We start from the raw sequence: 71,405 nt of genomic DNA, 5'->3' as shown, positions 1-71,405 counted from the left end.
TATGGTGTGCTGTACATAATCATGGGAACTGTCAGTGTGTCATTCTGTCAGTCAGTCATTCTGTCTGTCCCACGTTTTTCTACTCACTGACGTGGTCAATCTATGTGAAACTGCACATAGGCATTGAGGACTGGCATAGGTAGAAGGTGACAAAGCTACCAATGGCTATGGACTAGTAAATAACTATTTAAAGTTTCAGTGTGCCTTCTGCATAATAATGTACAAATGTAGTGCATTGTGGTTTGCAGAAATGTACAATGCGAACATTTTACTGGCGAATGTGTACTGGTTCAAATCGAAGTGGGGACTGACTCTCAGCAAATTTTCACCAAAGAGATCATACAGATACTTTAGACTGTATATTATTTAGTGTCTGTTTTGAATGCTTCTTTCCATTTTTGGGCATAATTAAGCTCTGCTCTCACTGCAGGCTTTTCAGTCTCTCTGTTACCTTTTCTTCTTTCCTTAATGTGTTCACTCCACAGCTCAATTTACAGAGCATTTACATTACTTACTTAACTAAATACATCAATAAGACATGTTGCTGACACTGAATCTGAGTCTTAGCAGGTACCTATGGATAGTCTCTGTAACTTAACATGTATACAGCTCAACATTATGAAAGGACGACCCCCTAAAAGCACCAAACGTCAAACAATTCCCACTCCAAGAATGGAAAAATCTGTCTCCCACTGCCTGTAATGGAATAACTTGAAGAAAAGGGGAGTTGCTAACAGGAGCTGTATAGATCTTCTGTAAAAGAATCATTTGTCACCCTGGGGATCCTTTTAGAGACCTCAGCAGACTGTATGGCCTAAAATGGTGTTCATGAAGAGGCTGTGGTCAAGATCAATTTAGGAATCCAAAGAGAAGTTTGAAGATTAGAAAGCACACAGTTCTCAAATCTCAGTTTGAGGACCTGCATGCTTTTTAGGGATCAAAAGTGAGCAATCAAGAATCAATTACAGAAAAAAAACATACAAAGTGGTGTTTAATTGTTTATATATTGGTGTATATCACTGAAGAAATGTGTGCACAAAAATATCACACCCTCCATTTGTTGGACCATGCATTTTTTATGCAGTGTCAGGGCATTAATATGACGGTATCCAGACAGTGGCATGCAAAAATGAGGGCACCCCTGGTCAAAAATTCATTTACTGTGAAAGGTAAAGTGATTTGCAGATGAACTGATCTCCAAAAGGCATGAAGTTAAAGATAAAACATGCTTTTCAACTTTTTAAGCAAGATTACTGTATTAATTTTTGTTTTGTACAACTTTAGAGTGAAAAAAAATGAAAGGAGCATCATGCAACAGTTTGGGCAGCCCAAGACATCTGAGCTCTCAGACAACTTTTCCCAGGGTCTCAGACCTTAATGAACTTGTCAGGGCTCTGGCTTGTTCACAGTCGTCGTTAGGAAAGGCCAGGTGATGCTAATTTCAAAGCTTTATAAAGACTCTGACTCCTGAAACCTTGTCCCAACAATCAGCAGCCATGGGCTCCTCTAAACAGCTGCCTAGCACTCTGAAAACTAAAAGACCTGATGAAGACAGCAAGATAGCAAAGTGTTTTCAGGGAGCTGTTTCCTCAGTTGGTCATGTCAGTAAGAAATGGCAGTTAACAGGAACTGCGGAGGTCAAGCTGAAAACCTTCTGAGAGAGCTGCTCGTAGGATTGTTAGAAAGGCAAATCAAACCTCTGTTTGACTGCAAAAGACCTGCAGGAAGATTTCTCAGACTCTGGAGTGGTGGTGCACTGTTCTACTGTGCAGACACACCTGGACAAATATGAGCTTCATGGAAGAGTCATCAGAAGAAAACCTTTCCTGTGTCCTCACCACAACATTCAGCCTCACAAGTTTGCAAAGGAACATCTGAACAAGCCTGATGCTTTTTGGAAACAAGTCCTGTGGACTGATGAAGGTAAAACAGAACTTTCTGGACACAATGAGCAAAGGTATGTTTGGAGAACAAACTGTTAAACACGGGGGTGGATGGATGATGCTTTGGGCTTGTGTTGCAGCCAGTGGCACGGGGAACATTTCACAGGTAGAGGGAAGAATGGATTCAGTTAAATTCCAGACATCACAGCATCTGTAAAAAAGCTGCAGATGAAGAGAGGATGGCTTCTACAACAGGACGATGATCCTAAACACACCTCCAAATCCACAATGGACGACCTCAAGAGGAGCCAGCTGAAGGTTTTGTCGAGACCCTCACAGTCCCCCGACCTAAACATCATTAAACATCTGTGGATAGAGCTCAAAGAGCAGAGCATGAAGACGGCCCAAGAATCTCACAGAGCTAGAAGTGAAAGACTCTGAGCTGGATACCGAAAGTGTTTAGAAGCTGTGATACTTGCCAAAGGGGGCGCTACTAAGTGCTGACCATGCAGGGTGCCCAAACTTTTGCTTCAGGTCCCTTTTCTTTTTTGTAATTTTGAAACTTTAAAAGACTGAAACTTAAATGTAATCTTGCTTAAAAATCTTTAACTTATGCCTTTTGGAGATCAGTTCATCTTGTACTTGTTGAACTATTCACAGCAAACAAAATTTTGACCAACTTTTGCTGCCACTGTATACTACACAAAACCAATTTAATGGTGAACAAAATAAGGCAACAAATTGATAAAATGACATTCTATTGTACAGGAAGTCACTGTAGTTGTTGCCATAGTGCACTAACACATATCGAAGGACCACTTTATCCCCTGATCACATCATATATAATTTAACATGTTGGAAAAGAACATTTAGCAAAATATCTCTGCAGCGTTACATCAAAAGCAACAGGGTGCAAACAAACATCCCATTTTCTTGTTGTGCACTGGGAAAATTAGTCTCATGGTATGTGGGTAGGACTATAAGTAGAGTCTGAATCTATCACGTCCTATTGTATATTGCATACTTTGGTGAATGGTAGTTAATTTCAGTTATCTCTTGAATTCAGTATATCCCCCTGACAAAGAGCCTCTGTTAAACAAGCGGTGGTCTTGATGTATTTCCAGACCCCTTAGTAAATGATCCACACAGCCAGTTGTTTACAGCCCTCCACTTGCATTTAATTCTGCAACGCTGGTCATTTTGACTTTGCGGTTCACTCAATGTAAAGAAAGGCCAACTTAAAGCCTCAGCGGTTCCCATGGACTGGGAAACATTAACCCTTCATGCTCATTAGCCACGTGAGCGGGGTCTGAATAGGTGGACAGGCCTCTAGTTGGAGAAGAGGCGGGGGGAAGTAAATCAAAATCCACTCAGCTCTTGGCAGAGGCCGTGTCAACTGCTGTGTTGTTGTGTGAAGCAGATAATGTGATTTCCGGACAAGAGTGCTCTTCACACCTCTCTGCAGCAGCAGCAGCCCACTGTGAGGTAAAACTCTTCAAGATGAACTCCAAGAAGCTGATTTTCTAAATACACTGGACCAAAGCTCACATTCAATAGAGCCTTGATCCATTCAGGATGCAGCGGGCACAGTCCAGGTCCATTAAACCGACTAAAGACTCAAACACTGATGACGCAGGAAGACCCTGCAGGTCTATACCTCTTTACTCTCTTAAAGATGCTCTGGGGTGATGAAATGAGTGGAGGAGCTGTGTAGGTCAGTGGAACAGAATCGTAATGGCTGATTTGAGCGAGATGATCTAATTTCCAGATCAAATCAAACGTTATGATGGAGTGTCACACAAGAAGTCACTCCTCATGCCTAAGGAGTCGAGATCACAGAAGAAATCCTTTAACCTACTTGGTCACTGTGTGAACCATGACTCGATGACTCCCTCCCCCACCCTGCCACACCCATCATTAAAAGCACGTTACTTTGCCAAGCTTTGTCAGAACTCTTGGAACTTTCTTTAAAGTTTAGTTGACATTGCAGAATTTACAGAAATATCAGCATGTCAGGAACAGGCCTGGAATTTCTTAATTTTAGGCACAAGGCCACTTGGCCTGCAGCAGGGGGAATTTTTTTGAGGGCCCTTGCACTTGTACAGCACCTTTTTAGTCCTCTGACCACTCAAAGTGCTTTTCACAACTTGTCACATTCACCCATAGATTTATACACTGGAGGCCAAGGCTACTATACAAAGCAGAGTCCTGAATAGGTCCATTTTTGAAAACCTGCACCTGCCCATGCACTTAAAGGTGCCGACACACCAAACTGACATCAAAGAACTAGCGCAGACGAAAGCCAACTGTTACGTCGTCTACGTCGCCTCACGTCGCCTTGTGTCAGTTGCATTTGAACATACTACACGGACTACATCCGACGACCAAGTGGCACGTACGTTCTGCGCCTGCGTGAGAGAGAGCAGAGTGAGAGAGCGGTACATCCTGACAGCTGAGGTGTTACCTATCTGTGTAGCCGAGCACCGCAGCACCTCCACGGACTATTACATCCAGACGGTCCCGGTGTTTCCTCAGCAGGCTCCACTTCACTCAGCTACCCGATAAACCCACTGCTTCTTCCCAATTTAACCTGAATAACATAAACCCACTGCTTCTTCCCAATTTAACCTGAATAACAAACCAGGGCTCGGTGCTCCGGTTGGATCGGAGAGCAGGGGCTAGCTGGGAAGCTAGCAGAGGCTAACTGGCTGTGCTTCCCTCCGGTCATGCTGCGCTAGCCGCTCCCAACTAGCCCCGGCTCACCGTTTGGATTCAAACAGAGAGCCGGAGCTAGCTCAGACACTAGCAGAGGCTAACTGTGCGTTCACACCAAACGCAATGGACGCGATGAACGCCACAAATTTCCATTCAAAATCAATGTAAATGACGCGATGACACGCGATGACGCTTCATGCGACGCGTTTCAGGCAATAAGAGCAACGCGATGAAGCGATGACGCCTCCAGCAGCTGGGATGGAGCGCCTGTAGTTGGTGTCCAGGCGGGAGATCCTCGCACCAATACGGGCCAACAGGTCCTCAAACTGGGCCAGCATCAGCCTGAAGTACCGCTGGAAACGACCGTCATCCAGACGCAGCTCTTGCAGGAGGTGATGATATTCACCCAGCTGTGTGCGTTTCTGGAGGATATTGAGGAAAACAGACACGGCGGCGTTTGGGTCTCCGATCCAAATCAGATGTCCACAACAGATAAAGAGCAGCTACGGTAGTTAACTCAGCCATGGTTGACGAGAAAATAGTGGGAGGTGAAGAAAATTGCGGGAGGAGGGTTGCGTCATTGCGATTGAAGCGATGAAGCAATGATCAAAAAGGTGACATTTGTGATCAAGCGATGCGATACTCGCGTTACAGGCGATGACATCGCGTCCATCGCGTTTGGTGTGAACGCACAGTAACTGGCTGTGCTTCCCTCTGTCATGCTGAGCTAGCCGCTCTCAGCTAGCCCCGGCTCTCCGTTTGGATTCAAACGGAGAGCCGGGGCTAGCTCAGAGACTAGCGGAGGCTAACTGGCTGTGCTTCCCTCCGGTCATGCTCCCAGCTAGCTCCGGTTTGTTATTCAGGTTAAAGTGGGAAGAAGCAGCGGGTCTCGGGCAGCTGAGTGAAGTGGAGCCTGAGGAGGAAGCACCGGTTAGCCCCAGTTTCACTACAGGAAGATTCATTCGCTACAGGGGCGAGGGAATAAAACCTAAACAGCCAATCAGAGTGATTTCTTTCACTGACTAGCTCCGCCGCCGATTCAACATGCTCAATTGGCTGAAAAGCTGCCGACGTCGAAGGGTCGACGGTGCGGGAGACACCGCAAAAACCAGGCCGACAGACACTCACCGACGGCCCGACTTTGGTCGACGGCCGACCGTCAGCTTGGTGTGTCAGGGCCTTAAAGCTTAGTACCAGAACCAACCCATTACCCATTATTACGTCTAAGTCAAAGCCGCACCCCTTAAAACTCCCATGACCGACCCGCACCTGTGATTAAACACACACAGGCTACAATCACATTAACCTTGAATTACAAAATCCTCTGTGAAAAGTCTCTTTCACTGGCTGTCCTCGATGGTGGGATGGCGAAAACATTCTGTGCATCCACTGCCAGGTTAGGAAACATTTTAGCATGCTCCTTCCACCATAAAACCTCCAAAGGATCCTCCTTGGGTGTCTTGAACTCGATATAGGCTGGCACCTCATCCTCTGCTGCAAAGATTCATCACTGGAGTTCTCCACGTCGGTGATGAATGTGACGACGGGGTCAAACGTTCGATTTGTGTCCCTGAACTTCAAAATAAAAAAATAAAACATTTAGGTGTCAAAATATTACACATATACTGCACATCTGTTTCATTTGATTTATTCTGAAAAATAAAAAACACATTTTTGTTCTCACCTGATGCCCACCTGCGTGTAGGTCAGACGTAGTGTGAACTACACGCAGGTGTGTAGTTTGTAGGTTACCCGGTACAGGACTCTGATACAAGGTGACACCTGCTACTAAGTTAACCATTCACATTCACAATGTGGGGCTCCGTATCTCGCCCAAGAATACTTCTGACTGGAGGATTCAAGGATCAAAGTGCCAATCTCCCAATTATTGATGACCGATTCTTTCTCCTGAGTCACAGTTGCCCCAGCAAAGGCCACATGCCATCAAGGCCATAAATTGAAAAAAAATGCAATTTTGGTCTGCCTTGAATAGACAGATCTTTTTCCAAAAGTGTTAATTCAAAACCACAACCACAGAGTTAACAGATCAGAGTGTGTTTAGGGAAAAGTCATAGGGGTTGTTGGGATGACACTGACAAGCAATGTTCTTTGTCATTTAGATATGAAGAGAGAGACTTCACGCCCATCCGAGTTCTTTCCAGCTTGGGTTCACTGATCTCCATCCATCCATCCCCCTCCCTGCTGGGTCATCCAGTCCGCCCAGCATGCCAAAATGTAACTTCATCTCACCACCATCTTCCAGAGGTGCTCCAACAAATCATTCACCCATCACATGAGGCCTACTCTTTTACTGGGACCCAGGAGTTATAAAATCTAACTTAATTAAATTACTCATATTTACCAACTGAGCCTGTCTGCACTGCTTTATAGCAGAAGACACCAAAGGGACACCAAAAGAAAAAGATCAAACATTGATGAGTCACCGCTGTTTAAGAGTGTTTAAATTAAAAACTTCACTTTCCGTGGGTGGAGAAGCAGACATACCGAAACCACAATTTCATTTGTGCAAATGTACACCATGTCAGTGAGTGGAGAGTGGTTTCCTTTCCCTGTTACTTTGTGATTGTAGCTGACAAATGTGTTTTGGATAATTATCCTATGCAGCTTTATGAGACGGCTGTTAGATGACTGGGACATTGTGTTTGATTTTTAGCAAACTGCCCCCACAGACTGCACTGACAGACAGACTAAACTTTCTCCATCAGATATCGTCTGTAAAAGCAAAACACACTGGCTCAGTGATTTAAGCTTCTCAGGTGAGATCTCATTGAATTTATAGGATGTGGATACTTGGTTTAGTTAAACAATTAAAGGGCTGAACATGTTAAGTCTGGGTCTCACTTTCACAATCCTTCATGTCCACTTTAATCTCCTTCAAACTCACATGCTGATGATGTGGTTTTTGGACCCAAAAGCAACACAACAGAGACCAGCAACAGTTGGTTATGACGTCAATTGTTATTTCTCAGCAGGTACAGAGCAGTGAAGTCTCTCTACAAAGTCCTCAGCAGCTTGGCTGGTTTGGCAGGCCGAGCTGTGCCAAGAGGCGGATGAGGGAGTGGCAGCATTAGCCCAACAACTAATACAGTTCAGGTCAATAACAGACGAAGGCACCATGGAAGAGCAGGCAGGGGACGAAGATGTGGAGGCAGAAGAACCAGGTTAAGCACACAGTCCAAGCAGGCGAACCAGTAGAGAACAGACAGAAGGTAGATCGAGAAACCAGCAGGTAAGTACTCACAGGATGCACACACAGTGGCGAGTGTGGCAACACGGTGAAAATCTCTCAACCGTGGGAAACCACAGGTAAGCTGACTGGAACACTCGCACTGTAGCGTTGTCGTCTGAAGGAAATGCCAAGCAGAACCAAGGACGTGGAAGCAGGTCTCGTGGTCAGGGAAAGAAGGCTAAGACGTTCACCGTGAGTCAGACATGGTGTGGAGCTGACGCCATCCAGCAGCGTATTGTACCGCCGTGAAAGGATGACCTTTTTTTGTTGGTGTCTGTAACCAAGCGGTGGTATTTGACGACTTCAGAATGAGCAAACCTGGTTGTGATGTAGTGGGTCATCTCTGTTTCCAGCGTATTTTTAGCCAACAAACGTGGGTGTTTTCCAGTAACCTGTTGCGTCCGTTTTTCCACTGGGCATTGTTTTCCCAAAACTGGGTATTTTAGTGCCATGAAAGCGATTGTTTTTCTTGACTAAGACATCACTGCATTTCCTGCCAGGAAGAGCCACAAAAAGCAATTGTTTTTTAATAGACACCACTGTGTTTCCAGCTGGGATTGTGCACCAACACAGGGTATTTGAAGCCAAAACATGATCTTGTTCTAACCATAACTAAGTGGTTTGTGTGCTTAAACCCAACCACACATTAACCACAAACGTAAAGAAACATTAAGTCTGCAGAAACATACATTGCAAACATTTTTTTTCTGACAGTTGGGTTGGTTGGTAAAACTCTTTTTTTAATAAGATCAATTTATATTCATTTTGTTCTTTTCATGAGATTGTTGGTGATAATAATAAAACTATAAAATGTCACCAGTCTTATCCTCAAAGCCGCCCCCCAGAATGAAAATAAATGGCAAAAAAACTGGCAAAAAGACCAAAATAGTAGTCATGGAACATTAATTAGTCTCACATAGCCAGACCTATTGAGTGGTGTTACACCCTGAGGTCCCCATGTTTTCCGTGTTTTCAGTTTTTGTCAGTATTTCCTGTTTTATTTTGATACTCAACCTTGTCTCTCGTTTCAGGTACTTAACTTGCTGCCCCTGTGTGTTTCCCTCCTGTGTGATTGCCTGCCCCGCCCTGATTGGTTTCACCTGTCCCTTATTTCCCCTCCTCCCTTGTGTATTTCGGCCTTGTGCTGCCCTTTGTATGTTGCCAGTTCATTCTCAGTTGTTTGAGTGTGTGTTCTTGCCATTTTCCCGAATGTTCTCTGTGGATTTGACCAGATTTTTTTGCATTTTTTGACCCTGCTTAAGCCAACTGCCTTTGGGTACCTTTGTTGTGTTTTTTTGGACTGGTTATCTGTGCGGTGACTCCTTTTTTCACTATAAAAACCTTGTGTATTTGAGTCCAGCGTCTGAGCCCTTTCCTTGTGGGCTTCAGTCTGTTTAGTGCTGGTGGAAGGTATGGCTGGACCCACCATAATACCGCTTTAAAGGCCCTGACACACCAAGCCGACGGTCGGCCGTTGACCAAAGTTGGGTCGTCGGTGAGCGTCTGTCGGCCTAGTTTTTGCGGTGTGTCCTGCACCGTCGGCCCTTCGGCGCCAGCGGCTTTTCGGCTGATTGAGCGTGTTGAATCGGCGGCGGAACTAGTCAGTGAGAGAGATCACTCTGATTGGCTGTTTAGGTTTTATTTCCTCGCCCCTGTAGCGAGTGAATCTGCCTGTAGTGAAACCGGGGCTAACCGGTGCTTCCTCCTCAGGCTCCACTTCACTCAGCTGCCCGACAGACCCGCTGCTTCTTCTCACTTTAACCTGAATAACAAACCAGGGCTAGCTGGGAGGCTAGTGGAGCGTTAGCTGCAGCATGACCGGAGGGAAGCACAGCCAGTTAGCCTCTGCTAGCTTCCCAGCTAGCCCCGGCTCTCCGTTTGGATCCAACCGGAGCACCGAGCTCTGGTTTGTTATTCAGGTTAAAGTGGGAAGAAGCAGCGGGTTTATGGGGCAGCTGAGTGAAGTGGAGCCTGCGGAGGAAACACCGGGACCGTCTGGATGTAATAGTCCGTGGAGGTGCTGCGGTGCTCGGCTGCACAGATAGGAAACCCCTCGGCTGTCAGGATGTACCACTCTCTCACTCCACTCTCTCTCACGCAGGCGCAGAACGTACGTGCCACTTGGCCGTCGGATGTAGTCCGTGTAGTGTGTTCAAATGCAGCTGACACAGGGCGACATGGAGGACGTAACAGTTGGCTTTCGTCTGCGCTAGTTCTTTGATGTCGGTTTGGTGTGTCTGCACCTTAAGAGGGGAAAATGCCTTAGGCTGCACTGAGATCTCTCCATTGCATTTTGTCGATGGCAACATGCTGCTCCTCGCCCCATTAAGGCTGCATCTTGTCCAATAGACACACCAGCTAGAAGGGCTTCTTCTAGCTTTTTTGGGGCCCAGTGCAAAATCTTGTGTTGTCCTTCTGTTTCAATCACTCATGAATACACACCAAATCTGCATCATATCCCATATGCATATGAATCCAAATGTTAAGTGTCCCTGGCCCCCGTCAAAAAAGACACTTATCTGCTGGCCCATGCCAAGCACCATCAAAAGACACTTGCCATCTGGCCTCTCAAGTAATTTGCACATTACTTACTTACATGGGCCATTGATGAATTGTTTCCACCTTCGTCTGTCTTGGGCCTTCCTCTTTTTGCACATACTGTAGGTGAAAATGTAGTTAGCTAGCTCACATTAGCTTTGGTACTGTTTCATGTCTAATGTTGATCTTTGATGTTATGATGAAGAAGAGATAGACAGATAGTGGGAGATTATTCATATCTCTGTTGTATAGGCTGTCCTTATTTGTTAATTTGCACAAACCTGTGCAGAAAGTAACTTGTACTTTGAGTAATTCATTCACTTTTTTACTCTTACTTGAGTAGGTCTCTCAAATGGTAATTCAAATTTCTATTTGAGTCACTTTTTTGTGGGAGTAATTGGACTTTTTCCATGAGTACAGAGTTTCAGTTCTCCGCCCACCACAGGTAGCCAGGCCTCATAGGGTTTTTAAAGTTTTTAACTCACCCTTCAAATCAAAGAATGCATACAAGCTAATGTTACACCACAAAAATCTGTGTGATTATGTGTATAGTGCAAACCATCCTCATCCATCCAAACATATATCAGTGTGGACCTTTCAACCCGCATGTAGGTCAAACCCTTGGGGGGATGGTGTCCAAGTCTGAGAGACGTCTGTCCAACAATGCATCAGGCTTACGGGGGCAGGCGCAGGCCAAGCTGGGTGTGTTATTACAGGACAGCCGGGACAACGGAGCTTGAATCAGCAGAATACCAAAATGGATGAATGAATGTGTTTTCATGTTTGAGTTGAAGAAGAGCTGAGGTATCAAGACTGTCTCATCTCATGTGATGGAAGAATGCGTGGCACAGCAAAAAAACTGCTGTAACAGATACTGCCTGAGCAAAGGGAGACGTTCAAGAGACAACAGATATCCATCCAGTCAGTCATTGAACCATGTGGGATAGACCTACAGAGCGGAAGTAATATTTCCCTGTTGTCTTAATGTTAAATATCTGGATGATATCAGACAATCATGATTCAGCATATGCTTATATTCATATATATACTTTATTTTATACAGCTAGATGAATGTATACATAGTATACAATACAGAAGACAAGTGATAAAAAATAACATTATCTGTACATGATGCGAAAGAAAACAAAACTAACGGTACAATACCATCTTTTAGATGGTGCAGTTGGTCCTCTGAACCAAATCAGACTGGAAATTAAGAGTGAAGTCAATTTTCTGTTGAAGGATGTGTTGGCATTGTAGCCATCCACTTAAAGGACAACAGTTATCCATTACTCTGTGATGATTTATGGGTTCCATGTGTTGTTTTCTTAAGAATGAAGAATGATGGAAATGTTGAAGGTTTTAATCTCATAGATGGTGAAATTCTTTTCTCTCAGTGAATTTCTGTCTGAACATTGTAAACATGTAAAATGAGTGAGTCCAGACAGACGCCCTTTCCCTTCAAATCTCAGGGTGTGACACCAGAACTGGACATTTATCAAGTATTTTTAAGACTGCTGATCCCTTTCTATTTACAGCATGTTCTCATTCTCATAGCTTCAGTTACAGCAGCTTGGTCAGTGGCCATCAGCGTCTGATTCTGATGCACAAGGCTCCCTTTAGGGTGTGTATGTGATGCACCGGGCTTTCATCTAACTCCAGTGTAAACCCACCCAAGGAAATGACCAACGCGTTCCTATCCCAAGTCGTCACATATCACCATTTTGTCAGTGGACTTTCACGTCTACATATTACATGCTAGGTATCCTCCTGCATCTGCTGCTGACGTTCTGGAATTCTGCAACCGATGCCGCAACGTCAACAAAAGCACGTGGTTAGGTTTAGAAATAAACATCATGGTTAAATTCAACATTCATACAGGATGTGAACACCGGCCTCCTGGGTGAAAGTCCAGGATTTGTTGGACCCATCCACCACCCCTCCTGCCCACCCTGTAGGGACTTCGGAGCTCCTTATATGATGTCGATACTGGCAGGGATTCAAACTGATACCGTCCTGTGACAGGTGCCATCCGGCCACGTTATGGCACAGGTCCGCCTATCATAATGCTGTGAAAGGTTCCATCTGGCCATGTTACAAACTGACGCTGCCCGGAAGCGTATCATACTGCCACGAAAGGTGACTTTTGGCGTCAGTGTCTGATGCTGAAATCACTGACAAAGCAGCAGTATTGATAACTTCTGAATGGGAATGGACTGCAATGACGGAAGGAGGGGTGGTGGACACAGGACTTTTACGCAGGAGACCGCTGTACGTGTCCTCTATGGAACGATGAGTTTGTTGTTGACATACACCTCTTACATCACATGATTAACTTACTTAAGTTATATAACAGACATACGTATTTTAACCCAAAACATCATGTATTCATTAAACGAAGCCAAGTGGTTTTGTTGCCTAAATCTAAAGTACTTTTGATGACAAAATCTACGTTATTTTGTGAAAATTGAAGTTTACTTTCGAAAAGACAGTGTGTGTAACGAGCAGGAATTGGCATGCCATCCATGGGCACCCAAAGCTGGTGTCAGAGTAGTACCTAGAGCATTAAAGTTGAAAGTGTATGGCCACTGACCAAGCTGTTGAGATTAAGAACATGTTGCTATTTAACCACACATATTTCCAGCTGTGTTGAACATGCAGTTTTATCCAATGGAATGAAAATAATCCCTTTAAAAAACAAAATAAAATGCCAAGATGCAAAGTACAACAATAGGTGTTTTAGGGTGGATTGTCCCTTTAATTTCACCATGGATGTGTTTCATATTGAAGATATTTCTTATTCTGAAACAGTTCACTGATGAGAGTGAGTGTAACACCTCAGAAAACGATCACACCTAATACATTATGATGGCTGAGGCAGTATAATGATGGGCTGACATATAGCAGTGCGTCTGCACATTAAGAGTTAAAGGTGATGGAGCAGCCATGCAGCAGATAGAAGCCTGTGAATGTTGAGGAAATGCCATCAACCACCAGAGCAACAAAGCAAATGTTCACTTTATTTGGCAGAATACTAAAGAACGCTGACGTTACTGCTGTATGCAAAGATTTGATTGGCTGTATCGAAATAATATCTTTATCTACATAAATGGATACTGAACAAGACTAAATTAATTGAATTAATGCAAAGCTAGGGGGCACCATTGTGAATATTAAAGGGATAATTCTTTCCCCAACGGAGAACACAGCACAAGTGATTTACAGAGCCAACTTCTCGTGCACTTTTCATACATTTTCCTAAGAAAAATAATGCACCAAAATTCAGACACATGCCACGTAATGACAAACCAGAAATTGGTGCATAACCCACGTACTTTGGAAAGCTGCAATCACATGACCAATGCACTGATGGGCGTAAATTAGGAAGTGGCCCACAAGCAGTCCAATTAGGAGGCAGGTCACAAAATGTAGGACTTTCCCTCAGGAGACCAGCGCTCAGAATTGTGTGAACTTTGAGTCATTTTGAGGGACGTCTTCTTCATGTTTCTTTTCCTAAACTTAACCACTATAACTTTACCTGCCTAAGCCTAACCTCCTTAACTTTACATTAAGTATGTAACATCATTTGTGGGGTCGTAATTCGTAGGATATCATAAGAACCATCACGTGTGCAGAGCAGATATGCATGCTGAAGACAAAATTTAAAAAAAAAAGAAAAGGTTCAATCAGAGAGGTGTCTCTCACAATACTAAGGCTGCTTTTTGAAGGTTATAATTCTTTGGCAACAGAGAAGAAACAGCTGAGCGTTGGCTGGTTTGGTTTAAACACAGCGGACACAGACGCATTATGATTGCACCATACATATAGCCTACATTCACTGCATGAAATATGCTTAGCTCTAAACTAGTTTTACTTCAATAAAAAATATTTTTACTTTTTTTGGTCATGAGTGACATTAAGGAATTCTTTGATACTGATCAAATTCATGAGGAGTGAATCAAGTGTGTTGGATATATTGTTGACTGTTTTTCATTTTATAAGGATGAATAACTCGTAAAGCTATGATGTGACTCTGACTGGCAGTGAGATCGGCTGCTGGCTTTGATTATTCTACATTAGCCAACAACAGCCAAAAGCACTGACTCAAGAAAAAAATACAATGGAATAAAAAGGCATAGAAACTGCATGGATCAATCAGGTCTTGAATGTTGCATGAATGATACAGTACTGTGTGTTCACATTTTGATTAGTTCTTCAGTAACATGAGAAAAATGTCAATTCACAGGTGAGATATTTGCTTCTGATAACTGCACAGTGTGATCACCGAGGTTGTACGTCAGCGAGCTTTATCTGTTTGTCCTGGACTTCCATTTCTTTCTGCCATGCACATTTACTATACCAAGAAATTATGTTTGTGTGCAGATGTGTGTGATCACTGTCTCTGCATCTTCCCCCTCTGTTGCTCTCTGTATATGCTCAGGCATTGTGTCATCTTTCCTGGTAGAGGTAGACTAACCACGAGTCAAACCTGAGGCAGATGGTTTGACAGTTTACGTGAAGACAGCTTTTCTTCTTTTCTCTCATCCAAACAGATGTCTGTCTTTTCAAACAATGGATGGAGACCCTCTCTGTCTCCATTGGCTTTCTTCCGTGTAGCAGACGTCCCTTCAGACGTGTTCAGGCTGCATTTGAGAGTATTTTCACCCAACACAGCCATGGGATCATTATCATGCTGATTTGGGTTCTAGTTCATCTCAAATCTTCACCTGACTGACAAAAAGAAGTCCTCGGGCTGTGTCTCTTCTGCTCTAACATGGCTTCAGATTGCAGAGGTCCAGTTCCTGAGGCTTCCTCCTTCCAGAGCAGTGCTCTCTGGGTAGATTCAGACCAGTCTCGGTCACGCAGCGCACTGGCCGCCTTTTAAAGCCCCTTCCGCAGGACTTGGAGCAGTGAGACCAGCCCCCTACATCCCACATGGGACATGGATCCCCACATGCTCTCACCGCTACAGGCCTGTCAGCACTGTCACAGTCCACTGCAGGACGCCCCTCCATACTCTGGCACTGCACCAGTCTCTTCTGCAGACCATTCCCACAAGTCACCGTGCAAGTATCCCAACTTCCTGTCACCCAATGACTGACCGGCCTCTTACCCATCATCTGCTTCTTGGCCTCTACCCTATTACTGTCCGCCAAGACACTATTATGAGCTGCGTGGCTTCTCTCCTCTTTCCGCAGAGTCTTCTCCTCCTTGCTCTCCTTGGAGATGTAGAAGGAGTAGCGCACCCTGGGAGGGGTCATCTTCCCTACTGAGAGCACCTCCACAGTCAGAGGCTCCTGCAGGGGTCTGGTGGCCTGAAGAATCTCCACAGATGTGGAAGTGCCGCTGTAGCGCAGCAAGCTGCCCTTCACCAGCAAGTCACGCTCCACGGCTGACACCACATAGTTGCCGTTGAGCAGGTACTTGCCTTGCCCATTCTTCACCGCTAAGTAGTTTTCATCACTGACCATTCCTCGGTAGCCACGCTGACGGACGTCAATGTTGGAAGCTCCAACGGGCAGCATCACCACAAAGTTGTAGCCATGACTGAAAAGAAAGTTTGGAGATGTAGAATATTAATGATGCTGAAGGGCCAGTGGTTATTCTTTTAAGAAAATGGATGTAAATGTATTCTCAAACATCATCAGCGTAAAGGAGTAGATCACAGCTTGTCACTATATGTCGACACCATCTTGTTGAGTCTTTGTACCCATAATAATGTGACCATGTTGAAAGTTCCATGAATATATTAGAAGTCATTCCCTACTTATGGGACATGCTGCTAAAGTATGACCCCAAACTTTGACCCGTCCATCGAGACCTATCTCAAAGCTATTCCTAATGCTTCATTTATAGCTCTGCATTAAGCCTGTGCATACCTGTGGTGCCTGTGTGTGTTTAGGCTTTTTGGGTGCGACAGTTACAATGATACTTGAGATTACTGTGATTGGTCAGCGTTTGTGCTTGTTTGTTCTTTTACACCCATCTAACAAAGACATCGTCCCCACAGATCTTATACTAACCGCAATCAAAACTTGACATCGACATTAACCTTGACCTATCCCCGCACTTTTAATGAGAGATGCAGTATGTCCTGACGTGCTACTTACATAGGTTTGGTGAACATTCCTGAGACCTTCTTGCAGCCCTGGTTGTCGCCGCCACACACGCCGCACTTGTCAAACTTCCTGTTGGAGTCCAGCTTGCCGTCACAGCCTGCCTTGATGCATTTTCCTTGAACACATACAGCTGAGGTGTCAGGAGAGCAGGGCGTCCCATCCACAACCTGCAGGGTTTGAGACATAACATTACACCTATCTTCAGGTGGATAGCAGGAACACAGAGAAAAAGACAGAAGTGGTTGCAACATATACGGTCTACCATCCTTTGTCAAACTAAACATAAATTTGAAAGTCAAAAGTAAAACCACAAGGAGAGTACAGTGTCCTTTAGTGTAAATGACACGTTGGCTTGTATTGTGGCTACAAGCTTGTTTCTTTTCTGGTTGCATAAATAGTTGCTGACAAGCCACAGCTGTGAAGTGATACTGTCCCTGCATGTTTCCCTTTCTCACCACTCCATCCATCCTGCAGCAGCAGCAGCAGCCGTTCTCTCTGCTGCCAATAACACATCACCTCTCACTGCTTTGCTGCTGACGGAACAAGCAGGTAGTACTTGCATTGCGGATAAGGGCCGAATTTTACCAGGCAGTTAGACACAAAACCTTTGTGAACAGAGTGCTGTTTGATATTTCTACCCAAATGTTTCAACTATGCCTCCCATGAGGTTCTGACTCCTGATGAGGTGTTAAATGACAAGGAGTTCAGACTGCATTAGCAAGTGCACAGTTGATACCCATTTAGCTCAGAATATTAACAGAATTCCCCGCTGTCATGTCTGAGCTTTTTAGACGGATCTAAGTGCGGCAGGATTTTGTTTTTCATTCACAGCCTCATAATGAAAGCTGACAGTTTTGCTCTATGTATCGTCTACGGGCTGCGACCACATATGCACGGCAGCTAACAATTATCAGTCTCAAGTCAGCCTCCAGATGGTTGGGTAATTATGTTTTGCTGCCGGTAATGTGAAAGCAGTCAATATGTCATTTGGCTAGAAGAAGTTTCTCCACTTTTCTAACACATAGCCCACAAGGGTGTCTAATAAATATAATTTATGTTCTTGAACTAATTCCACTTTTTAAGCGATTAGGAAAAGAGAACAGTTCATTAAAACAGATACAGCTGGATGGTGTGTTTGCCATGAGGATAAGACGGTTAAGTGAACATAGCAAGTTGGCTACGAACCTTTGGAGCGAGGACGTAGAAGTACCCGGTCCCATTGGCACGGCAGATGAGCTTGCATTTGTCCTTGGGAGAGATGCCGGAATATTTGGGGACCCAAACCACAGAGGAGCCCAGCCTGTTGGTGTTCAGGTTGAGGCCATTGAACGCCTCACACTGCTCCTCACGGAAACTCTTACCTGAGGATGTAAAAACAATCTTAGATTAGATGGACTGTTCGTTAAGTCCTGACCCAGTCGCTATGCATTTTACGCCTTTTGTTCTCACGCAGCATGTGTGCGTTTCACAATAAAAATTGAGTCTGATCTTCTCAGTGAAATTCTTTTAAACAATAGTTCCTAGATTTCAGACAGAGACAGACAACAGCAGCTGTAATTTTACTGAATGAAATAACAACATATGTCATGATCCTGGGTTTGTTTATACTCTGTTATCATATGGACTTTGTTTTGCTTTGTTATGTGTCCCTTGTTTTATGTTGTTCTCTGTTTTATTTTGTAGATTCTCTCCTCATGTGTCATGTCTGATTTTACTTCCTGTCTTTACTTCCTGGCATTTTCCCGCCTGTTTTCTGTCACACCTGTCTCGTTAGTCCTTCCCTGTTTCCAGGGTCCATCCCAAGTCTCTTATTTTTATAGTGCTACTGCTAGCTCCTCGCTTGAACCGGAAGTCGTTCGAGGTCCGCCATCTTCTAGGCCGTCCCAAGTCTCTTATTTGTGCAGCGAGGAGCTAGCGCTAGGAGCTAGCAGCAAGCTTTAAGCAGCTACGAGCTAGGATGGTCGAGAGCTTCCTATCCGAAAGAGTTTTTCAGCTGAACGCCATGACGTATAAATACCCGCCCTCTACATCTGGCACAGATATAGAGGGCATAAGCACCCGTTACATGCATTCTTTGCAATGAATCGCTGTAATTCACGTACCTACTTCAAAGAGTAATGATATTTCATGCAAGACTGTTATGTTGCAATTAGGTTTATTTCAGTCACAACCCGTTGCGTTGTTCATCGGACTGTCGGTGACGTGTGGCTGCTACATGCAAAAGTGTGTGACCAGAGTCATGACGGCGGGGGATGGGGGCTACTGTTTTGGTCAGCGAATATAATGAGACTTGGGATGTACCCATAGTAACGCCAGGCGCTGGCTGCTTTACGGAGCAGATCCAGCGGTGCCGCCGTCATCAGGAATGGACGTCGCTTCACATGACGCTTAAGTGGAAAGGACGTCTCATGTCTCTTAAACCGACAATGCTCGCTCATCGCTCCTAGCGCTAGCTCCTCACATTTTTTCCTAGGTGGGAGGGGCTAAACAGCTAGCAAAGTCAGTTAGGTAAGATAACTAGCAGTAATTTAAGAGACTTGGGATGGACCCCCAGAGTCTTCCCTTCACACCTGTTCTGTATTAGTCTTGTTTGCTCCACCCTAGTGTTCCCTCCACACCCTTGTTGTTAGCCAATCTCCATTTCCCTCCTGTTTCTCGTTCTTGTGATTAGTCTTCTGTGTGTATATACCTACGTGTTTCCCTTTGTTCTTGGTCAGTTTGTCTGTGTTCATCCCTGCGCTTGTCCCTGTGTTCTTGATGTCGTCCATGTTCCGTATCCTGCCTGATATCTTGTGTTTAGATTATTTTCAGTTTATTTTTTGTTCTGCTTTCATTTGGACTTTCAGTTACCTGCTGTATCTGGATGTTATGTATCGGCTGAATTAAAGCTTACTTTCTATTAAAACCTCAGTCGCCCCGTTAGTCTGCATTTGGGTCCTCCTTGAACTGCTACGTAACAATCTGTTGCTTACAGATTTTATCAGCTGTAGCTACTGAGCTCATTAAACCAATATTAACTCCATGGGTTGGTTATCAACACTGCTCCTGCTGACTCGTTTGTAAAGGGGTCTCCTGAGCTTACAGACTTGTTTGCATTTTCAAACAGTATGTTTCACTATTAACTGTGTGAGAAAAGGATGCGTTCATCGAACGTATAGCGCATCTCATCTGGGGTAACTTTGGCTGAGTTTCTCAGATTGTTTACTTTCCCAAAACCACTGAAGAGAAGGACACAGGTGTTAAAAGGTAACCTGATATCATCCAGGCAGAAGGTGATTTGTTAATTTTTAACAAGAGTCTGTCAAGTCTTGATTAAAAGATTTGTTTTTGCTGTTGACTGCTCTTTCTCTAGAACATTAGTTTGGAGAAAGGTATTCGCACATCAAACTGTCTCAGATGCAGGTGCCTTGGAAAATATCAGTGAGTCTTTGAACAGAGTGTTGAACACTCTTGATGAAGGTCCTGGAGGAGCGAACCATTAGTGTTAACTAATAAATTGTGCAGCTGAGCAAGAGCAGTGTGCAGGATTCTCTGTTCAAAGACTCTCTAGAACATACCATGTGAAATTACTTTTCTCTGACTCACTTACTTCTCTGACTGTTGTCTCCCATCTCGTCTCTCCTGTGTGTGCGTATCTCACTCGCTTAAGTCTCAGTGCTTATCGGAATGCACAGATTTGATTGGCTGAGTAGCTGGGGTTGCCAGTGGCAGTTAACCTTGTACATATTCTCACTCACTCATCCCAGCCATTGGTAATTGTTTTCCTATTCTCATCTGTAATGTCTTCTTTTTTTGCTGGTGGACTATGCGCATAGGTTGCCATTTTTACATCTCACACTACTATCACTCATGTTGCTATAGCAGCCTTTCTTTGGATGTGAGGATATTCTCTGTTTGAGTAGGGGAACATAACATTACAGGTTGACGGTCGACAAGTCAGAAGGGCTTACTAATATTTCATACAAACCACTGTTAATAGTCTAACCTGTCATATTTCTCTGCCATACTACTGACTTGATTTTCAAAAATACAAAAAAAGTGTCCTTTATCAGCTCATTACAAAACACGTCTTTTAGGGTGCTTTCACACCTGCCTTGTTTGGCTTGGTCCAATCAAACTCAAGTTCATTTGCCCCCTCAGTGTGGTTCCTTTGTGCAGAGGTGGTCTCACTCTGGTTACAAACAAACTCTGGTGCGGTTCGTTTGTGGTGAGAACATGTTCCAACCTCGATCTGAGCCAACTGCAGTCACATGACACCTTGTTTGGGTTAAACATGAGTATGTTACAGTCCTGGAGGATTATTAATGTGCACCTCCTCCTGTACTGCCTTAATATGCTCATTCGGCGCATCCAATCAAAACATCAAAACCTTGACCTACTGTGCCTAGAGTTACGGATGCCAAAGTGTGATTGGAAAATTGCTGTTTCGGGCAGAGGTTTAGTGAATGATCAGTTAAAGCCCTTAAGGAGTGTCTCCCTGTGTGAATGTACTCAAACAAAGACAGGTGTACCTGTTTCAGGACAAGGGTTGAGGTTACAGGAGCGATATTTGATGCGAAGGCCGTAGCAGTATTTGCCTCCATTCTCAGGAACAGGGTTGTTACAGTCTCTCTTGGCCAGCTGAACTCCTCCACCACAACTTCGGGAGCAGTCTCCAAACGCACCCCACTTCCCCCATCGCCCATCCACCTGGGACAAAAGAAAAACAACGTCACATCAGTCTGTAATAAAAAAGACCATGGAGGAGAAGGCTTTCTTTCTACACTCTGTTACCTTGATGTGCATGGTGCTGTTCTTATCGGAGCAGACTCCTTGGTAGCAGACCTTGCCGTTGCCACAGCTGGTGCCGTCCGCCCAGGGGAAGTGTCGGGTTTGGCAGACCAGCTGGCCACGGGCCTTCCCCGTGCACCACAGCTTGGAGCAGGGCTGCATGTACGGGCAGGGCTTAGAGCCGGGGCCAAAGGCGAGCTCACACTGGCGGTGCAGGCTGTAGCTGGAACCAGGCAGGTTGTCTGAGAGAGACAGCTGCCTTTGAGGCTGGTCCAGCAGACAGTCGCCTACAGAACAAACCAACAGCATTACAAACACTGTAGCTGCATTCTCTCATATGGATATTAAAAATGAGATGACTTGATGGAGCCTATTTAAATTACCCATAGGTCACGGTCTAAAGATCATGGCACATGTGCATTTAGGGTATGTCCAACTCCACTTCGCTAGTTAAACAGCTCATAATCTGGGCACTGAGTAGAATGCAAGGGGCAAAGAGGTTGTATTTACTCCCTTAATTAGGTGTGTTTTTGGCAAAACATGACCTCAACCAATCAGTGTCATCTCCCATTCCCTTTTTTGTTGGTCAATTGCACAATCACTTTCTGCTGCATTGAAAAAGAAATACGCCTCCAGTGCGCCTGACCACATCTGATTTTCAGACCTACATGCCCATGGGCTCACAGATTGGTGCAAGTACATATGCTACTTACACAACGTGGACGCTGGCCGTGAAAAGGACAACTGTGTTGTTCTGGAACTAGCAACAACAGTTGCACTGCGCCATTTTGCACCGGGTGTTAGTTAAGGCCGTACAAAATCAACCTACTATCAATAATTAAGAACATATCAAGGATTAAAGGACTTATGTCTCAGTAGGATTTGGAAGAACTCGTCCATGCATTTATCTTCAGCAGACCTAACTACTGCAACAGTGGGCCTCATTCATGAAATGCACATGAAAAATCTTGGCACTAAAAACCTACACCGGATTCATGAACGCTGCGGAAAACTTGGATTTGATCGTAGGCACGTGTTCATGAATGCCAATCAATTGTAAATTGACAGCGCGCTCCTGCTAGTCAGCGATTAGCGTACATTCCTGCCCATGAATAGCCAGTGATTACCATATATGGAGGTGATAATTACTATGGACAGGTGCATCCTGTCGACTTGTGAACATGGGCCAAACAAAGAAAGGGAAACAGAGAAAAAAAACTTGTCCGGTGCTGAGCATGAAGTAATTTTGGTAGCGATGTGTCAGAGACAGGTAAATCAAAGGCCTCTTAGATGAGAGGTGAAACGTCTTCAAGAAACTCAAGCAAGTCCAGGTGCCTACGATATAGGCCTCTGCAGACATTGTGGTCCCCAGATTTTGCTGCTCAGTGAGCACTCTTGACTTTCACATTACTCTTTGGTACAGGCAGCTGCAGAGGTGATGCAGCAGCACAGAGAGGGAAAGGCTTTGAACCATAAGGCTTCAAGATAAAATTATCTTCTCTCTTCTACTTGGAGCTACTACCTGTCTATATGAGACGATGCAGGCACCGGATGATGTTTAGATTGAGCCAATGACTCATGTAGAAAATACAGTGGTGTTAGCTTTCAGATTGTTAAACTCAGTAAACGCTCATTTGCTTGTTACAGTCAGTGTGGTGGTCTATTACACAGAATCCACTCACAGTCACTTACAGGAGTTTACACACAGACTGAAAAAGACTTGGCATAAAGGAGCTCCCGAGGAGAAAAAGCCAAATGATATATAAATACACTTCTGAATGTTATAGCGACTGTGGATACTGCATGTCATCATCAGCATATGGTATTACACCCCAATAGAAAAGACTTCCTTGGATACACTTGTGGATAATGATTGTTGCTCTCCAGTGTAATTCAGCCATGAAGTGCTCCACATGTGTGCATTTCTTTTGGATGCATTGCAGTCTATTGAAGCTAGTGAGAATCTGGTGTGTGACACTGATACAATGAATTTCTCCCTTTCTGACTCAGACATCTTACATTGTGAAGTGTGTTTAAAAGTGTTGACCCTACTCTGACTTTGCTATTCCAAGGCCAGTTTCATGAGGATTATATGCACAGATTATGAAAAAAAGACACTCAAGAATAAGACCCTGATCACACAGAAAGCATTTTAGCAGCTGGAGGCGGCTTTTTGTAATTGTTCTTAATGAGAATGAAGTGTTTTGCTCGCTGTTTTTGTGTTGCAACACCCCATGTCATTTCTTTTTTCAACAACTTTTTTCCCGTTGTCCAATTGGATGATTTGAGATGCAGCGGGCCTTCTGTGGTGGTCACAACAGCAAGTTTACAGTTAGTTAACAGTGGAGGAGAAACTGGTGGTCGCAGTTGCTGGATACCCAGAGCTATACGGCCCGACGATTACGCCTGGAAACGTCCATCGTGGAGGAGAAGCTCCTGGACCAACGGGTGGTACTCCCCATGACCAACCCTCTTTATTAGGGTCTCATGTACCCACACATGCTGATGGCCTCTCACCCTCAACCAGAGCTACAGACAGTACCCTCTGCCTCAACATGTCAGGAACTAGATACTAATTACTGTCAAATAACTTTGCCTGGCAACAATAAAAATCGAGGCCTCTATAAGAGTACAACATAAATCAAGTATGTGTGATCACTTCCAAGTTGAAATGGAATTTGCAAACGTGACCATGACAAAATAAAGCCAAGGTCTGTTTTTTGTGGGCACAATTAGATTACATCCAGCTGAGAGCATGAGGCCTGGACAGAATTAGTGGTCCATCTGAGTCCAGAGACATATACAGGAAGTGTTTACTAACCATGACCTCTGTCCAGGAACTCGGTAATGATGGCTGCACTGCACACAGACCAGGGCCTGCTCCTGTCGATCTGAATCAGCGTGGGAGACATCATGTGGTTGTCCTTTAGTTTCCCAAATACCTCCTCACATGCCTTCACATTGTCGTGGGGCATGTTGAAGACGTGGCCTGAGGGGGCGAGGGGAGGGTGGGAAAAGAGACAGAAGGTCACGGCTTTGTTAGAATCAAGTATTTTCAGCTGCCCATGGTTTAAAACACAATAAGCGGCTAGTGCTGTGCAGATATGTTTCCATAGTGATAATTATTAACACACAGAGACGGTTTTCACCAGACATCACAACACACATGTATGTATAGGGCCAGCAGACTCCACTTGGGCTGATTTGAAGCTGATGTCATAGCAGACAGGAATGCAGTTATGCATGGGAATATACAGCATGGCATATGTCCATGTTCTAAACCAGGCCTGACAGGGGAATTTAGTTCCCAAGGAAATAATTCCATTCCCTAAATATATAGTGCTTTCCAAAAAGAAAAAAAGCACTTAAAAACTGTGTTTGAGCATATTCAATCAAGAGACAGGACCATTTTGAGAGGAAATTATGTAATTACTTAACATATGAGGACAGCGTAAACCAATGCCTCTCATGGGGCCTTAGGAGTTACTTGTGTATCTGGTTTCAAGCCTGAGTCCTGCATCTTTTAAAGCTTTCTCAGTCACTGATTATTGAAAATGGGTGGAGAAATGTCACCTGCATTATTAATTGGATTTGTCAGACAGTTTTAGGAGTGTGTTAAACTCAGGTTTTGGCCACGCAGTTTAATACCATGCATTGAAATCTATCAAAAAATGTTCAATTTTCACCTTTCACTGACTGAAACAGGTCATTTAAAGCTGCAGTAAGATTTTTTTGGCAAAAACTACAGCTAAAATAACCATCTAAATCACTGATACTTGAGGAATAGAGAAAAATTGTGTTGCAGTCAGGGGTGCATTATCATACAATGGACCCCTGGGCAAAGATATGCTAAAGGCCCCCAATCTCTCCTACATTGGAGCAAGATACACACTTTGTAGTTGATTAGCCTCATTTTGTGTCGTTGTGTTGCATCTGTTAGTTGTCATAACACATCTTTTTATGGTTTTGTGTCTCTTTGTAGTTGTTTTGTTTCTCTTTGAGTTAATTTTGTGTCTTTATTGGTTGTTTCTTGTTCCTTTGTGGTTGTTTTGCCCCTTTTTGTAGTCATTTTGTGTCTCTCTGGAGTTTTTTTTCATCTCTTTGTGGTCATGTTGAATCTCTTCCTGGTGCTAATTTGATTAGCATTTTGCAGGTGCGACCAGGGGGGCCTCGCTTACATTTTGGGCCCCTGGGCCCATTCACTAATCCTTCCATGGTTGTAGTAGACTTGCCCTTTTTGTCCAAACTACACCTGACACTCCTCTACCCACAAAAAAAAATAGAAATCAAAACTTCTACCTCCAGTAAAAAATCCGATTTAAGACATTTTGATTTACACAATATCTTTGTCTGCTAGCTGAGAAACAGCATATTCACTTACATAGAACAGCTAATGTAACGTCAATCAATATCTGATTTAGCTAGCTATCAGAAAAGACATTTTAGGAAATACACTTGGTTGGCTCTTCAAGCATAAGATGACAGATTTGATATCAGCCTCTGACTGTGGGTTAAGGAAGAAGCTGGAGCTTGGATGTGTGTTAGCCTAGCTTAGCACAAAGAATAATATGGATGAAAGATGAAGCAGCAGATCATCCCTTCCTTCCAGTCTTTATGCTAATCTAGGCTAACCATGCCCTGGCTCCAAGTCTACGCAATGCACAAATAAGGAAATCAGTGTATTTACCACAAGGTTAAACTATTTCAGTGCCTTTCCATGATGACTGTCACAGTCCATGGTTAATATGGCAGATACAAACATGAGTGTGTGCTCAAACACAACAAGCATTGTACCTCATAACATACACCTATAGCGGATTGGATGTTTTAGTGTGAAATACAAAGTGTCTCATAAAGGGCAGTAAATGAGGGCTCTGTCCAAACAAAATGCATCTGTGTTATTTCCTTTGCTTGCTTCCATTCTCCTTTTCACCAATGCATCACAGATTAGCTGGACTGTTAAAGATAAGTGTGCATTTGTTAGTTTAATGTTATCACATGAAATAATTCATGGTGACTGAACTTCAGATTATTCTAACTCTTATCTCTCACTGGCCATTTGGAGCTGCCAGCGTGCACAGTTATGTTGTGCAGCTGTACTTTCGATCATGTCCAGATCTCCACCTCGACCCAGAGACCTGCTGGTTTTGATTGCGCCCATCTAACGAGGGACTGATTTCCAAACAGAACATCAGGTGAATGCAATTAAATAGCTGGTAGGGCTGAAACTTAGCAGCGCTCTGGGACCAGGACTGAGAAGCACCACCATATAGATTATCATGAAAGTTGCAAAGCCCTGCGGCCGGGCCGGTTTCTACACTGATTATGCGTCTGTCAAACCTGACTGCAGAATTCCTTTGACATTTTAAGCTGAGGTTATACGCAGCTGTTGCCCTGAGCGTATCTCGCTCTGAAGCCAAATGTGCATTAGCATAAATCTAAAATGCGTAATGTGAGTGTTCAGTCCCTGATGATGAACATGTTCCTCTCATCTTACAATTATCAAATACAAACTTTCTTACCAAGTTCGTGAGCAGTTGTGAAAGCAGAAGGCAGGCCGTCATCTTCAATGACAGAGCAGCTCCTCTTTGGGTCACACATGGTCCCAACGTCAGCCATCCCCAGCGTGTCACAGGTCGTGGCCCCACAAAGATCCTGGTAACACAGAGACATTCATTTTAACACATTTAATTTTATTCTTATAGAAATGTTGAACAATCAGATAGGACAGGAGCCATGCTCCAAACATGTTTCGTGTGGCCGTGCCTCGAGCTGCAGAAGGAACAGACCATGAAGAACATTAACACAAAGCACATGGGACTAGTTTGTTTATTGTTGCTCTGTTCTTAAAATAAGTTGAAGCAGAGGGTCAGGGGCGATAACCCATCGCACATTTCCTCTTTGTGTTTAGTTAAAGATGTAAGAAGAGAGTTTGGGAGGACAAGATGAGTCCCACCTGCTGCACACAGCCCAAGGTAAAGTAAAATCTTTTCAACTCTTACTACAGGCTTCACATCTTACCACAAACTCTCTCGTTATCTCCTCTTTTCTCTGTGTTGTGCTCCAGTGTCTGCTAATTGGCTATGTCTGGATGGGTCAGTCCAGAACTGATCTCTAATCTGTAGGTGACGGGACAAGATTTCGGTATTGGAAGTGTATCCGTAGACAAAATGACTGGCGCACAAAAGAGGAAGTCTCAGCCCAGATATCTGATAGCTGCACCGCATCAGCCTGAAGTACGGGTCCTTGCCCCCAGAGGCTTATCATTGTCAGATGACAGCCGATGAGTTCCTAGATCGGTCCACAGCCAACCTTCCCTCCAGTAAACATGCCTGCCAGTTTCCATGTCATGGGATTATCTCTTTAGCCATGCTAGCAGCGTGGCTCTACAGATGTCAGTTCTGCAGTCCACCACGTTGGTCCTGACTGAAATATCTCAACAACTATAAGACAGACAGACCTTCAGTTTTCAAGAGACATTCATGATCCCCAGAGAATGAGTCCAAATAACTTTCTTGATCTCTTGACCTTTACTTTAGCGCCACTACCAGGTTGAAGTTTTAGTTTTTTAGTGAAATACTTCAACAACTGTTTTCATTTCATGTTTCCCTCAGAATCAGCTGTAATAACTTTGGGGAATTCTTGTTTAGCGCCATTATCAGGTCAGAATTTTAATTTGTCCAACACTTTGGTTAATTACCTGCAAAAACAATGACTGTAATCCCTGTGTTTTGCCAGTTAGCAAATGCTAGCATGCTAACACGCTAAAATAAAAAAGATTTGAACAAAGTCAACGACTCCAGGGTGTTGTGATCACAACAGTTAACACAAATCCGGTCAGTCCCTGTGAATTCTACGCGACCTTGTAATTTTGTCCAATCACTGCAACCTTAACGCAAATTTAACTATTTAAAATGGCTAAACTATAATTTCATTGTAGAGCTGCGCACAGCGTATTGATTCGGCGCAGTGTTGAGTGGCAGCTGGAGGGACTGAATTGTAAACCTTACCTGCTTCCCATTGGCATTTTCATTTTGAGCATGTTAGCATTTAGCTCAAAGCATCACCGTACCTGTGTACATACAGCCTCACCATCTGCTTGGCTGTGGTCTTTCAGTCTTGTTATTCAACACAACAGGAAAAAGTTACAACCTATTTCCCACTGGGAAAAGTCATTATTATTGAAAATGGCCAGGGCACATTGGTCTCTTTGCTTTTGTAGTGTTCAGAGCAAATACAAACACACAGGGGACGGTGAACTTGTTAACCCAGTGTAACAGTGAGGCCCAGCGATGCCAGAAGCACCCTCTGCCAGCCATGTGTATTCCACACCACTTGCTCTCAGTAACCTATTACAAGATTTTTTCCATCTCAGCAGCTGCACTCATTGTGCCCTACAAGGACAACACCGGACCTGGACTTTCCTACATATAATTGCCCTCAGTGTAAATAAGGGATCTCTCCTCCGGCACTGGGGCGATTCTTAAGTCGTTTTGACCTTGAAGTGTTTTTGTATGTTGCTATGCATGGAAGGAGAGCTGCCGTGTATCAGATGGCCAGCCAGAGCCAAACTGGACCTAATGGAAAGCAGGCACCAACGAGCAGGCATCAGAGAAAGTTAGTGACTGTGGAGGAAGATTTACTAGTCAGTGGCAACAGCTCTGGGGGCCACATGGGATTATCTGACAGCTGTGACCAGACTGAACGCTTTAGATAGTGTCAGTGTGCACCAGCTTGAATGAAAGAAGAAGTAATTTGGATTCTTATCCAAATGTTCTGATCATTATGAAGGTGCTTGTTTAGGCAGGTATGACCCAGTTCTTATTCTGTAGCAGCACACGGAGGTGAGGTCTTTCATGGAAAGAACTGGCTCAGTTGCTCTTTTCCAGTGACTCATTGAACTAAATGAAAGGGACTAGCAGAACTGTGCAGCTGAGAGGCTGCAGCGACACACGCTCATGGATGGATAACTGAACAAGAGTGGCTTCTGTATGAAGTGACAGTTAATATTTGTCTCTCTCAGTCTGGGAGTCTGTCTCTGAGAGGGGATGGGGGCTTTACATGTCTGTGCCCTGGGGCCCATTGTCTCATAATGCACAAGTTGTCTATGAGTGCAGCAGTTCTATCTATTCTTTGCACCATCATTGTGATGCACCATAGCTGCTGCTCCTGCTTACCTGTTTGGTGAACAGTATGGCAGTGTCCCAGTACTCTGCGTGCTTGTCGTTGTGTTTATTCAACTTCTTCTGCCAGGAGCAGAAGTTGCGCAGAGTCAGGGCTGCGTTACTGGAAACCTTAGGTCCCTTGTCAGCTTCATTTATCACCATGAAGCCCACCACCACTATGTTTATGGAGTTGAGAATGCTGGGGTGCTTGTAAAGCCTGGCTGCTACCGACATCAGGGTCAGGAGGTAATGCTTCAGGTCATCCCCGTGAAATTTAGCCATGGATTCATCTGCCACCACCAGCACCTCCACAAACCTGGGGATGGAGGCAAACCTCTTGGACCTCCCCAAAGTTTTTAGCACAGTCTCAGTTAAGCCATCAATCTCCAGTTCGCTCATGTGCTTGTATTTCTCCAGGGAAATGTTGTAGCTGGCGTCAGGTGTAACTCCACACCTGCTGGTGAAGTTGCCGCCTGAGTGCGCAGCGCGTCTCCGGCGGCGGATGACATGCGTCCTGTCGAAAGAGTTTCCATATCCAGACGCGACTGCTGCGTCTTCAGTCCTGGTCTGGCTGATGAAATACTCCATGCCGTCATAGGAGAAACTCCCGTGGAGACCTTTACACAGGCTGAGAGCAGCGAAGGAGTCCGGCTCCGCGTTAACGTTACCGGAGTAGAAGCAGTCCCGTAAGTCAGCGGCTGCAGAGTCGTTGGATGCTGAGGAGCCGCTCTCAGGCGGCAAGCTGCCCGGTGCAAGAAAACTAGAATCCGGTGTGAGGTGGAGGTAGAATTCCTGTTTGAATGCACTGAGTCTAAAAACTATCTGTCTTTCATTCATCTGCTCCGCGCGCCGGTTCAAATGCTTGTCATGCTTTTGGTGATCCACACGGACAGGTATGCAGAAATCTACCTCCATGCAATATGTCAGTTTGAAATAAAGTAGGAACTTTGTGAAAACAATCAAAGAACTAATGAGTATAGCCATGTTTGTTCCTGCTCAAGAAAGTCCACTCTGTAATTTGGCTTCGGTGCGTTTGCACGCAGTGGAGAAGTTGCGCGCAATGGCACGGAGCGCCGCTTGTGCGTCCTCAGAAAGCTAAGCATCCGCACTGCCTTGCAGCTTCTTTCTCATCCTGCACCGTCTCCACTCTGGCCACCAACTTATCTGAGCTGCTGAGCTTTAAAGTCGCGCGTATAACACCGATGCTCGCTGTCAACTGAAATCTGGGTACGGCGCGCAAGAGAGCTCATTGGTCATGCGTCTGGGTTTGTGCTGCAGACCGCAGCCACTTGTAACTCTCCAAATATTATTGTTGCTGTACAGCATGTGTGACAGGAGCTGGAGCATCATCCCCCTCCCACTGGCCAGACTCACTACGAAGCGGGCAGACAGGGAGAGAACATACAAGGAACAAAACCCACACACAGTGGTTTCATTTGGAGATTTTAGATTTTCATTTTACCCAAAGCACCTGCACCATAACATTTAAACTACATTAAATGATAGAGCACATTTCTCCACGATATTTCTAAAAAATCTCACTTTTTTTTCCTTTTCCATGCAAGTAAAAATAATAAGTTGAATTGATAAAGCAAACACCAAATTAACCAGAATAGACCCCATCAAGGAGGTTCAACTAACACCTTTATTTTTCTGCATATCCTCATCATGCATAAGAAAAAGTTTAAAGACAAATGCAAAGTGAAAAGCAGTCTCAGAGCGACACCTGTTTGCACTTGCAGACCGCAGGAGCTTCAGTGCGTCGCAGCGCCTCAACAAGTGTGTTGTACTCTGGCGCCATCTGACGTCTAAAGCGTCAAACTGCACCGCCCAGGATCACTTTCATTGTTTAAAGAGCTGGCATTCTGCTGGCACACAGTCTTAATAAAGTGATTTACATGGTGCCTGGCAGGACATGTGTTTAGTCTTGTAATACAGCAGATGCCTTTTTAGAAAAGCCCTCTGTTACACCATGAATAAAATGCTTCTATTCGTTTTGGCGCTGTAAAGAAATATCCAGGAATATGGTTAATAAAAACAAATCTGGACACACTGGGTTCTTTGTTTTAACATTTTGGATAAAAAAAATAGGATTATTCGAGTAATTGCTCATTTTCATTGAAGCATGACATCATTAAATACAAATGATTTAAATTGCTCTTAGGGTAAACGAGCTAGAAGCTGTTCAAATAAAGTTTCTATGATGCAGAAACACATGATTCGATGATAATATTCTTCTCATAGCTTTACTAATGTGGTTAAACATTGCTCAGTGTTCAAGGTGGCGGTCAGCTCCAAGCACACACAGTGCCTTTCTGTGTCCAGCGGTGGCCCTTTGTGCAGGGATAAAGCAGATCGTCCATGGGGGGCCCGGGCTCTGTGGGGGCCTGCCACTCACACACGGCTCCGAAATAACTCGAGTAGCGGACTTCCAGCTATGCGTAGTATAGATGTCCTGCCGCTGCCATATACCACGCTGGGTTAATAATAGGAACACGGTTGTCAAGCTATTTCAGAAGGGGGGAGTGTCGGCCTATTCTCATTGGATCCGTTTTATCCGTGAGTATCTCGTGAAGTACGAGTGGGAGGAGAATTTCCAGCAACGGAGGATATCAAAAATAAACCCCCTCGTGTCCAGGGAAGAGCAGAAAGTATAAATACCCCCGATATGTCCAGACTGCAGCGGTGCTGGTGAGTGGTACAACAAGACTTAGCTTGGGTAGGGAATTACAAACGACAACTCAGACAGACTGAAATTAAATACCAGACATACTTTGACCAAGAGTGGCTTCACAGCGCTGGAAAAATCACTTTTAATTTGAAAAGATTTCCATTTCGAGAAGATTCTCCTCCGATTGGAGAAGACGCGCCACTAACCACAGATAAAGGACATACATTGTAATAAATTCTTTAATTTTTTTTACCACATTTGATGCAGTTTCCATTGCAGAAGATGTGTTCCACTGTGTGTTTGGTCTTTTTACTCCTGTGCGTAATGAACGCGGCACTTCCCACTCCATTTGAATCAGAGGATATTGTACCTGTGCGGATAAATGGAAGACTCAGCGGTCGGTTTTGGAAAAGAAGCGAGGAACTGCCTCGATTTACCCTGAGTGCATTTGGCAAGGACTTGACTCTAAACCTTATACCAGATACCAGCTTTATCGCGCCTTCCTTCACCATACAGCGCATCAAAGCCAGAGATGTTGGCGCTTTACGCAGCGCTTCAGGTGCCCAGCCTGCCGCGGATCTCCAGCAGTTCATGAACCAGACAGAGGAGAGTGAAGGGCAGCTCAGGAGCTGCTTTTACTCGGGGAATGTAGATGATGATCAGAGCTCGGTTGTGGCTGTCAGTTTGTGCTCAGGCATCTTTGGCTCCTTCATCACGGAGGGGAAAGAGTATTTAATTGAGCCCAAACATCGCGGCGGCCTGGGGCCAGACTCTGCCGAGCAGCTGCATGTCATCAAGAGGAGGACATTCACCCAAAGCCACGGTGTTCCCCTCCTGTTTGATCACGCGGCGGCGGAGAGCAGAGCGGAGAAGCACAATGGGGAAAGTTTTACGCATGAAGGCAGTGACGCACAGAGGGAACCTCGCCGGAGACGCTTTGTTTCCGCGCCACGGTTCATAGAGACCCTGGTGGTAGCAGACTCAACCATGACCCACTTCTATGGAGATGAAATAAAGGTCAGACACGATGAACTCATTCTTTCCTGCACACACTGTTGATAGGAACCTAAACAAACCTCAGTTTAATTCCTCAGATTAGACTGTCCCATAAACAAACTGCTGCAGACGTCATCGGTTTTTTCCTATTCTCCATCCTGCTTGCAATGATTTTATAGCCTAGACATATAGTGGCAGGGATCTGTTTTTCTGTACTGCTTCATAAAACATGTTTTGGCAGTGAGGGAGCTTGGGAGGAAATCGATGGGCTCCCTGTTTTCCACAGGCTGAGAAAGAGGTCAGGCAACAGAAATGCAAGCAATGCTGAACCACATTCCTGAAGACTTGGTCACGATTTGGCAGCAGAGCCTCAGCATCATCCAGGGAAGATTCACAGGGCTTACATTATCTATTCTATCCTGTCTTTACTCTTCATTATAAAGGCATTTATTGGACCCTGTCAGGCTGTACAGCATACAACAAACACTTGAAATCACCCTCTGTCCTTAATATCAGTCCTGTTTCAATCCAGACCGAAACGAAAGACTTATCTAAAACAAAAGTAGGACAATCCATGATCCTGCTACAATCTGAAGCAGCCAAATTCTAGTCTGTTTGTACTTAACAAGCTCCTCAGCTGCCAAACCCTCTTCCTTATCCCACAGTAAGAGTGTATCTAAAGCCCACTAGGCACCAGGGTCAAGTGATCAAAGGTTAGACTGATAAATCGGGTTTATATTGGATCTTCATCACAGATAGGCTTGTTTCACATATCCTTACCCCTGTTCACCATGAGCAGGGGCGTTTTTAGTGATTCAGAAGTCCCGGGCAAAAATCAACATGTGGCTGTGTGGGAGTGGGAGCGTGCACACGTGGAAAAACTTCTTACACAGAAATATCATCACACCCTAGAAAAGGGGGAATTCAACAAGGCTGATGGAAAAGTTTGATATGCACGTGAAATTAGAAACTGAAGCGTCTAGACCTGCTGTCTATGGAAAGTGCCATGAGATAACGTTTGTTGTGATCTGGCAGCCGCTGTATACATAAAACTGACTTGACTGGAGAACACATCATGATTTACCAGCTCTCCACTAAAACACAACAGCACTGTGGAAAACCTTGCCCATCCCTGCCTCCCACGACACAAACATGGATAGTGATAACAGAAACTATTTGGAGGCAGTTGTACAGTTAGCGAATCCAACTGAATGCTGAATAACAGTGCTTCTGTTTTCCTGAAAATGGTTGCAAGCTCATGATGCAGATACACGTGAGTTGCAGTTTTAAACTCTGATGACAAAAACATGTATAATAGTTACTTAAACTTGAGTGAGTTTTTCTTTGTGATCTTGAAAAGGTCTGTCTGTGTATGTCAACCGAAGTCATGAAATTGCTTTTTGCATTTGCTAGTTATTGGTGTGTGCTGCATAAAGCGTATCAGCTGATTATGGCTTAGAGCAAATACATGGTATTGTCCAGTAAGTAACAAGAAGCTGCAGCACCAGTGAGACAAAATATATATTTGCAGGCATTTAGAAACACTGTGTGTGTTACCATCACATATACCCCATTCCCACCAAAATTAGTGTGCGTATGCAGGTTTTTAAACACGGGTACACCCAATAAAAATAGGCGACAGACTCCTTTCCCATTGCCAGTACACAAGAGCAGTGTACACGGTTCTTTAGCCTTTGCCGTGTCATGTATAATGTAATAGACAGGCAGGAAAACAGGTTAACAAACAGTAGAAAGTAGCATGGAGGCCTGTGAGGTTCTTTTTATATATCTCTCACCTATTCAGTCTCTCTTTCGAACTTGGCGCAGACTCATTTGGATCAATGTTCGAGCGCTGCTTGGACGGAGATGGACGGCATTTTGAGATCTCGTTGGTTAACAGGTTAAAATTAGCACGTTCTCCCCGGTGTTGTGTTTCCATCAACGCCAATTAGAGCTAGAGCCGATAAATACCCGTGATTACTTTGTGAATGCAGATTGTAACCATTCCTATTACATTAAAAAGACAGATGTTAGTGGGTATTAGCGAGTTTTCTGTGCAGTGGGAAAGGGGTTATAGTTTGTCCAGCTCAGAACATATATTGGAAACAACTTGTTGAGAAACTAATATTTGCCGATGAAGTGTTATCCGTTTTTGTTACTCTCAAATATTATAGAATTGGTTGGGCTCTAGTCTGTGAGCGCAGAAACACGAGCATAATATCCATCCTCCACTTTGTCTTTGCACTGTTTAAAACTCTTGAGCAAAGCAGTTAAATTATATAAATGTCCTGTCTCTCCTCCTCCACAGCACTACATTCTGACCCTGATGTCGATGGCGGCCCAGCTTTACAAGCACCCCAGCATAAAGAACTCAGTAAACATGGTGGCGGTGAAGATGTTGGTGGTGGAGGATGAGGAGGTCGGCCCGCAGGTGTCCAGCAACGGAGGTGTGGCTTTGAGGAACTTCTGCTCCTGGCAGCAGATCTTCAACCCACCGAGCCAGAGGCACCCGGAGCACTATGACACTGCCATGCTCTTCACCAGAGAGGTGAGGGCCGAGTACAAAGCTGGTTTAGCTTCTGTGGCAGCTGTAGAATGGTTGTTGAGGTCTCTGCAATAAAACATACCATCATCTACATACATGGTTTTAAACAATTGATGAGAGCCAGTTTCCAGAATTTGAGCATGAAAGTAAATTCTTCCTCTAAAGTCTTAACTCAAGGTCCAGTTATCATCTTACCAGAGCTCTCCTCTGCAGCTCAGTCTTCTTTAGTGGATGGAGTTTGCTCAGTTGTCACAGAGACCCTGGACAATAGACTGAACGAACATTGGAAACAGATAACATAGCTGTCTGTTCACACCTTCCAAAGAGGGGTCAAAGGTCATCGACCAGAGGTCAGTGGACGGTCAGAGAAAGATCAAGAAGTCCATTGGCATCTGACATCAGAGACCATTGTTGAACAAAGACAGAGGTTACCACCACCTCCCTTCCACATACAACCAAATGTGGGAAGGAGGATCAAACAGAGTGCTAACTGACAACTGAGCAAACTTCATCCTCTGAGGAGGAAGAGCTAATACACAGAATCACAATGTTTGCTTACACTTACTTCTGGAATGAAAACCCTGCGTCACATACATAAAATGAAACAGCGCTGAGCAACGTTGCCATATATGGTCAGTTTTTAGCCACCTATAAAGTCCCAACTTTAAAAAATTAATATCAGTTCAAGTGTACACTTTATGTAGAATATATTCATGTTATACTTTGTTGTCAGACAGCTCTTTCAGATGAGGAACTGAGGCCATTACGGCATAGACTCCATTTACAAGAGAGTCATTTTAACGTTATTTCAGAGAACACCGGAAATGCTGGTCTACCGCTGCCTCCATCAGTTAGTGTGTGAGGTAGAGTGGTGAAAATATTCCAAATATTGTCTACACTTAAAATATAGGCAGCTAACATATGTGTTGCTGAGGCCCCTCAACAGCAGTACATTGTTCTGCATCCATTTCACACATCTCCGCATTAAGAATCAGTTTATTCAGTGAATGGACTTTGAGTTTGAATGTTTATTTAAATTTAAGACAGCAGTGGCCCAAGAATTCATCCTTGGGGAACACCATATTTCGTATCTAAGGAGTGGTATCATGGGTTTCATGGGAAAGTTTTAGCTGCAGGAACAGCTGAATGTTCATAATATTTGGTCATAAATTATAAGTTAAAGCTGCACTTTGTTTATTTTTGTGGGTTAAAAGCATGTGTGTAATATTAAATGTATCGCTCACAATGAACCCACCAACAATTATCACCCAGTTCTGAAGTTCCCATCAGCACTTTTTTTTTTTGGTTTTCTGACCTACAGCGTTACGTTTTTGGATCAGTCTCACCGCTTATCAGCAACAAAAAAACCTCAGATAAACTGACTTGTTCGCTGCCTGCCCAGCCCCAAATGACATGCTGATAAAGTTAGCGAACAAGTGGTCAACATACGAAACAGTTTGTAGCTTAAAAAGGCAGATTTATAATTGTGTGTTGGCTCGACGGTGGGGTTTCTGCTAAGTGACATCAAGTTTGATTGATACAAAACATCCCTAAAACACTCAATAAACAAGGATTATTAGTGACAGTTTCTCCACAAAACAACATGCTAACATTATTAGCACAAGCCTATGGCATTTTACATTGTATAAATTAGCCTAGCAGCTAGCAGACTTTTCCTCTTCTCATATGAAGCCAGGGACAACAGCAACATTCAACAAAGATAACGCTACAAAATTCGGCTCCATTACAGCTCACAAGGCTCACTGACAAAACAACTGTCTTATACTACACGTTTTCCAAACAAATACAATATGCTAACGTTATTAGCACAAGCTTATAACATTTTACATTGTATAAATTAGCCAAGCTGGTTAAAGGATAAATCACACACAAGACTTCAAATGTCATTTTGTGGAGGCTTTATTGTCTTCACAATTTACTGAAAATAGAAAATAGCCAGATAATATCCAGCCAATAGCCAGGGTGGTTATAATTCTGGGGTGGTGCACATCAGGCTACGATGTAAGGTACATGTTTATGCAGAGCCTACACCGTAGGAATGGCGTTGATTCAACACAGACGTATAAATCTCACTAAAGCATCAGTATCAGACTCACATTCTTCAGGTTGCCAGACGCAGTTAACAAATTTGCCACAAGAACTTAATAAGACCCACAGTATATTAACCACATGTGATTAATGCAGCTGTAAAACTCCAGTATTAGCAGAGAATATCTGGTATCAGGCTTCACGTCTCAGTGGTTTCAGAAAACACACAGATCATGATAGATTATGATGTGGAGCCTCCCTTCACAGCATGGTTTGGACTGTTTGGTGCAAGAAACAACTCGAATGTTGCGAGTGCTTTACAGGGTATTATTAGAGCGGACAGTCCACTTACCCGTGATAGTGTGGTATATTTTATTCTCCATTCAGAAGGCAGTTACCCAGCGAGGATGAGTCATGAATTAAGCCCTGGTGGAATTCAGTCTCAGGCCAGCTGCGGTACATAGTGTGGTTTCTGAGCAGCAGACTCAACCACACAACAATTACTTGAAACCAAAGTATCTTACAGTAACACAGGTGCATTTGACGGCCAGTGTTTATAGTAGGGCGTCCCAGCTTAAATAAAAAGCCCCCTGCTTTGTGACAGTTACTGTCATATCTTGCTCTTGAGGCAGCCCAGGAGCACATGTGTGAGATCAGAGGAAAACATTGAAACAAAGCGAGCTAAAGGAAAGGAAGCCTCTGTGGCCCTCTGGGTAAATTAAGGATGCTGAAAATGGATCGTTGAGATGGAACAGTTGTAATCTTTTCCAAGCAGGGGGAACAGAGAGCAAACAAACTCTGCTTTATGGATGCTTCGACAGGAAATAAGTCCGTAGGGTTGGAGTTGTGATTGGCTGCTGTATTTGGCTGCCTTCGTCCATCTGGTATGTGCATGTTGACAAGGTGTGAGCAGACAACAGTAGATGAGGAACTTCTTTATGATTACATGTCAATAGCTAAGTGCTTTGGTAACAGACTTGCCATTTATCTGCCTACTGAGTGACGCTAGCATGTAAATCTGACCCTGGATCAGGGAAATGATGGATAGAACATATGGGCTTTTGCAGTCGTGTGTTGGATTTGTTGAGGCGGCTTTCGATCGTGGAAACCATCATTCACGCTAACCCAGTTTGTTTGTTTTTCCATTTCAGCGGAGATATGCTTTGAAATGTAGAGGACGGAAGGCTCCTCGTGGATGAACTAACTTTAGTGCCGCCACAAATCAGCTCTGACATGATTAGGACACTTTAAATGGTCAGCTTGAGTGTGCGGCTGGGGTCTGGGGTTGAAAATGTGCGCCGTGTATCCCGCAGTCAAAGGGCTGCTGCTGGCTGTTGTGAAACTGAAAACCTACCCTCTGTTAGATGTAGTGGAAACATTTTTGTCATGCATTTCTGTGGTCTTATACTGTATGTGTGTTTGTTCCTCTGCGTGCACTATCTGCACACAGCCTACGCTCTGACCCACACATCTTCCTCTGTGTCTGTGTGTCTGCATACATGAGTGACAGATGCTATTGTGGAACAAGGTGTACAAATGCATGCTGAGCTGCGTTCAAATGGCAGCTCTGAGTCCAGATGTGTTTTGAATCACAGAAGGTTCTGCCTTGTGGTTTTTAGGGGGTGAGGCCAGGCCGTAGATGCGTCCGTCTGTGTCCTACACAGCCAGGCGTCTTCCCGAGCAGGGAAAAGATTTCTGATACACCACATTGTTAATTTTACCAGATCATAGCTCTGGACAGCTGCATGCTGGGATATTTATTTGCTTTGTTTTATGACGGAAACACTGAGCAAGATGTTTTTGATTTGTTTCTTGAAAAGTCGCAGAAAAACAACTGGACACAAATAGAAATGGTGAAGGCTCGCCATGCTAGTGATTAATATCACTCGGGGCTGCCTGTACGCTTCATATATTTACTTCTTGACAGAATAATGTCAAATGGTCTCTACTTTTTTAAAAGAAACAGGCCTTATATAGGTTTAAGACAATGTAAGGAGCCAGAACTGCTCAATACTTCACCAACTGTCCATGAAAAGACCTCAACCTGGACTGATTTAAGTGAAACAGTTGAATTGGATCCAATAGAAGTTTGCATTTTCTTCTGTTTCGTGACACTGAAGCTGCGACAAGATCCTCATGGTACGCAGCTCTTGCTCTAGCAGCATATGTCCATGTTGGGTGGCGTGTCACTGCTGGTTTTTGGGATGCCGCTGTGGTTCTACTGGCTCTTGGCGCTTATGAATGGTATGCCACTCATGTTCCACTGGCAGATACCACTCCCCACCAGTACATACTGATTATTATTGACATACTGTATACCACTGGTGATTATGATGTGCTGCTGTGTGTGTGAATTGTTGATGGTGTTAAACGCAGATTCTTAGTAGTAAGTATGTCTGTAGTGTATTGCTGCTGTTCGAATGGCACATGCCTTCCCCACTGGAGGAGTGGATTCTTACTGCCGTATGTCATTGCTGTGGCGACAGTACAACTAAAACATAAATGTCGGCTGTGTGCTATTCCAGGACTTCATGGGATTTTTTGGGATTGTTGCAGCCTGAAATGTCTGATTTCACAGCAGCTTTTCAAAAAATTGCTTTGCATGTTGCAACTTTTTTAGGTGATTTTTGGCTACAGAATCGTGGGTGCAAGTCAAATCTGCAACTGTATAATACATTGAAAATCAGGGGCAACCTGTCACAGTGGCTGTGACAACATACCACAGTTCCTAGGCCACTTAGTTTGTGAGTAGTCTCGGTTTTGACTCGTGTTTCTGTTCCTTTCTTGGAAGTCCACAGTAGGCCTACTCACATGAGGCAGAGAAAAAGTTTAACGAGAATCCTAAAAAGAAAAACAAAACGGCGGGCCAAGTCAAAAGTACATCTTGTACGGTCCACTACTGACCCACTATCTTTTCTCTATATATTCCCATCTATTAACTGTTATTATACTGTACGTCTTTTATGCACGATGTTCTCTTTTTGTCATGCACACTAAACTGCCTTACAGCACCACACCTTGCGTTAATAACTTGTGCCTGTACTCTAACACAGAAAAAATAAAGTTAATATGAACATAACCTCAGTATAGTCCACGACTGTACACTATTCAAAATACACAAAGATTGCTGTCTAAACTAAAATATCATCAGAAACTATATGATATGTCATATCAACACAGACATTTTCACTAAATAAAAATATGTGCTTTAAGTGGCTCTCACACTTGTTCCAGTGGGAATCAAGCCGTACTGTTTTGAGTTTGTGATTTACACTGCACTAACGTTACCACTACCCAGCATATTTAATCTAACTCACCTTGAGTCTTTCAGCACGTGCAATATATGTTGATGCAACAGCCTCTGTCATGGTGATTCATCTTGCCTGTTGTCCACATGTTTCATCCCTCTAGTTGTGTTTTGCAGTAGAAAAGTGTTTGTCAGTCGATGACTTTCATCTGTGTTCCATCACAGAGTTGTATGTGGTGTAAAACACAGTCCCTCCAGGATGTTGCAGTGTTGCGATCACATCGCAAATTCACAGCAACAGTTCCTGTGAATTCTGCCCGATCTTGCAGTTTTGTCCAGCCACTGTAACTTTACTGCAAATTTGACCATTTGAATGGGTAAAATCTCATTTCACTGTACAGCTGCGTTCAATGTATTGACAAGCTCTGCGTCTTTCTCTCTGTTTATCATGAGGCTACTGCTGCAGGACCTGAGCTCTGTGACTGGAATCACACACACACACACACACAGTGACAGGGCTAACTGCTAGCATCACAAAGCTAACGTCATACCCAGCGGTCATTGATATGCTCCAAATCTGAGGCAGCATCACAACTATTTTTGCAATTTTTACTTCTCCACATAAAAAAACAAAACAAAAAAAAAACATGCATTGCAATTTTTAAGAAAAGCTGCTTTGAAATCAGACATTTCGGGCTGCAACAATCCCAAAACGCAAAATCCTGGTGTAACTGGAAACAGTCTACCCCCACTTTCGTGCAGAACATCAGGGAATCGCCTTTTATGGTCTTTGGTAATTATTTCTGTGGTTAAATGTGAAACATTTGTGTTGCACAAACCTGCATCTTCACAACCAGAAACAAGTTTTGGGTTTGGAGACGTTGGTGGGGTCTGCTATGATTGGTGGGACTCACAGGAAACTGGTCAAACTTTGTTCAAGGCTGAGGCTAATATACTATAGCAACACATTGCTGACAGGGGAAAACTATTATAATCTGCAGTGATACACCAAAAGTATATATATATACGGATATTTGGTGAAACAAAAATGCTTGTAATTCTTGGAATTTCCTGGCATTGAAGTAGTCACAATTATGATTTTGAAGATCCACTATTGTAAACTAACAAACAAAATCTCATCATCATCATCATCATCATCATCGTGACCTTAGTACTCTGGTTTCATTGTTTCTGTTTTTGTTTGTATTGCAGGACATCTGCGGACAGAAGAGCTGCGACACGCTGGGTGTGGCTGACGTCGGGACGATGTGCGATCCCAAAAGAAGCTGCTCTGTTATTGAGGATAACGGCCTGCAAGCTGCCTTCACAGCTGCACACGAGCTGGGTTAGCTCACATTTGTCGTCACATTGTTGATGTGGGCGTAGGATTTATGAAAAGCATGTTTAAAATGTGAGTTCTGTAATGTGTGGCATTTAAGCCTTTTGTCATTGCATCCTCTCCACACCGCAGGTCATGTGCTGAGTATGCCTCATGACGACTCCAAGACCTGCGAGAGGCTGTTTGGAGATCTGGGAGGACATTACCTGATGGCGCCGCTGTTTGTCAGCCTCAACAAGACTGTGCCCTGGTCTCCCTGCAGCGCTCTCTACATCACCGAGTTCTTTGACAACGGACATGGTAGGAAAAACTTCACGTTGTCGCCCCAGCGTGTTAAGAATTACACACTGAGTAGATCAGAAGCTACGCTGCTCTGTAGAGACCTTCTGCCAACATGGACGTCTGCCACGACACTGTGGCTCTGTTATTAGGGCCGATTCAGAGATGAATAAAACATACTGTTATTCCTCTCGTGCTCTAACTATGGCTTTCCTGCTTAAACATGTCACTGCCTTCAAATTATGGGTTGTAGGGAAAGTTTATCTTGCCCTAGATTTCCACATCTTCTCTTTCCACATCCTCCTCTCCTCACTCTCTCCCTCTCTGGTTCTTTCTCTCTTCGTCCCGCCTCCCCCCCTCCTCATCTCAGGTTGTGCATCTTGTGTTGTTTGTATCCTTACTAGACCTAACAGTGAACCCACTTTTCCACTGAGTCATACAATGGACTTCTTCCTGTTCCTTACCTTCCTCAGCCAAAAGCAACAGCTGGTGTCAGCAAAATATGTTCTTTATCAGTGTGAAAAAAAAAAACGCGCGAGGCTGAGAATGTTCATGCCGAACTGCGGACGTCATTGACAACTCCAGACAGAGAGCTTATTGAATGTAATAAAGAATCATTAGAGTACAATGAATAAATTCTGATTTGGAGTAGCTGTCAAATGTCCAGATTCAGAGCGCTCGGCTGCCTGTAAAAGCGCACAGCGTTAGTTAAATCTAAATTATTCATTTTTATAGTCAGGACACAACTTGCCCTGAATATTTTCCCACTGTTGTCATGCCACACACAAAGAGCAACACATTTACAATTGTCGCAGCGTCCACAGTCTCCATAAACCACAATATAATCACTCTCATACAGTGTTGCTTTGTGTTGTAACCACAGGGGACTGCCTGCTGGATGTCCCAGAGAGCACCATTCCGTTACCCAGAGAGCTGCCAGGCACCAAGTACAGCCTGGACCAGCAGTGCCAGCAGATGTTTGGAGAGGAGTTTGTCCATTGCCCCAACTCCTCCGACACGGATACTTGCAGCCAGCTGTGGTGTCAGGAGGATGGGACGCAGCAGTGCTCCACCAAGAACGGCAGCTTGCCCTGGGCTGACGGCACCCCGTGTAACTTCAACAGGACCTGCCTCCACGGAGAGTGCATGCCGACTCAGGAGGTGATGCAGCCACTGGTAAGACTGCTTCTCTATTTATGCGTCATTAAAGCAAGACTCTATAACTTTTAAAGACAAATTTCCACATTTTTCTCCTTGAAAAGGGAAAAGTTGAATCATTAAGTAGTGATGAAACACATGCTTGCTCAACACACTCGGGTTTCGCTGCTACAGCTTTAGTTGGTGTGGTCTGACTAGTAGCTTCGGGTGACTCATGTTAGAAAACTCTACTATGTTACTGACATTACTGAGTCATTTTGCTGATTCTGAAACTCTTTTTCTTTTTACATCTGTCATACTATAGTTTAGCATTTAGCATTATCCCGTAAAGCCCCTTTTCCATTGCACAAAAAAAAAACACCAGCACCCGCCAACATCCAGCTTTTTAATGTACTGGGAAAGATTACAATTGGCATTCAGACTCGGGTCAAATGACTCTGCAGTAGTCACAGGTATTTATCGGCACCAGCCCCCACAAAATGCCATCCGTCTCCGTCCAAGTAGTGCTTCGACAGTGATTCAAATTAATCTGTAGGAGTGTGAAAGAGAGACTGAATAGGTAAGACGTATACAAAAAAAACCATCAGCCCCTTTTCCACCAACATTTCCAGGAACTTTTATTACCAGGAATTGATTTACCTGGGTGAAAGAATTCCTGGTAATCTGTGTGGTTTGTGTTTCCACCGCACCTCAAAGTTCCGGAGAATTTATTCAAATCAGGCTGATGACGTAGATGATTCAGCGTGTGTCCTGTATTTGGCTCCGCATGCTTATTGGCTGGTTACATGCTGGTGTGAGTTTTAAGTTTATTTACTTTATTAATCCCCCTGAGGAGAAATTCACTGTTTTCACTCTTGCTTGTCAATTACACACAGGTCTGAAAGACACACACATGCACAAACAGGACCTATACATGCACAAAGTGGAGAGATGTCAGAGTGAGGGGGCTGCCAATAGAGATAGGAGGTGTGTTTGTCTCAGCCAGCAGCTAAGTTTAAACGTATTTTAAGATGAGTGTCAAACTAAGTTAGTCTACATACAGACAGCTGTCATTTGAGCTTATTAGGAACAATTCGCTATCAGCTGAACTAGCGTGCTGTCCTTGTGTAAGACATAACGTTAGTGTCGGTGGATGAGAGACTGTGGACGGAGCATATTGAATATCGCTGTCTACATGTTTACACGTTCATGCTGCTGAACACATGTATTGATAAACTACTGGCTTCTTACTCGCCAAGGGTTAATGTCACTTACAGTAACGAGTGTAGGTGCTGTCAAACTCGAGTCATTTTGGAGTTATCTTCACTTTGTTTCGACACAAAAGAACTTAGCGCTTATCAATACTACAGTATAATTTAGCCCCGGGGCTAATTTAGTACCGGGTTTCGGTACCCATCCTTAAAGGGATAGTGCACCCAAAAATGAAAATTCAGCCATTATCTACTCACCCATATGCCGAGGGAGGCTCAGGTGAAGTTTTAGAGTCCTCACAACACTTGCGGAGATCCAAGGGGAGAGGGGGTAGCAACACAACTCCACCTAATGGAGGCTGACGGCGCTATCCCTTTAATCAAAACACAAACGATGTGAAGCTTTTAAAAACGAAATAAGCCACAATGATACAAAAGTGCGGAACGCTGCAAGTGTGTGTTCCACCAATCAGCGTTCGTCAGCACACAGCCCGGCCCCTCAAGAATCCCGGGTAATCTGAAAAGTCCTACCCCCCTACTAGGTACTTTTTTCAGGGAAAGTTTGGGGGTGAGGGAAAGTTTTTTCCCCGGGTAATTTCGGTGGAAACACGCCGAGGTTTTTCAAAATCCTGGGTAAATGATAAAAGTTCCTGCGGTGGAAAAGGGGCAATCAATATTGATTACTACCCTGTTTTCCAGCCTGTCCGCGATGTCAAACATGACACACCCAAAAAAAAATCACACACAGAAAGGTCATCTGTTGCAGAGTCGTGCACACAGCTCTGGTTATCTGGCAATGGGAAAGGAGTCGATAGCGTATTTATAGCAGGTTTGTGTTTTAAAAAACGTTGGTGTATGTATCAATTGTGGATACAGTGGCTGCCGTTAAGGAAAAGCTACATAGTCTTGCTTTAGTACTGCACTTATTAATATGTTCATCATGGCTTGAATATCACCTGATTTTAAACCACTTTGCATTTTTAGCATCTTTCTGAGTAAAAGCTATAAATCTTTCATATGATATTTTAACATCTCATGTTTGCTTTAAACACAGTTTACACACAAACTATGTGCTTTAACAATATGATTAATAGCCGGAAAGTGCCTTGTGCTTCCTCCTTGCTTCATGGCGTGGCTCTACTGCAGTCCACTTGAGATGACAAGGAACACTGTGATTGGCTTGTAGACGTCCCATCAAATAAATCTGTGTTTTGGTGGATTCGGACGACATCAGTGGCTGTCGGCTGTCGGGCATTTTTGTAAAGAGCTGACCTCATAGACCTTGACAGGATGTAATGTGACAGTTAACTGTGTACTTCTTGTTGCACGTTTCATGCTGACGATGTTGCTGAGAATTGCCCGGAGGTTTCGATGACTGCTCGTCTACTCAGGAATAGAGTAATCAAGTCGGTAGTTGTAAAACGTTCGCCTCAGCAACTTTGAAACAATCTGTCTCAGCAGATTTCCATCGTTTTTTATTTTCACTGTGAGTAATGTATTCCTGAAAATTTCAGAATGATATTTATATCCCCAGTTAACTTCTCATCCATCAGCTGTGCATGCGCTGATTTGCCTGCTGGGAAACTTTTTTTTTTCTTGATCAAAAATATAAGATTTTGAGTGCTGAAGTTTATTCTTAAAACAGTAGTTGAAGATTGTGTGATTCTGATCAAAAGCTCCACAGCAGCTCCTGCGTGACCCTGCAGGTGCGGTTGTTCTGTAAACAGCTGTTTTAAAGGTCAAAAATAAACTTCAGATTGAATTTTTCAGCCAAATTGGACATGAAGTCTAATAAAGGCTCAGCAAAAAATGGAAATTTAAACAACTAAAATTCTACAGCAAGTGGGCAAACTCAGTTGAACATAGTGTGATATAACTGAGAGCTCTAGAACAGCTGCCATTGGATGTTTGATTCAGATCTTTTTATAAACAGCCCAACACAAAATTTCCATTTGAAATCTGCTGATATAGGAAAAAGCTTCCACGGTATCCTGCAAAGGGAAGTCGGCGATATTACACTTTGTCAGTGTTGCAGCTGTGGGCAGTTTAACGTAGGAATACATGAATGAATCGTACAGGCTACTGTAAAAGTATGGATTACAGCATTGTTGGAATTTGGTGAGTTTAAATCCAGCTGCTTCATCATGCCTGTTTATATTTCCTTAAAGACCATTTATACATCTCAGTGTTTCATTTTAGCTTGGTTGCCTTGATATCTTCTCCTTGTGTTATGATCACACATCTGTTTATGAAGCCAGACGTGCTGGCAGTTGGGACGTTAGCTGGTCCAAACTCATAAAACTTCTGGAAAAGACACTAATGCTAGCAAACACACACACACACACACACACACACACTCTCAGCCGTGCCGTACAAAGCTGCAGCATGGCAGGTTCCACTAGTGGTGAGTGACACATGTGGCAGGAATGTGGGTAGAGGCAGACAGCGGGCGCGTGCCGAACTTCAACACAGATTTAGCCTGGAGTATCGGCGCGCCAACACACTGTGCGGCCTCAAACCCAGAGGCCCAGACTGCGGTTTAGGCTACACAGCTGAGATTGCCTTTGGCACTGAGCTCTAACCAGCTACTCTGACTGCTCTTTTTCCTCTCTTTCCTCGCTGTGTTTTACCACAGGTGGTTGTGGACGGCGGCTGGAGCTTGTGGGGGCCGTGGCAGCAGTGCTCCAGAACATGTGGAGGTGGGGTGGAGTTCTCCTACAGGGAGTGCACTAACCCTGTGCCTCAGAATGGAGGGAAGTACTGCGAGGGACAGAGGGTCCAGTACCAGTCCTGCAACACGCAGCCCTGCGACAACAACGACGGTGAGAATGAGCGCTGTGCAGGTTTAACAAATCAATAAATAAATAATTTGAATTTAAATAAATCAGTCGTCATGCATTCCTGTGCAGAATCTCACCAGTCATTACAATCAATTTACGTCCTTCCTGTTGACAGCTGGTGCCATATTAATTACTTAATTATCAATAGTTTATCAGGGCTGAAACCCTGTTGTTTTTGCTTTGACTTCATTTTTTTTGCTACAGAAATGTTTTTGCAATTTCCCTTGAGACGTTGCGTCATAGACACATGAAATTTTCACCAGTGATTGGAAGTTGTGCGCTAATGCTTTGGCCAGATGGGGGCGCTGTAATTAAGGCCCAAAAATTAAATTTTTTAAAGGCCACGCCTCTCACACCATAAGTCCGACTGACTTGAAATTTGATACACAAGTGCAGCTCAGTGTGCTCTACTGAAAACAACAGGAACTATCAAGGCCTTACAGAAAATTTTCCGTCATTTTTAATTTTTTGGAAAACACAGTTTTGACATCCTCTCGTATATCATAGGTCCAATTTGTCCCAAATTTTCTGCGACTCGTTATTGGACAAAGCTAATCAAAAACTTTAAAAGGCTTAATGATATCTCGTTGCATTCTGAAGATAATGACCAATGAACTTTATGGCTCCGCACATAAATCAAACTAACTGCACAACTGTTGAGCAAATCATCGCAAAACTTGCAGGATATGTCTAAAGACGAACCAGCAACGTATCCTAAAGTTTCATTACCATCGGCTGCTGCGGGGCACCAAAACTGCAAAAAGCAAAGTGGCACAACACAAATCAGACTATAAATCAGAAATTGTCTATCCAATCATTACAAAACTCGCAGTGTGGGTTAAAATCCAGTGTTGAACCACGTCTGTAAAATACTTTGGAATCGATCAATAGGGGGCGCTACCAGTTCCAAACAACTGCAATGACCTTTTGCAAAAATTCGGCCATAAATCAGTGACACTTTGTCCAAGCATCTCTAGACTTGGCGGATATTTTTAACTGAGCCACTGAAGCATGTCCCCAAAAGCTTTCTGCAGTTCAACAATAGGAAGTGACAGTGTCGCCAAAACCAGTGCGGCCCAGCACAGATTTGGACGTAAATGAATGAGCATCTGTTCGATCGTCATAAAAGCTGTTGGTTATTTTTAATGCAGGCATCCTCAACTGTTAAAGCTCTTGATCCTACCCAGCTTTCAAGTTTTAAAGGTCCGTGCTGGCTTGAACCCCGGAATTGCCACTTGCGGTTATATTTGATTTGTTATTTTTTACACTTAAGCACTTTAATACTTGTGTTGAACAAATATATGTTTTATTTTTGAGTCTTTATTTTGTACATTTCTTTTTATCAGTCTCATTTTTGTGGTTGTTCTGCTCTGCTCTTTATTGAGCACTAGCTTTTTGTTTTTTAGTACATGTTGCCTTTAGAGTTTGCCACCCTGCATTTTACTGCACGTATTGCAACAAAATAAAGCTCCTGAATTTAAATTGAAATGAATTTCATGATAATTACATAATCAAACTGCTCATTTTTTCTATAAAATCATAGGTGGCACTCTGAGGTAATGTTTGGTGGGTTTTTTTCCACATTTTATTTATGATTTTTTTGTTCCTTTTTACAATAGGAAAAAACAAAGATGAACAAATAGACATGACAGAGTGTAATAAAATAAAACAAACTCAAGCTCACAGAAACAGTGCACAAATGCACGTCAGTCCATACCATGACTGAAATGTTTTGGTAGGGCAGCTTCATTTAGTGGATTTACTTTAGGGATAATTAGATTTCCAAGAGTTGACCTGCGTGTATTGTTCACTAAGCTTGACTCCATTTTTTTTTTTCCTTAGGAAAGAGTTTCAGAGAGGAGCAGTGTGAGAAGTACAACAGCCCCAACTACCTGGACTACAACGGTAACATGAAACAGTGGATCCCAAAGTACGCTGGTGTTTCTCCCAGAGACAGATGTAAGCTGTTCTGCAGGGCCAGGGGCAGCAGTGAATTCAAAGTGTTTGAATCCAAGGTACAGTATTATATACACACAGCTCGCACACAGCCACTTGCCAACGTATTGCATTCACATTTCAGCTAACATGTCCCATTACTGATCTGATGTTTTCTGATCGAAGTGAATGTTTCTTCAAACAGAAGTTTGTGTTATATTTAAATACAGAACACAATTGTACCCCTACATATTTCATCTTTGAGTATCAGAGTTTGTCAGTATTGCAGTGACAAATAATCTTGCATGACACATTCAATTAATGTTAGCATGGAGAATAACTTGCATTAATCACTGAGTACCACTGAGTTACTTTCATAGGAATGAACGTGGCCCCGCCTCCAATGCTGTATCGACTTCTCTTTATACATCCATGATTACAACACACACAGAGGACAGACATTTGCTGCTTTATCAGTGCTATGAATGTTGCATACAGAACCTTTCAAAAATCCACAAGATGCAGGTAAATGTGCTGCTTCTGATAAAAGAATCTACAAACCTACTTGTTGTGTCCCAGCAGGTGATCGATGGTACGACCTGTGGCCCTGACACCACGTCGGTGTGTGTCCAAGGCCAGTGTGTGAAGGCGGGCTGCGACCAGGTGATTGGATCCAACAAGAGAGTGGACAAGTGTGGAGTGTGTGGAGGAAGTGGGCTCACGTGTAGAAAGATCACAGGCTCCTACAACAAAGCAACGTAAGTGCTCCAAAATAATCCCTGACATATGAAAATGATAAAATAGTAACTACTACATGTAGTTCAGAGTCTTTAATATGTATTTATGCATTTCTTGTATTAAATTTGCAGAGTGAATTCAGCTGTAACACAAGTCCAGGGGCATAGTTGGGCCTAAATCTGAACATTCTCTAATCTGATGAGGGATTGTAGCATGGAAAATCCTTGCTTCCTTTCACTTATCTCGATGGCTTGGTTTTGAGGCAATGAAAACCGTTATCTTGACCAGACATGGCAAAACACTGGTTCTAGATAATTCTATTTGTACATGAGTTAGAAATGCATGACCAAAGAGGTTTCGTTCAGTCAGTGGACTTTCAGTTGGGATGGATATCTCACTTAGACTCACTAATTAACATTTCCAACATCAGATAAACCTTGCCCAAGGAATCTTTGACATGTAGCCTGCCAAGGGCAGAGGATTTAACCAACAACTTCCAATTGGTAGACGACTGCTCCATGTCCTAAGCCACAGCGACCCAAACAGATATTTGTATTTGTATGTAATATATATGGATATACATGTGTGTTGGGGTATATATGCTTCTTGACCTGAGGTAGATAACAAGATTGATACCCCTTCATAGCTGTCAGTTCAATCGAAGCCCAGTACAGATCTCTAATTCATCTCCAGCTACTTCCAAGGTGCATGAAAAAAGGAAAAATGTCTTAAGAGCTAAAACCTCAGCAACAAACTCCAGCGCGTTAAATATAAACCAGCAACCAGCAGCCAGTTTTTGAGCATTTGAGAGCGTTAGGCTAGCTTCCTTCCTCCAATTTACACAACAGACTGACTTCAGAGGGCTAGCGGTGATGAAGGCCCCCTGTTGCATCACCTGACGTCTCTGGGTCTAGGCCAAAAAGTTGCACATAAACACCCCGCAAAGACTACAGCCGATGGCCAATCAGCACGTATTTTTTGCACCTGCCTGAGAAGAAATAACTGTCCATACCAGCAGATGGCAGTAGTCTATCATTTTCATTCAAAAAGGGAAGTTGGAAGACCATTTTAATGCTAGTTAGCCAGTTAGCACATTAACAACACAATCCAGTGTTGAACGAACAGAGCATATTTACTGTGCACCAGTGAACAATAACACAAATCATCAGGAGACATTTCTGCTAAAGGCTCAGTGGCTAAAGAAAAATAATCTTACCTTGTGTAACAAGTTTATTTTGGTCTGACTCTCGTTTAATTTTGGCTGTTTGTTTACTTTCCTCACTTCCATTTCTCTTCTTGTGCAATGAGCTGAACTGCCAGTCAGAGTGATTTCACTCACCGACACGCTTTTGTCGCCGACACTAATTCAGCATGCTGAATTGGCCAAAAAAAAGCCACCAGGGGCGAAAGAGGGGCAGCGGTGCAGGACACACCGCAGCCACAAGGGCCATGGACGCTCACTGACAGCCCAACATTGACCGATGGCCAACCGTTGGCTTGATGTGTCGGAGCCTTCACACTTACTTAACTTGTCATCTGACTCCTGGGAAGAGAGCATATAGGCGTACAACACCCAAATTGTTGAACTATGTCATAAAAAAAGTGTGTTATATATCTAAATCCAGTTCTTTGTTTCCTCTTCCAGCTATGGATACAGCGACATTGTCACAATTCCTGTTGGTGCTACCAACATTGACATCAAACAGCGGAGCCACAAAGGAATCAAACATGATGGGAACTACCTGGCTATAAAGAAGGAGGGTGGCGGCTACATACTCAATGGGAACTTCTCTGTATCCACGGTGGAGCAGGACATTCCTGTGCTGGGTGCAGTGCTAAAGTACAGCGGCTCCTCCACCACACTGGAGAGGATCCAGAGCTTCAGGCAGCTGAAGGAGGCCATCACTATACAACTCCTTGCCACTGCGGGAGACGCCAACCCTCCCAAGGTCAAATATACCTTTTTCATCCCTAGAGATGTGACCTTCAACAAATCCAAGGAAAAGAAGGGCTCGTCATTGTCTTCGCATGTGATCCATCCATTCGGTGTGCCTGACTGGGTGCTTGGGGAGTGGTCTGAGTGCTCCAAGAGCTGCGGCTCCGGATGGTCCAGGAGGAACGTTGAATGCCGAGACGACGCGGGCTTCCTCTCCAGCCAGTGCGACAAAGACCTGAAGCCCGTAGACATCAGGCCTTGCGGGGATCTGCCATGCCCCATATGGCAGATGGGACCTTGGTCCGTCTGCTCGCGAACTTGTGGTCAGGGAGAGCGCCGCCGCAGCGTCTTCTGCATAGACTACACTGGGAAGACTGTTGAGCCAGAGAAGTGCGATCCGAAAAAAATCCCAGAGCCAGTCTCCGGAGAATGCCTCAACCAAGAGTGCTTATGAAGAACATGAGTATAGTGAACTTTCCCTTTTTGGTCTGACTGCACTTAGCAAACATGGATGGATTACAGAACGGGCACATTGGGCACAGGCCTAGGGACCCAACAGGGCAGGGGCAGAGACACAATATAACCACCAAGAGACATATAACCACACTGACATTAAATGACTACAAAGAGACACATAACGACTACAAACGAATGCATAACAACTACAAAGAACATCTCTACTTTATTTTTGTGTCTCTGAGATTCTGAGAGTTCTGGTCCAGCTGTAAAAGTAAAGTTTTTGTGTCTCTTTCAGTCTGGAGGTCTTGTTTCTATGTAGGAGGGGTGGGGGGACCTTTTACATGTCTGTGCCCAGGGGCCCATTGCCTCATAATCCGTCCATGCTACCAACTGGTCACATCAAGTCACATCAGGGGCATTTGCCTGAATATTGTTTGGTCTTCTTTTGTTGACATTTGACAACCACTATAGAGATTTGTAACGGTGGAAATCTACCTCAGAATGTACATGTGATGCTATGTATAGATACGAGATGAAGGTGCTGTGTGTACGTTTTCTCCAGAAAGAGAAGTTCTCGCCCCACTTAAAGCAGAAACTAACTTTTTGGATGAAGTCTGGTACAATCTGCACTGTGTCTTGCTAAGTTAGGTATCATTTAAAGTGGGGCTGGGACAAAGGCATTAAATCTGCTGTCAGACACCAGCACAGTGTAAATATACCTCCTATTGTCCTCCACAGAACTCAGACCCCTATAAAACTCTGATCGAGCCATTTACTGCTTATTGAGGTAGATACATATGATTGGTGCATTGGAATTGTAAAGGGATGGGTCAGATTTTTTGAAGCAGAGTTGTATGGGGTACTTATCTATGGACAGTATGTTACATACAGTAGATGTGAGTTGACATGCCCCCAGTGTGGAGAAGCAGGCTGGTGTCGAACATGGAAACTAGGCCTACTGCTGTGGATGGGAGCAGCAGCAAAACACACTTTAACCACCTTTAAGAGGCGTACCTAAAGAAATCTGTACCATTTAGAATAACAAAAAACAAGTGGTAAATAAGGAACTGATGACGAACGACTGAGTTACTATTAGTTCATGGTCAGTTCTTGACGAACTCCCAGTCAAATGTCAAACACAAGCTAATCATCAGTTAATAATTGGTTAATCGGTTTTTGTGTACCTTATTGTTAAGTGTTACCAAAAAAACAATATTTAGAATATTGCCACTGCTTTACTTTAATGTCAGACTCCATTGAGAAAAACACTGATTTAAGATTACTGAACACACGAGCTGCTGGTCTACTGCCGCCTCGCACAGTTTTTGTTTTTTTGTTATTCTGTGACTTTAGCATTTTAAGAGGTTAGTTTGGATTCACCAAAGTATTAACTAACTGATCAAAGCAGGAATAGATGAGCAGCTCCTGTGTTCAACAAGCTAAATTTACTGTTTTTGTCAATGGAGTCTGGTGGCTTCGACTGATAATGATTTTACTAGGTGGGACTTTTTTAGGTAGCTAAAATGTGTTTTTTTTTTTTGCTACCCCCACCCACAGCGGTACATTGTTTAGCTTCCATGTCGGACTCAAGCCTGCCTCTCCAAACAGGGGGTGTGCCGACTCACATCTACTGTCTGTAGCACACTGACTATCCATGAGTGCCCCATACAGCCCCAATTCAAAAACTATTCCTTTAAGCCTCTGGGAAATGTGCTCCTGTTTGATTGCTTCTCTTTTCTACACAAAATGTGTTGTGATAAATGATTGTGATAAAGCTGTCGTGTTTTTACCTTGAAAATCTGCATTGTTGAACTGAAGGAAAACCCATTCAGTGACACTAAATCTGACCTTACAGCCTACATCAGAACAGATTGTTTCAATGCTGAACTAGACTTTAGAATTAATAGACGTCGATAAAGTTTGAGTTTACACGGTGTGTAAAATGAATTAGCGTAGATAATGATTGGTCCTTCATGACCAGAGAAACAGAGAGAGAATATTCCTCTGCCCTGTAGTTAAATTTAAGCCTTTCCCCAGGTGCTGTTGAGAGGAACAACGGTACAAACAACCTGAAATGCAACAAATGTTTATTTGGAGGAATTATTACTAACTTAAGTGATAAGCATACTATCTATCATGTATATGAAAAATAACAATTTTATTATTTTCCAGACTTTTATTTGTTAATGCATCATATGCAAATGCTCACAGTTGTTTTCAGACTCTTGTATGTATATTTGATTTCTTCATTCCTGTTGTTAATTTACATTATGTTATAAAACAAAAGAGATGGAGCATTAGGCCGATATACCTTCAGTGAAGGACCATACTATTTTATTATTACAGCTTCCTTTTTAAGCTATTTATTTTTGTAAAATTTTTACCTTGGACATGTAATTAACATGGCAGATGCTGCTGTCTTTGAGATTTTTGTCTATAAAATGGTCAAATAAACACATTTATGTCAATACATAATTCTCTTTTTCCTGTAGTTTATCCTCCATGACAGCCAAAAGGAAACTTTGTGTGCGAACCTTGTTCTCTATTTTGCAGAAAAGCTTCATAACTTCTGTTCAGGATCCTTCTGTTCAGACTGGTAGGTACATACCAAGGATCGTGGCAGTTTCAGAAGGAGCCATGCTTCAAAACGACCAATAAATTCCAGCGTTCAAGTTTTCCATGTTTTCCAGAGAGCTCTTTCAGACCATTGTGGGCTACTAAACCCCACCAATGAGGGTCAGACTAATGGAATTCTTTTAGGTGGGCAGGCAGCTTTTAAAGGCAGGGCAAGGCAGGTTTCATTGCTGCTTTTACAAACTGAAAGCCCTTAAGATGTTCAGTAAAATCCTCCCACATTGGAATAACTTCTGTGCTCAGACATCTGAAATAAAGACAGCCATATAAAACGTGCTCAGCAGCAGTGGTTAGGGAGGAACCTCCGTTTAACAGGCAGCAGCAGTGACTTAATATCCTACTCTTAATGTCAGTCTTATTCTAGTCACAGCTGACTGAGCTTAGTGGATGTAAAAAACCCAGTGGGTTACAAATGTCAAAAAGAACGTGATATCATATACAGATTTTGGTTTGGTTTGGGTCACCGACAACATTTATTTATAAAATCTAACATATTAGACTAATGTGAGTGTGAATGGTTGTCTGTCTCTGTATGTCAGCCCTGTGATAGTCTGGCAACCTGTCCAGGGAGAACCTGCCTCTTGCCCCTCACAAACTAAAACTAGAATTACCGCCTTGCAGTTGTATTCCTCAACGAACCCGCCAAGTTGCACTTACATTACATCCATGAAGGTCAACTTCACTCTGACTTTATGATGTCAGAGTAGGATGACCATATTTTGATTTCCAAAAAAGAGGACACTCGGCCGGCCACGACATTGCCTACTTAAATGATACTCGCAGTTTACTCAAAGATGCCTTATAATTTTAATATATTTAAAGTTTATATGTATGGATAGAAAATTCAGTTATATTACAAAATAATATCTCAAAGACAGAAGTTCAGATAGGCCCCAATAGATAGGGGACACACACACACACTAGAGTGTGGCGATCCAAGCCCGACGGTACCCGACGGGTCAGGCCGGGTTTGGTCAAAAATGTAGCTATAAATTGTATTCAGGCTCGGGTCGGATTCCGTCAGCTTTCAGTGAAAATGTAGTGTTAAAAATAAATAAAATCCTATTGTCTGTCCTTTTTATTGCTTGGGCACTGTTATTTACGTGACAACACCTGAACATAACACACACAGACACACATTGGCTGTTTGTCTCTACCTCTCTCCTCGCTGGAAGCGTCGGACCTCCCGCCTCCCGCCTCCCGCTCCCATCTCAAACACGGAGGTCTCCCTCTCCGCTGAGCATGCCCGGCTTGTTAAATAGCCTGTAACCGTAACAACTGTGTGACACAAACTCAGTGCTTTGGTCATTAAATAATGTCGGGCTCAGTTCGGGTTCGGACAGAAATATGCGGTCCGTGCCGCATTCTAACACACACACACACAAACACACGGAAAACCGGACATTATCATCAGTTTATAAAACCACCCCAGACGCCCCGTACGGGACGTGAAAAGTGGACATGTCCGGGCAAAAGAGGACGTTTGGTCAGCCGATGTCAGAGCGAAGTTGACTTCCAGCCTTTTGCATATAAAATGTCATCACTTCATCATTTTATCCTATTGGACGTTTGTGTGAAATTTTGTCATAATTAGCGAATGAATGAATGAGCGTTTGTGTCACATTTGAGGAAATTCCCTCAAAGCTTTCTTGAGATACCATGAACTTCACAAAATGAGATGGAGACTGACACAAGCTCATGGTGGCTTTTGACCACCAAATTCAAATCAGTTCATCCTTGACTCAAAGTGAATGTTTGTGCCAAATTTGAAGAAAATGTCTCTCAAAGTGTTCTTTAGATATCGCTTCCAAAAGAATGGGATGGATGCAAGGTCATAGTGACTTTGACTTCTGACCTTTGACCACCAAAATCTAACTTGTTCACTCTTGAGTCCGAGTGGACATTTGTGCCAAATTTGAAAAAAAAATCTCTCAAGGCGTTCTTGAGATATTGTGTTCATGAGAAAGAGACAGATGAGGTCACAACAACCTTGACCTTTGACATACATGTATGACCCCCAAAATCTAATAAGTTCATCCATGACTCAAAGTGAATGTTTGTGACAAATTTGAAGAAAACTTCTCTCAAAGTGTTCTCCAGATATCGCTTCCAAAAGAATGGGATGGATGCAAGGTCATAGTGACTTTGACTTCTGACCTTTGACCACCAAAATCTAACTTGTTCACTCTTGAGTCCAAGTGACTGTTTGTGCCAAATTTGAAGAAAACTTCTCTCAAAGTGTTCTCCAGATATCGCTTCCAAAAGAATGGGATGGATGCAAGGTCATAGTGACTTTGACTTTTGACCTTTAACCACCAAAATCTAACTTGTTCATTCTTGAGTCCTAGTGGACATTTGTGCCAAATTTGAACAAATTTCCTCAGTGTTCTTGAGATATCGTGGTCATGGGAATGGGATAGATGGACATCATGCCTCCAGCCACAGCTACTGCACTAAGGCATAAAAAAGTCGACTTAAAACGGCCCACTTTATTCATTTTTCCCACTTATGGCAGGACTATCATACAGTTTGTAGATTTGCAACAGGTAAGAACTACGCAGGCAGAACTAGTGTGTTCTCATAAAGACGTGATGACATCACATCACCCCAGTCCTGGCTTCTCCCCACTGGCTTCCTGTGCATTTTAGAATTGATTTAAAGATTTCACTGATCACTTTTAAAGCTCACGTGGGTCTGGCCCCATGCTAAATAACAGGAACGTCGATATCATATGAGCATGTTGGCAACCTAAGATCCTCAGATGGGGCCCTTCTGGTTGTTCCAAAGTCAAGGCTTAAATATAAAGGTGACCGTTCTCTTGCCATCAGGGCCCTTCCATTTAAGAGCGACCTTCCTGAGGAGATAAGGCTCGCAGGATCGATGACTTCTTAAAATCCGTTTTTATAGACTTGCTTTCATGCGATGTTATCTTTTTATTTCGTTTTATTTACGTTTTAGTTATTTTATTTTGTTGTTTTATTGCTTTTGGTCATTTTATTCATATTCATTTTTACTCACATTTTGTGTCCTGCCTGTTGCATTTTTTTTGTCCTCCTGTTTTAACTTTATCTGAACTAGTTTTGTCTGGCCTATGTTTGGTAGGACTGTTTGGCTTTCTGTTGTTATATTGCTTGCCTGCTTTTGCTTTGCTCGTCAAAGCCCTTTGTAAACTTTGTTTTTAATTGTGCTATATAAATAAAGTTATTATTATTTCATTTCTACAGCAAAAGGATATAGTTATATCACACTAGATACAAGTCAAGAAACGTTAGACAGTTATAGGGTTGCAACAGTATGACATTTTCACGGTACGTTAACTGACCCAGGTCTCATGATATCACAGTATTACAAAATGTATAATATTATCAGTCAGAACAACACCTAAAGGAGTGAATGGAAGGGATATTGTTGGTTGTACAAATACCTATAATCAAAACAACTTGAAACCATTTTGAAACCATTTTGTTAATAGGATGGTTTGATAATCTTCAACTTTGTATCATGGTATACTACCTGGAAACCTATCGCTGCAACCCCAGACAATTACAAAAGGGTTTGGGGCAATATGTACACATGTTCTAATGTGTCAGTTAATTGAGATAGGTGTAAATGACTTTTCCCCAAATTGAGAATAGATTAAAACATGCAAGTTACCTGTATCAGAATATGAGGAACAGTAATTTACAGGCAAACTCTAATTGTGCATGTTATGGTTAGACTAACAGGTGTACAGAAGTTCATATACAGTATATAAATGTATGTAAACAGTGGGAATTAGTGAGCAGTGTGTGAGTTGTGCTGTACATGAAGCTAGATGTGACACTTCCTGTTTCTTACTGTACAGTACCGTGAGATGCGCAGTGCATTCTGGGGATACAAATAGAGCGCAGAAAGGACAGCGGGGAGCACAAAGGAATGAAAACAGCACCTCGGAAACTTTCAACCTCAGCCCGCTGTGATGTGAATTCATGTGAGCGCTAATTAAACTGTGACTTTCGGTGGCTGGCAGGCTGACAACTGCCGGAGAGGCGCAGGGAATGTGAGTGGACGGAGTGAAGCGGCAGGGCGCACCGCTGTCTCCGACGCTGCTTTTTGTCAGCTGAGCTGTTCGCATCCCGAGGCCCAGCCGACATCACGGGCCGCATCCCACAAGGTAAAGCCCCTTCTTACAGTCTGACGGATAACGGTGTCCGCCATGTGTGTACTTTAATACGGCTACACTGTTTTATAAGTGGTGTTAAAGGCAAGGGAACCAGCTAACAGTGATGTGTTGAGTCGGCTAGCGCTAGCTTCGTAGCTAACGGTGCTAATGTGCTGCGTCGACGTATCCAGGGTTATCCATGGTCAAACCGGAAATTAGGCTGACTCGGCTTCAAAATAAAGCGAGTAAATTGAATTGGAATTATTCTCTACTTAACTTTCATCAATTTCTGTTTAATTTAAGTTAAGGTAAACGTAGGGCATAATGTCACCTCAATGTATCAGCACAAGTGTGTTGAATAACATCAGCTAAAAGGCAATTCAGTGTGGGCTTGTCTTTTATCTTGAAAGTTAAAACCGGATGTACTTTTAATCTCCCGTTTGACTTCACGTATCAGCGTGACTCTTTTAGCTAGTGTTTGCTGAGCTGTGATTGTTGTTGCAAACATGTTTGTTCAGCATCTTTTTCACCAGACACTTAACCCCCCATGCCTTGTATACATACAGGCTGTCTGCCGTCTGTTTCCACGCTGTCCACCAGCCGTGGCAGCCTGTCTGAGCCCCAGCGCCCTGTGGCCACTGTCCTACGTGATGTAAACAGAGTAAAAGTACCATGTTGATGGCTACGCCTCCTCTGCTCCATCGCCATCATGGTATTTTGTAGTGAACTGGGATAGTGTGTAACTGTTGCTTCTGACTCTTAGTTACACAATCATTGATCAATCTGTTGATCTGTGAGTATATAAAACTATTTATAAGTAAGAACAAGTGGCCCAGTGATGTCTTCATATAGTTTATTTTGTCTGACTCAAAGAAGAAAACAAAGGTGCTCAGTTTAATGAAGTGAAACAAACAAAAACTGAAATGATCCAGTCATCACATACAAGAAGCTAAATAAAATGTTCTTTTTTCCTCATGAATGTCATTATCAAAAAAGTCATTTGATCAATTCAGGCTATTTATTTATTACAGTATAGTATCAAGATACTTTGCTGGGCATTATTCTATCAAAACATGGTCGCCATGTATTGATTTTTAGTACAAGTTCAACTTTTGCTAGCCTACTAGTCTAATAGAAATAATTTAATTTTCAGTCCACTAGATACATTTTGCTGTAATAAAAGTGATTTAAGTGAGATGAACAAACTGAAAACTTATCTCAGATATACACAACGTTTTGCTTTGGGGCATAATTTGCAGTTCATAAAAATATATGTTAATGCAATACTCAGCATATTGCATGGCATTTAAAATCGCAGTAATATTGTGTCGTGACTTAAATATCCTGATAATAGAAAATGTTATCGTGGGGCCTGTGATAATTTCCACCCCTTATGTACGTTTAAGCCACCACATGGTCTTTAAGATTTGAGATTGTCTTTAATGAGGAGAAAGAGATAAAGCAAAATGTATTTGTTTTAATTTTTTTAAAGCAAAGTTTTCAGCATGATTGTACAGGGTTCCCACGGTCATGGAAAACCTGGAAAAGTCATTGAATTTCCCAGTAACATTTGCCAGGCCTGATGAAAAGTCATGGAAAAGTTTTAAGATTTTGTCCAGGAAAATGTGTGGGAACCCTGTATATATATAGTTAGATATTTTTAAGCCACCAGATGGTCTGTAATATTTAAGATATTCTTTAACCGGGAATGAGGAGAAAAAGATGACGCAAAATGTATGTGTTTTTACTTTTTTAAAGCAAAGTTTTCAGCATGATTGTACAGGGTTCCCAGGGTCATGGCACACTAGGAATTTCACATTTCCAGGTGTGGAAAATCATTGAAAGTTTTGGAAAAGTCAGCAAATTTTGTTGTTTGTGTAATGACATTGTCGCGGTAATCTTTAATGAATAACCTTCAATGTAATGTAACAAAAGGTAAATTTATTTTCTGTAGCTGTCGATGTAACGTTGCTCTAATATGCTTCTGTTTAATGTTTTAAAATCCTGTATGGTTTATCATTTGTTTTCCCCTGCCTTCAGTTTCTCCCTATCAAATATGCCTGCTTGTTGAAATTCTGTTTGAGCAGAGTTTAAGTCTGATATATTTGAAAAACTCCAGGCAAGTGGGTCAAGAAAAAAAAGATTATTATGGGTCCCTGAAAAGTCGTGGAAAAGTTTGGAAATTTGTCCATGAAAATGTCTGGAAACCCTGATGTAAAATACTCGTGTATGTATGAATGTGTCCTCTCTTAAAGATGTAATTCATGCCAGACGTGTTATTTTTTTATAAAAATCAGGTCGTTTTGTTTATTATGCATCATTGCTCTCTCAAGTTCATGTACTCTAAATTCCTCTTTGTCAGGAAGAACTTAATGGAGATCATGTAGCTGAATAACTGTCCGACAGGAGACATTTCAGCCTTTAGAAAACCCCAGGGTGGAATCTAAGCTCTTTTCTCTCAGCCCTGTTTGCTGGTGCAGACTAGGCACTCTCCTGTTGCACCTCCGCAGCCCTGGTCTATAATTCACTTTGCCTTTACTGGGCCAACATAGCCCAAGAGTATTTTCCTGTGGTCTGTGTGTGTGTGTGTGTGTGTAAAGGGGAGTGCGCTCTCCCTGCGAGAGCCCCTTTACTTGAGCTTTTGTTTGATGGAAAATCTCATGCCTCAGAGAATCCACATGTCTCGCAGACAGCTGCTGAGCATCCTGTAGTGCACTGGCCTCCACATGGGTCTGGCTCGCATCGCTGCGCATCTGCTTTGATTGTTGTTACATAACTTGGCATTTTGTCCTTCGTGCTCCCTACCCAGCTTTCACCCCCCCTTACCTTGCCTTCCCCTCGAAGAGGACCTTAGTATTTTTCTCTACCTACACCCACTGCCTTCCACAATGCACTTGCCTTATGTGATCCTGTCCCTACCGTGGGACTGGTGTTTTGCAGAGTGCTATTTGACATTTTATTTGTCTTCTTAGTTTTCTAATGGAGTGGTTCAGTGAGAGTCCACTCTCACATCTGTTATTTCACACCTGATTCTTTAACTGCTGAGGCTGGATTTTGTTTAGTTAATCATTAGACACATTAACATTGCTTTATACAAACACTAATGATGTGAAGGATTTGACACATAAGAATAACGATCTTTACGTTTTCTTTTCCTACCAGAAATTGATCTTTGACTCCTGAGATACAGTTCATGTGGTTTAGATTTTGCAAAACTGAAAGTGCTTTGTTTTTTTCCCATCTCTCTGCAGGACCTATTTCCTGTACACAGTCATAAAGTGACTCCAACATGGGGGTCAAAACCTTCACCCACAGCTCGACCTCCCACAGCCAGGAGATGCTGGAGAAGCTCAACGCTTTGCGCAACGAGGGTCACTTATGTGATGTCACCATTCGGGTCCAAGACAAGCTCTTCCTGGCCCACAAAGTGGTCCTGGCCTGCTGCAGTGAATTCTTCCGCTCCAAACTGGTGGGCCGGCCAGAGGAGGAGGACAAGTTTGTGTTGGATCTTCATCACGTGACCGTCAGTGGCTTCGCTCCCCTGTTGGAATATGCTTACACGTCCACCCTCTCAATCAGCACGGAGAATATCATCGACGTTCTGGCTGCTGCGAGTTACATGCAGATGTTTGCTGTTGCTAGCACATGTTCAGAGTTCATGAAGTCTAGTATTCTGTGGGGCCCGGGTAACAACAGCAACAATAACAATATATCGGCAGACAAACCGCATGAATCAGCACCAGAGAGCGCCTCATCAAACTGTGCCCTGACGCCGTTGGATGGCAGCGTGTCACCTGTTTCGTCTGACTGCAGCGTGATGGAGAGAAACGTTCCTATATGCCGCGAATCGCGACGGAAACGCAAAAGCTTTGTGACAATGGCATCGCCGGAGAGTCCGCTCAAATGCACTACACAGATGGTCACCACCTCCCCTCAGATCCCCAACCCATCCCCTTCTTTCTCAGACAGCACAGCCCAGCCCGTGGAGTCCTCCCTGGCCTTCCCATGGACTTTCCCGTTCGGTATCGACAGGAGGTTCCACTCAGACAAATCAAAGCTCCCGGAGAGCCCTCGTTGTTTAGAGCAGGGCACCCCGGGGACCTCGGAGGTGGTAGTCGGCCGGCGGCTCAGTGACTTCCTAACGTGTGAGAGCTCTAAAGCGGTGTCGTCGCCAGTGCCGGCAGAGGAAGAAGATGTGAGGGTGAAGGTGGAGCGTCTCAGTGATGAGGAGGTCCAAGAGGCGTCCTCGCAGCCGGTCAGTGCCTCCCAGAGCTCACTGAGTGACCAGCAGACGGTGCCAGGGAGTGAACAGGTCCAGGAGGAGCTCCTCATCAGTCCACAGTCCTCCTCTATAGGTGGGACTAGACTCCTTTTATATTTCTTTCCATTTAAATGATCCAAAGCATTTCAAATTGACCGCTTAACTTAAAAAACTATTGAGGACTCTATAAGTTGTTTGTCAAAAAAAAATAATTGAAAAAAAACAAACAGCTGCAGGCAGACTATTCACTCAGCTTATGGAGTTTTAGCATTAGCTTACTAGCTCCAGCTGATGAAATGTGTAACAATCGTTATTTCTGCCACCAAATTCATGTCTGCTCCTTAGACATGAGACCAGCATGTCTTTGTGAAATCAAGGACTCTGTATAAAAGAATGACGAAGAATTTTGATGATAAATGTGCCACCTTTGTAAACTACACTTCTGTCGTGAGAGAGGTAGTTACTAGGGGGAAAGGGACATCTTAAGTAGTTCCATGGATGAAGTTCAATCACACATCAGTGTTACTGTATCTATCACTGTTATGACAGAGGTTGCGTCCTGACCCAGTTAGCGCTGTGTTGCTTTGTAAAACGTGCCTCCCTCAGACCTTTTAATGAAAAGAAAAATTAAAACACATGCATTTTTTTCCATCACGGTTAAATTGCACAGTGAGTTTGAATCTAGCGGCGTCCATCCTTAAAGCTGTTTTCAGCCCCCAAAGACCTGCAGGCCACCCCCATCCACCATGCTGTAGACTTTAGTCTGTCGTCAGGTGTTCAGCAGACAGCCACACATTAGTAATTTTCTTTCTTCCTCTCTCCAGGGTCGATGGATGAAGGAGTGTCTGAGGGCTTGCCGTCAATGCAGAGCACCTCTAACACTGGAGGCCACGCGGAAGACGATGAAAGGTATCGTGGTCTGTTACAACTTGCAGCGAGGCACGTTGTAAGCAGTAAAGAATATTTAGACGTAAACCTCATAACTGTGTGTCTGAGCCACACCTGTTTAGATCATAAATTTTGATGTCATGTTGAAATGTCAGAGACATGATGAACTATAATATGAAGAATGCAGGTTGCTGGAAGCCTCTAGCCACAAACATGAGTGATAGATTTTATGTGGAAGGTAACGTGGCATTTAACGGGAAATCCATGAACATCAACCAATCTGACGCACATCACCATCATTACCAACTTCACAGTGTTAAACAAGTGTTATAAAACATCTTACAGCTTTCTCTGTAATGTCGGGCCTTTCCCAAACTGCCCCCTGCACCCTCTCCTGATCCACTTTCACTCCGTTCACGCAGGGTCCGCCACATTGAGTGCCGTCCCAAACCAACTAGTGAGGAGTGGAAGTGAGTTACAAAACCCTCCAACAGCGAGTCTGCACTGATGTTGTCTTACTGACCATGTGCAACGCTGTATTGAGTTCGTCATGTAAGACCCTCCGTACAAATAAAGTTCATCGACTACCCTTACAAACGTAACCTGCTCAAACTACCTATTGTCATGCAGACAATTAAATATGAGTGCTACAAATACATCTGAAGAACATAGAATTGGATTAAGCTGTGTTTTTCTGCATGGTTACGAAAAGTTACGACAGTTCCTCTTTCCGCCCCAGAGAGGGAAGTTTGTCCCAAAGCTTGCTGCTGTGTTTATGCTCTACACCTATCCTCTCAGCTGTGTCAGAGTGACACTCAAAGACAGAGTGGGAGTGAGTTTTAGAAAGGCCCGCAGTGGTCACTTGACATAATTTATAGTGAACCCTTTGGCCCCTTAAACCTCTCTAGCTATGGCCTCTAAGCATGCAAGGAGATTACCCTTGTAGAGTTAGTTTCTTGACATGTCAAAGTAAATGTTTTTATGATTTCGGGTTGTTCGTCCATCTGTATCCGTCTCATTCTCATGAACGTGATATCTCCAGAAGGCCTTGAAAGAGGTTTCTCAAATCTGGCACAAACATCCACTTGGACTCAAGAATGAACCGAGTCTATGTCCTCTTACTGCTGTCTTTGGTGTGTCTCCTCTTGAGGGCAGGCTAACTAAATACCAAGCTGATTTTGGTGCATTTGATGCCCTCATAGCCAAATGGCGCATATTGCTACAGTTGAAGAGCCCTGACCCCCCCTGGCACAACTTCTTGGTTAAAGGATTTAATGTCTTTTCTCCACCTAGAAAAAATCACGTACACGGTCAGAGGATCTGTGAAAAGATTCCACAAAACTTGTGACCCCTCTCTCCTATATTAACTCTCTAACTCAAATAGACAACTAGGACATTCGGGAAGGTGGGTGGGAGGGTGATTTCGGGTTGATTGGTGCGTAATGTGATGTTTGTTTCTACTTTTGTTCATGGGATAGAAAATTCACACTCTAAAATATATCACACTTCTGTTTTGCAATGAGTATCTGCACAGAATTTGGTGTTCAAAGGTCATTGTGACATCATAATGCTCCATATAATACATTTTTTCTGGCCGTTATTCACGAGGTCAGACGTCAGACACTGAATTGGTGATCCTGATCTTGGGTGTCCACCTAGGAACTGTGCTGCAGGGGGGAAGATGTGTGTGAAGCCACCATGTTTTCACAGACATGGATGTAAACTGTAAAAGCAACTTGACTGGTGTGCAGAGGTGGTATTTCTAGTTCTTTCAGTATAACAGTGACTTAAAAATCATAGTGGTCCCGTTTCTCCTAAAAACATATGCAAGTAGACAAGCAGATTAATCTTGGAGAGTTATTATCTTGTCATGAGAATAAACATTTTTAAGTATTTAAGTTGTATGTGCTCTTAGTTAATGTTGAAAAATGAATCTGTCCCTGTATGAATATCACTCTGATGTTTCCTCTCTTTGTGTTTCAGGTTAGAAGGTATTCAGTATCCATACCACCTCTATATCAGCCCCTCAGCCAGGCCTGGCACCAATGGCCCCGACAGGCCCTTCCAGTGTCCAACCTGCGGAGTCAGATTCACACGCATTCAAAACCTGAAGCAGCACATGCTGATACACTCCGGTACGTGGAAACTTCAAACTGAATCAAGCTTTGAGAAATTACCTTGGGCAACTTCAGAGTGTGACATCATCTTGTTTAATTTATGTTAGAAACACTAGATCACAAGCCGTGTCTAAACAAGTATTCATTCACCCACATTCAGCCGCCCCGGGACATTTTCACATTTTATTGTATTACGACATTGATAAATATAGTTGATGTAATCACCTTATTTGACCCAGATCAATAGAAAGACAGACAAATGTCAGAGATGTTAATACATTTGGCCAATACCGGACATTTTGCAGATTCTAAGAACAAACGGACGATAAAAAGATGTTTAGATGAGTACTTTAATTTAGCATTTAGCATTTCACTCCTTTAACTGACTCAAAATGGAGTTTAAATGTCCTGACACACCAAGCCGACAATTGGCCATCAGTCAATGTTGGGCCGTTGGTGAGCATCTGTCGCCCTAGCTGGTGCAGTGTGTCCCGCACTGTTACCCCTTGTTGGCCTCTGTCTGCGTTTTTTTGCCCAATTCAGCATGTTTAATGGGCGTCAGGACCGCCGGTGAATGAAATCACTCTGATTGGCAGTTCAGCTCAGTGCACGAGAAGAGAAACGGAAGTGAGGAAGGTAAACAAAGAGCTAACATCAAGAGGGAGTGAGACCAAAACAAACTTGTTATACAAGATAAATTATTTTTCTTTAGTCACTGAGCTCTTTAGAAGAAACGTTTTGTGACATTTTGCGTTGTTGTTCACTGGCGCACGGTAAATATACTCTGTTCTTTCAGCACTGGATTGTATTGTTAAAGTGCTAACTGGCTAACTAGCATCAAGATGGTCTTTCAGTTTCCCTTTCTGAATGACAATTAGAGACGACCGCCGTCTGCCGGTGTGGAGAGTTATTTCCTCTCACACAGGCACAGAATGTACGTGCTGGTTGGTCGTCGGTCGTAGTCTTTGCGGTGTGTTCTTGTGCCACTTTTTGGTTGAGTCACGGCTACTTCAAGCGAGGCAGCAGGGGGCCTTCATTGCCACTAGTTCTCTGAAGTCAGTTTGGTGTGTCTGGGTCTTAAAAAAGAAAAGTCAAATACATTCCAGGCATTTTAACTTATCAAAACCCAGTACCATAATGCCACTTGTCCACTAACAGTCACATGGGAAATTTGGGTGTATTATGCCTTTTTAGACTAGTAGTTCTCAGCCCCACTCACGCTGACTCAATTGACATCACTTATTAGACTTCATACAGCTCTCTCTGGAGACACAGAAGGCTTCATACAACTTTTCTGCACATGTATCGGTACTCCCTAAACCTGTAACACTCTCTGTATGATATGTAACTTCAGAGTTTCTCTATGATGCATTATAGTAAAGGCTTTTTGGGCATTTGTATTTATTTGGATCAATTTGTCACATTAAGATTTACGTCTTTTTCAATGTCTCATAGGGAAGAAAAAAAACGCCAATTTACATCCACTGTGAGTCGATGTTCAAAAAAAGTAAACAATGTATCTTAGGGGGAGAAACCCATTCACAGGCTGTGCATCTTACGTATTAGGAAATTTCGAGGGAACTATTGAAAGCATGCCTATTATAAGATGTTTTGGATGTTCTGTCCTCAGTTATTTTTAGCTCATGAAGACACTGTACAAACTATCGTGCTGGCACTCTTCACTCATATTACAACACATCTTGCATTTCAAATATTTTGTTACATCATAAGTTAAGTGAAATTGGAAAACAGGTTTGGTAGCTCAGCAAATGTCCTGAGATTGAAAGGGTACTAAATCACAACCGCTGCTTCTCCACCGAGTTATATCTACAGAACATTAAACACACTGGTGTTTCTGGTGGTTTAAATCACCTGGTCTGTTTGTTTTGGAGAGGAAGAGACCTCTGTGGATAATTTGGCTGGTGATGAAAACCTCCTGAATGTATGGATCTTATGTTATTAGAGAAAAAAGGTGACCACACATCAGCATGTGTTGTTTTACATTTTCGAGGAACTGCAGTTTGAGCCCCAGATGTTGCTTCTCGGTGATGCTAATGCACAGATCAACTGAACTCAGTATTTTTCTTTTCTCCCCCCAGGCATTAAGCCTTTCCAGTGTGACCGCTGTGGGAAAAAGTTCACACGGGCCTACTCCCTAAAGATGCATCGGCTGAAGCACGAAGGTAAACGCTGTTTCCGGTGCCAGATTTGTAGCGCCACATTCACGTCCTTCGGTGAATATAAGCACCACATGAGGGTCTCCCGACACATAATCCGCAAGCCGCGGATTTACGAGTGCAAAACGTGCGGGGCCATGTTCACCAACTCTGGCAATTTAATTGTACACCTGAGGAGTCTGAACCATGAGGCATCCGAACTAGCAAACTACTTCCAGAGCAGGTGAGGAGTCTGGGGACGCTGACCCCCATCATTTACTCAGATCTCACCTGGATCAGACAATTCAGTTCAGATTCTAATACCTGAGGTTCATTTGATCGTTTTTCCTTTGATGACTTTGGTTGTGTAGAATTGTTTTGAGATGATTGCAATTGATTCGAATGCTCTGATCAAGTGTACCTGAAGTATTTGACTGCATTTATTGGGGAGTTTTAATTTCACTGATTTAAAGGAATAGTTTGACGTCTTCGGAAATAGGCTTATTCATTTTCTTCCCAAGAGTTAAATAAGAGGATAATACCACTCAGAGAGTGTTATCAGTCATCTCATGTGACTCTCAGGAAGAAAGTGAATAAGTGTTTCCCCCAAAATGTTGAATCATTCCTTTAACATTGCAAAGAGATGGTAAATACTATGAATTTCCATGAGATGTGAGGATGAAGTCAAGCACACAATATGAAATGAGTTAGGTTTTCTGAATACACTGCCCAGTTGGAAACAAAAACACCTTAGCTTTACCTTACCTTTAGTGTTGTTTAAATCACTCACTGTGTAGTCCTGCTCTTTGCTCATGAGGGAAACACCTTCACCTTTCAAACACTCTCAAACGTTGGACCTTACAATAGCTGCAAAACACAACTTAAATCATTTTTGTTTCAACCAAACGAGTGGGTTGTTTGTTTTTATCAGCAGCTTTGCCCGCACAGCCTCGTGAAAGTCAGAACACAGTGTCTTTATAAAGTGGAAGAGTGTTTTTATTTCCCAGACTTTTCCACTTCTTAATCAACTCAAGCCCTCACAGGTCGGCAGGACTCAAATGGGCCATTGACTCCTCAAGAGTTTTATAGTAGAAAGTCTACGCCTGAGATCATAACAGTGTGGAAAATTCTCTGGCAAACCAGTCAGACTCTTAACTGCCATCCTCAGTCTTCACATAAAAAGATATGTTAACTATGCTGTATTCTTTTTTCCGGGGAGTTGCTGATTTGCAGAACAGTATGTCACATTCAGCTGTCGTCTGTGCTTCGGAGGACAGTTACACTTGACCTTAACTATTTACTCTGGATACTGAGCTCTGTGTTCTGCTGTGTTTCATAGTCTGTACATTAGGGATGCACCGATATGGATTTTCTTTCAAGTGATCATGATAACCGATGTCTACCTGCTTCTCATGGCTTCTAACCGATAACTTCACATTTTTGTACTTTAAAGAGAAGTGTATAACCTGTAGTTCAAGTTCACCTGAGGGCAAGAAAGGCTACGATGTAGTGAGAAAATATTCCATAGCTCTGACCTAACCAAACCTGACTGACATCACTGGTGTGAACAAATACAGATAACAGTGGTGACTTTTCCATACCTGCCAATAATCAGGCCTACTCTCACTATGCCTGCACCCATATAACCCTACACTACAGATGAACATAATGAATACAAAGATGTGAAAGTAAAATGACTTTTAACCAGTAATAAATTTATAGTTAATGGTAAGACAGAGGGAGATTATGGAGCCTAGTGTTTAATTCTCTGTTTCTGTAAGGAGAGACCAGGGGTGTATCATACCATCTCGTTCACGATATTAATGGTGTAATTTTTTAACGTAATTTTTCTAACGTCATACTGTTACCCACGACAACAACAAACATGGCTGAATGTGTAATTATTATTACTCGTGGTGGTTCCAAAAAGAGGAGCAGCTTCAGTAGTGTGGAATAAACTGTGGCGTCCTGAATGTTTTATGAACAGCCTCAGACTTCTCAGACTCTTTTAGTGACTTGATTTTGTCATATAAGCTTCGGTAATGTAAACCTACGTGACGCTTGCAGCTCGATTAAAAAAACTCCATATATGTGACTGTGTGATAGTTGTGGTATCATAACAGCCTGTCACCGGTTACAGCGTGATGATTAGAAGAGAAATGGCAGAGCGTAAAGGTCCAGACACAGATACAGATAATTGCTAACTGTAGCATAACATGGCTAGCGGTTATTAATAAATTTAACAACAGAGTCGAGCCTTTTAAAATCTTGGTGTTGGATAGTATCCGCTGCTGCTAATTAGCTCGTGTTAACACTGGTCCTTCAGCGCTGTGTCTAACCTGTGTCAGGAGGTCAGAGATCAGACCCTCGGCGCAATCCTGTTGTC

General features: G+C 43.2%; 3 protein-coding genes across 6 annotated transcripts in view; 2 read left to right on the top strand and 1 right to left on the bottom strand.

Moving 5' to 3' along the window:
* Nucleotides 1–11,427: 11,427 nt before the first annotated feature.
* LOC126397834 (A disintegrin and metalloproteinase with thrombospondin motifs 15-like) lies at nt 11,428–30,719 on the bottom strand. Its single transcript, XM_050056832.1, has 8 exons — nt 29,453–30,719; nt 26,798–26,930; nt 24,097–24,264; nt 21,279–21,562; nt 21,017–21,194; nt 17,691–17,866; nt 16,497–16,672; nt 11,428–15,933 (listed from the first exon to the last, which is right to left on the bottom strand). The coding sequence occupies exons 1-8, from the start codon at nt 30,422–30,424 to the stop codon at nt 15,156–15,158; spliced, it is 2,865 nt and encodes a 954-aa protein (XP_049912789.1). The 5' UTR covers nt 30,425–30,719; the 3' UTR covers nt 11,428–15,155.
* A 1,089-nt stretch (nt 30,720–31,808) lies between these two features.
* LOC126397822 (A disintegrin and metalloproteinase with thrombospondin motifs 8-like) lies at nt 31,809–55,297 on the top strand. Of its 3 annotated transcripts, XR_007570718.1 has the most exons (10): nt 31,809–33,128; nt 35,416–35,655; nt 42,161–42,293; nt 42,420–42,587; nt 43,450–43,742; nt 47,550–47,736; nt 49,597–49,769; nt 50,269–50,447; nt 52,073–54,067; nt 54,101–55,297. XR_007570718.1 is itself a non-coding variant. In XM_050056807.1 (9 exons), the coding sequence occupies exons 1-9, from the start codon at nt 32,373–32,375 to the stop codon at nt 52,815–52,817; spliced, it is 2,874 nt and encodes a 957-aa protein (XP_049912764.1). In that variant the 5' UTR covers nt 31,809–32,372; the 3' UTR covers nt 52,818–55,297. The 3 variants fall into 3 exon arrangements, 2 of the variants coding, with proteins under 2 accessions (XP_049912764.1, XP_049912775.1); XM_050056807.1 differs by having other exon boundaries at nt 52,073–55,297; XM_050056818.1 differs by having other exon boundaries at nt 31,812–33,128; nt 50,272–50,447; nt 52,073–55,297.
* A 3,151-nt stretch (nt 55,298–58,448) lies between these two features.
* zbtb44 (zinc finger and BTB domain containing 44) overlaps nt 58,449–71,405 on the top strand; it is a 19,799-nt gene continuing 6,842 nt past the window's right edge. Inside the window, exons 1-5 of one of the 2 annotated variants that reach the window (XM_050056890.1) lie at nt 58,449–59,609; nt 62,849–63,952; nt 64,683–64,767; nt 66,730–66,881; nt 68,963–69,263. In XM_050056890.1, the coding sequence (XP_049912847.1) occupies nt 62,887–63,952; nt 64,683–64,767; nt 66,730–66,881; nt 68,963–69,263 (1,604 nt within the window). In that variant the 5' untranslated portion in view covers nt 58,449–59,609; nt 62,849–62,886. The remainder of the gene's footprint in view (nt 59,610–62,848; nt 63,953–64,682; nt 64,768–66,729; nt 66,882–68,962; nt 69,264–71,405) is intronic. The other variant, XM_050056901.1, reaches the window with a different exon arrangement.

This window comes from Epinephelus moara, chromosome 2 (assembly GCF_006386435.1).
Source record: "Epinephelus moara isolate mb chromosome 2, YSFRI_EMoa_1.0, whole genome shotgun sequence".
NCBI classification, from domain to species: domain Eukaryota; kingdom Metazoa; phylum Chordata; class Actinopteri; order Perciformes; family Serranidae; genus Epinephelus; species Epinephelus moara.
Note: the sequence above shows the minus strand (reverse complement) of the source record. Positions and strands in the feature narration are given on the sequence as shown.

Bases quoted from the DNA above. Each gene is read 5' to 3' on its own strand.
- LOC126397834 (XM_050056832.1), bottom strand. From the start codon at position 30,424: ATGGCTATACTCATTAGTTCTTTGATTGTTTTCACAAAGTTCCTACTT. The intron at 17,867-21,016 runs GTACACCTGTCT...TTACATCCTCAG, and splicing joins CAACCCTTGTCCTGAAACAG to GTAAGAGTTTCCGTGAGGAG. The intron at 15,934-16,496 runs GTAAGTAGCACG...CTTTCTTTTCAG, and splicing joins GGAATGTTCACCAAACCTAT to TCATGGCTACAACTTTGTGG.
- LOC126397822 (XM_050056807.1), top strand. From the start codon at position 32,373: ATGCAGTTTCCATTGCAGAAGATGTGTTCCACTGTGTGTTTGGTCTTT. The intron at 42,294-42,419 runs GTTAGCTCACAT...TCCACACCGCAG, and splicing joins CACAGCTGCACACGAGCTGG to GTCATGTGCTGAGTATGCCT. The intron at 43,743-47,549 runs GTAAGACTGCTT...GTTTTACCACAG, and splicing joins AGGAGGTGATGCAGCCACTG to GTGGTTGTGGACGGCGGCTG.